This window comes from Crassostrea angulata, chromosome 6 (assembly GCF_025612915.1).
Source record: "Crassostrea angulata isolate pt1a10 chromosome 6, ASM2561291v2, whole genome shotgun sequence".
NCBI classification, from domain to species: domain Eukaryota; kingdom Metazoa; phylum Mollusca; class Bivalvia; order Ostreida; family Ostreidae; genus Magallana; species Magallana angulata.
This window is the reverse complement of record NC_069116.1, coordinates 30,230,813-30,302,901: the sequence shown is the minus strand read 5'-3', so window position 1 is coordinate 30,302,901 and position 72,089 is coordinate 30,230,813. Positions and strand designations below refer to the sequence as shown.

The 72,089-nt window shown below is 32.9% G+C and overlaps 5 protein-coding genes across 10 annotated transcripts in view; 3 read left to right on the top strand and 2 right to left on the bottom strand.

Annotated features, from left to right (window-relative positions):
- The window catches only part of LOC128189507 (opsin-5-like), a 14,470-nt gene extending 13,383 nt beyond the window's left edge, over positions 1-1,087 (top strand). Inside the window, exon 5 of the mRNA XM_052861143.1 lies at positions 1-1,087. This exon is cut by the window's left edge and continues 709 nt beyond it. The gene's annotated coding sequence lies outside the window, so the exon portion shown is untranslated.
- A 14,274-nt stretch (positions 1,088-15,361) lies between these two features.
- LOC128189819 (uncharacterized) lies at positions 15,362-24,413 on the bottom strand. The gene is made up of 3 exons (XM_052861586.1): positions 24,328-24,413; positions 19,326-19,404; positions 15,362-15,842 (listed from the first exon to the last, which is right to left on the bottom strand). Exons 1-3 carry the CDS (start codon positions 24,346-24,348, stop codon positions 15,463-15,465), a joined length of 480 nt encoding a protein of 159 aa, XP_052717546.1. The 5' UTR covers positions 24,349-24,413; the 3' UTR covers positions 15,362-15,462.
- A 2,014-nt stretch (positions 24,414-26,427) lies between these two features.
- Positions 26,428-59,219, top strand: LOC128188597 (protein MTO1 homolog, mitochondrial-like). Its single transcript, XM_052859744.1, has 16 exons — positions 26,428-26,875; positions 27,284-27,379; positions 28,616-28,671; positions 29,305-29,476; positions 29,861-30,037; positions 30,600-30,712; positions 32,726-32,838; positions 48,158-48,231; positions 48,782-48,898; positions 49,125-49,255; positions 49,963-50,167; positions 50,516-50,678; positions 53,493-53,611; positions 53,714-53,810; positions 55,421-55,478; positions 58,999-59,219. The coding sequence occupies exons 1-16, from the start codon at positions 26,641-26,643 to the stop codon at positions 59,119-59,121; spliced, it is 2,049 nt and encodes a 682-aa protein (XP_052715704.1). The 5' UTR covers positions 26,428-26,640; the 3' UTR covers positions 59,122-59,219.
- Positions 36,671-46,156, bottom strand: LOC128188598 (alpha-1A adrenergic receptor-like). Of its 3 annotated transcripts, none has more exons than XM_052859745.1 (2): positions 45,703-46,156; positions 36,671-38,160 (listed from the first exon to the last, which is right to left on the bottom strand). In XM_052859745.1, exon 2 carries the CDS (start codon positions 38,133-38,135, stop codon positions 36,780-36,782), a length of 1,356 nt encoding a protein of 451 aa, XP_052715705.1. In that variant the 5' UTR covers positions 38,136-38,160; positions 45,703-46,156; the 3' UTR covers positions 36,671-36,779. The 3 variants fall into 3 exon arrangements, with proteins under 3 accessions (XP_052715705.1, XP_052715706.1, XP_052715707.1); XM_052859746.1 differs by lacking the exon at positions 45,703-46,156 and adding an exon at positions 42,959-43,808; XM_052859747.1 differs by lacking the exon at positions 45,703-46,156 and adding an exon at positions 38,262-38,934.
- Positions 59,220-60,361: 1,142 nt separating the features above from the next.
- On the top strand, positions 60,362-69,343 carry LOC128188460 (uncharacterized). Of its 4 annotated transcripts, none has more exons than XM_052859524.1 (11): positions 60,362-60,457; positions 62,640-62,890; positions 63,226-63,378; positions 63,737-63,900; positions 64,196-64,742; positions 65,323-65,527; positions 65,967-66,032; positions 66,644-66,766; positions 67,305-67,380; positions 67,776-67,890; positions 68,218-69,343. In XM_052859524.1, exons 2-11 carry the CDS (start codon positions 62,696-62,698, stop codon positions 68,317-68,319), a joined length of 1,746 nt encoding a protein of 581 aa, XP_052715484.1. In that variant the 5' UTR covers positions 60,362-60,457; positions 62,640-62,695; the 3' UTR covers positions 68,320-69,343. The 4 variants fall into 4 exon arrangements, with proteins under 4 accessions (XP_052715484.1, XP_052715486.1, XP_052715483.1 ...); XM_052859523.1 differs by lacking the exon at positions 60,362-60,457 and adding an exon at positions 60,502-60,717; XM_052859525.1 differs by lacking the exon at positions 60,362-60,457 and adding an exon at positions 60,503-60,717 and having other exon boundaries at positions 64,196-64,685.
- The last annotated feature ends 2,746 nt before the right edge of the window (positions 69,344-72,089 follow it).

Below are 72,089 nucleotides of genomic sequence, written 5' to 3'. Positions count from 1 at the left end.
GAGTTATTTTTTCCTCGCTATTTCCGTATTTTTGTACTTGGTTATTGTTATACATTGTGATACATTGTTTTTATTGGCAGTGGATGCCTTACTCTATCGGTGTTCAATGGATCTTACTTTAAATAGTTAAAACAATGATATTCAGGCATTGGTCAAAGATTTCTTCATTGAGTCGCATGGTCATGATTTTGTTCATTTTATTTTTATTTTCATTGTTTACAATGCTTTAGTAATCCATTTCTATGTTCAAGCAGAATTTGAGTGGCAGTCGTAGAGTTATAAGCAAGACGCAGCGCTCAAAGTTCTTTGTTATGTAAACAAGGCTCGTGCCATGTTTTTGCTTACATTGGTTCAATGTAACTGTTATCAGCATGAATATTCATTCTAGGATAAACCTGGAATTTTCTTTTCAACATTCAAAATGTAATCTAAAACATGACCTAAACTGTTTTTTTACATAACAAATAGTGTAAGCTTATAACTCGACAACCATAACACTCAAATTTTGGTTGGCTACGAAAACTGTCTTGCTGAAGAATTGTAAACAATAAAAACGAGGAGACTTGTAACCGAAAATTCTTACAAATTCGATTTATATTTGAAACTTTTTTTTAAATATAACCTAAGAATTAACATGCCCTTTACAACGCAAAGTCTTACATGACTTTAGTCATACAGAGAAAATTTTTCACAAAATAAAATATTCGATATTTGTCCATTTATAATGTTCCAAACAGCTCCTTGCATGTACCATTAGTGATAGAACCCTTTTAACATTACCTTGGACTTTCAGTAGGGCGTTGCTATCTATTCCTTGCGTCAAAACAAAATAAAAATGACGCGGTTTCAAGCGAAATATGCATCGATTGCGTAGTCTTAGCTCAAAATCCAGACAAATCTTGTTGATTTCAAAGAGCCATGGCTGAGTGGCTAGCAATGAAATAGACAGGTCTACGTCACATTGCTGTTTGACACAACTACCCAAAGTCCAAGCTCTTGTTAAATTGGTTCTAGGTATGTAAGATGTTTTAATTAAGAAAGTCGCCAAAAAACGGGGTTCATTATGACAGTGTGTAAATTTTTTTTTTTTAAATAAAAAAGCCGTTACAAGTATTAACTGTATTCGCTCATGATGGGAAGGTGCCGATATTCATTCATACTTTTGTATTATACATCTGCATGTTTATAACATACTGAACAACGAAAAAATCATCTTTTAATTTTTCGAGAATTTCTTTTTTTTGATTAAATCAAATGTTGTTTGTTGCCATATGTATTGAATTGTATTGTCAGATATTCATATAATATATGAATGATCAATCTTTTATTATTGTTATGCGCATCTAAATAAAGTTTTGTATTGATTCTAATTACAAGTGCAATCAAATTGTCAATATGTATGGAAATGTATAAGGCGAAAAAAAACATGAAAATACGTATACCATCCTAGTATACTTATTCCACGAAACACAAATAAACCACACATTTTCAGCTAACGAAGCTGTATATTATTTAACAAATAAAATAGCCACTCAGAGAGCTTGTAGAATAAATAGACTTCCGGGTTAATTAACCAATAATTAACATCCAGTAGATGGAATTGCATTTTGTATGTTTGTGCCTTAAATTCCTTGTTGCCTTCAATAGCATTTTATTTATCGTCTTCGTTATGTCTCTGGGATTTTTTTAACAACAACGAAAAGAGGATGCAAACCTTTTAACTCCATACACATACGTCTAGATCCATTGTGCAACCAAGTATACATTTGTATGTTTTATGGTACATCGATGTTAAAAGCAGAATTGGCATACTTTAAGTGTTAAACTGGGTCAATCCAAAATCAAATACACAAAGAACAATTTAGTTCTATTATACTGTGGTCTCATTAATATTCAAGGGTATCAATTTTCGTGGATAGAGGGAGAATCAAGGATGCGTAAATTCGTTGCAAATGACCATACAATACAAAAAGTGAATAGAAATTGCACCTCAGTTAACATTCAATTTTGTGGATCAACTTAACAACGAAATCCACGAAAACTGGTGTTCAACGAATATTGATGAAACCACAGACAGTAAGATCACAACTGATTCTGATAAATATATTGACAAATAATATCAATAAAATAAAATATTTCAAAATGCCATGTGCAAAGGAACTAGATAACATGACCTGATTGTTTTGAATAACGTGTTAACCTGTGAAATGACTCATTAAAAAAACTGTAATGGTATAATTGAGTAGATACAGATCGATTCACATGAGAGGACATGAATGACAAATTTGCGAATGAGCGAGATACGTGATAGGGTGCCAAATACAAAGTTGCGAATGGACGAGTCACGTGATATGACAGAAAAAAGAGAAAATAACGAATAGACGCGTCACGTGATAGTTTGTCTAATACAAATTGAAGAATACCAGAGTCACGTGATCAGGCATCATAAAGAAATTTGCGAATGGGCAAATACCTCATTTTGTATATATTTGTTGACATTCTGAAAATTTTGAAGTAATAATTTTTTACTATAAACATTTCAAGTGATAGAAAAATAAGTATAAACGTCTTATTGTGTGTTGATTTAATTTAAATCCATAGCTTTAAGTATCGGAACGACAGATGTAGATATCATTATTCATCATCAATGCCGGTAATCAATATTTCCATTTTTCCCCCCAAAAAAGTAATACCTTCATCGTTTTCAATTTCAAATCATAATGTAGATATGAAATCAAACACAGATAAATTACCGTAATTTGTTTTTTTTCCCGATTTTGTGCATTTTTTGTGTAGATATATTATCTACACAAAAATGATATGACAGAAAAAAGAGAAAATAACGAATAGACGCGTCAAATTTCTTTATGATGCCTGATCACGTGACTCTGGTATTCTTCAATTTTTCTGTCATATTTTGTGTAGATATGATATAAATATAGGATCTCTCATGATTTGCAATGGTATATGATTTTTATCCAACGAGTTGTGTGTTTTCTATCCCCGAGCCTTGGCGAGGGGATAGAAAACACACAACGAGTTGGATAAAAATCATATACCATCGCAAATCATGAGAGATTCTTTTTATCACATGTTTTACCAAGTATTTTGTTAATCCCAACTTTTTCTGTAAATATTGTGATTGTGAGCGGCACAACACATTATTTACAACACGTCAACAACGTTACGCATGGAAAAAAAGTTCCTTGAAGTTTATCAGACATTCATTTTCGAACATTTTTTATGAATTCATGACAAATAACTGAAACAACATTAAATGTTTCAAATTTATATCTCAACACCCCTCAACTGAATTAATTATTTACTTTTTTATTCTACGTCAATCAACCGTCTAAACCTACGTAATGATTAACTATGACGTCACGTGGCGTAAGAACACACAGTGGAATATCAAAAATTTATCCCATGAGTCATATCCACCGTATATTGGGATAAACATGTGATAAATTACTTTTGTGAAACGAGCCCTAAGACCTAAGGATCTATCTCAAGACCAAATTTTGCATAAGATCTCATCATAGCCGTTTCACAAAACTGTCATATCTTATGATTATCTTAAGATCTGTCATAATCTTAAGACAACCAATTATATGTATGTGTCTCTAGTCCAACTTTATCATCATATGGCGAGAACCTATATAGTAAATGTATATTTTGGTCCACGACCGAAGGCCGAGTATATATATATATATATATATATATATATATATATATATATATTGAAACACAATAAAATCCACAGTGGTCGGCGAGTTATAGAAAACACGAAAAACGTTCAATATAGCTTAAGGTAGCTCGCGGGTTTACCTGCTTGTGAGAAAACCTACCTTGAAAATTTGTCCACGTGATCCATAGGTTTCATAGTTTTATTTCTGAAATTTATTTAAGATTCGTCTGCGCGGTAATATTGTTATCGTGTTTCAAATACATTGTCATTAATAAAATCAAGCAACGCTATTTCAATGAAATATATAGTAAAATGCACATTTTAACCGTGAAACGCATTACAAAACTATGCTCCAAACTTTTAAACGATTCAGACGAAATTAATCATACTCAACACAAAAACAGAGGAGATAATTATGAATCAATTCATAAAAAAATATCAGTATGTGTTCTCGGCCAATTTTTGGCAAAAAAACTTTAAAGATTTAAAAGATTTCTCAAAACCCTATATTTTCATTACGACGTTAGCCTGGCGTCATCATTTCCTTACTTCTTAGAACACCAAAATTGAAATGCATTTATTGACAAGACTAGCTGTTTAACACATTTTAGAACATGTTAATGCTTATTAGGCATAATTGTGAATGTTATTTAAAAATGCAATCAATGTAAGGCTGTAAAGATACAGAAAATTGCTATTTTTGTTTTTATGAAACTCTGAGTCAATCAATGCAAAAATAAAATGCGAGGCAACTACTGACATTATAAGTAAGTAATCGAATAAAACAGGTATCTCAAGCCAAAAGAAATTTAAGAATTTAATCGGTAGTACAGATTACGGAAGTTATAATTGTAAAAAAAAAGCGAAGTTAATGCATACATTCTATTTTAAAACATGACTTTAAATGGAAGAGTTCTAACGCACACTCATTCTTTATCTTTATAGAACAAAATGTGATAATGTATGTGACATCTTTAAATTTTCAGCACTTGATATTATAAATCTTTGTATAAACAGTCATAAACCGCATATAAGCTTTTTAAAATATTTTCTTTTATACTTCTAAATATCTCATTTGTCATTTTAAAATGAAATTATGAGTTTACTATGACGGTCAACTCTTTACGTCGATTCCTATTGTGACGTCAGCAAACCCGCGAGCTACGTTAATCTTCAGAAGCTATATAATGGTAACATAGTAGCGTGACGTCAAAAAACTTGAACGTTGAACGGCAATGTCTATTATGACGTCATAGCTAGATTTAGCGGAAAAAATATAATTTGCAACATAGTAGATAACATTATTATTACAAACAGTTCAATTTGGGTTTAAAAATACGTATGAAATGTTTTTCTTTTTCTCTTCTATGCACATTACTGTCACTCAACAGTTTGTAAAATGGAAATATTTTAAACTGTTTATTGCCGCAAGTGTCCAAATGCTCACTTAACGGTATCTGTCGATATACCGGGTGTTTATGTGTTGTTAATGCACACTCACACGGGCCCGAAGTGGATTGCTTGTTTCCCCAATATAGTACTCGTTGCAGCCTGGACATGTTATAACATATAATACATTCTTAGTGTCACATGACATATCCGTCTTTACGATGAATTTTTTTCCGCTGAAGTCGTACTTAGATCCCTCTGTAATATGGTCACAGGTCCCGCATCGTGGGTTTCTACACTTAGTAACTGTGTGTTTAGTATCAAAATGGGAAGTGCACAATGGGAGGGATCTAGGAAAAACTCTGCTAATCTTAATCTTCTACAAAATGCTTCAATGTCGTTTGTCATTTCCTCTGTATTATTTCTACGTGGGGTCGGGGTAAATTTAAGCCCCTTTTCAAGAACTTTAATTTGTTTTTCTGTAAGTGTTTTATCAGACAAATTTATAACTTTAACGTCTCCTTGATTAGCAGTAGTTGAACTTTTTTTCGCTACGTAATTTGGTGTTGCCTTGGGTCGAACTCTAAAAAAGAACTCTTAGCAATAGGAAATTTGCTTTGATGACTTACATACCGATGAGGCCTTTCATGAAATGGAATTCTTGGTCTTCTGCTGTAGGAATTACCAAATCCTTTGAATGTGTTGATTGTAGGTCTGTTTTGATCTTTTGAATTGCGATTTTGACCGTCATTAAAGTTGATTCTATTAGGGTAATTTTCAGAGCTGTTTCTCGAAGACGTGGTTGCTCTTTGATCGTTCCAGTGTTTTTTTTTTTTGGAAAAGCTATATCAAAACCTGGAGGACCAATTTAGTGTTGAATTTAAAACTTTCATACAACAATCATGGTAAAGATTTTTGGACGACTGTTTTATAATTTGGACTAAAACCAAGGATGAATTAAATAAGTTTTACAATATTTTAAACAATTTAAACAACCATTTGAAATTTACAATGGACTGTAGCGAACAAAAACTCCCATTTCTTGATGTTATGATCATAAAAAGAGAGGACATAATTATTACTGATATATATTATAAACCTACGGACACCAAACAATACCTTGTTTATGATTCGTGCCATCCAAAACACATTAAGAACAACATACCTTATAATTTAACCAGGCGCCTTTGTTCTATAATATCGGACAAAAATCTTCTAAATTCCAGGCTAAGTGAACTACGCTACCTGCTACAACAAAGGAACTACCCCAAATCACTAGTTGAACATGGAATCAAAAAAGCCACATGCCATGATAGAAATGAGCTACTACAGATAAAAGATAAATCAGAAAAATGTGTTATTCCATACGTCTCAACACACAACCCGAAAAATCAAGAGTTTTACCAAATTTTAAAAAGCAACCTTCAACTTTTAGAACGTGATAAAAAATGAATGAAGTCTTAAACAAATTTCAGATCATTAAAAGTGAACGACAAAGTCCGTCTCTGAAAAAGATTTTAACCCGTGCCAAATTTGAAAATATCGAACAAACACCAGATGTCCGTAAATGTCAGAAGCCAAGATGTGCAACCTGCCCTTACCTACAAGAAGGCCACCAATTCAAGTTCAAAAACGGCAGAAATGTTAATATACATTCCTCTATTACATGTGAAAGTTCCAATCTAATCTACGTTATAACAGGTGCAGGATGTGGAGAAAACTATATTGGTCAAACCGGGGATACCCTCAGACATCGAATGACCGTCCATCGACAACAAATTCGTGAAACAAAATACCAGTGCACGGCTGTTAGCGGACATCTCAGAAACTGTGCCAAGAACATTTTTCCGAACTTTACAGTGTGTCCTATCTATAAATTTTATAAAACAACAACCGAAAAAGAGCGTGAAACAAAAGAAAAACCTTTCATTTCATTATATAAGCCAAAACTGAATGCATTATAATTATGAATGTTTGAATATATTTTATGTTTTTCTTGTACAATTATAGAATATTTGAATATATTATATGTTTTTCCCGTACTACTACAAAACGCTTATACTATGACGTCATAATGAACTCTGAAAAGCGCAACATATACTTGATGTTATACGACGTCACAATGATCATTTGAAATGTATGTACTTATTTATCTATGGTGATTGTTCAAAACTCCTGAAGATTATAATGAAATCGGTAGAGTTTTGAATCGGCTTTCTGTTATTTTTTTTATTATTTATTACTTGTGTGGATTAACTTTACTCATTTTGGATTTTATATATATATATATATATATATATATATATATATATATATATATATATATATATATATATATATATATATTCAATAAATAAATAAAAATTAAGTTGTTTGAGCATTGGACTTATTTGTGTATATATATATATATATATATATATATATATATATATATATATATATATATATATATATATATATATATATATATATATATATATATACTTTGCGCAAACTTTTATTTTCAAGCTGCCGTTGGTGCACAGTTAATAAATTCTTTAGTATTGTGTTTTTAATCAAAATAAACATCATTCGTAACTTCCATGCATTAATTTTCTTTAATTTTTAAGACGTAAATCGAGTGAATTACTCTAAAATGTCTCTTGTAAAGGCAGCATCGTTCTTTGGTATTGTACACTACATGCAAGTAACCGAGGAAGTAAGACAAGCTTGGATATTGAAGATGACCGTTTACTTTTTACTCAGAAGTTATATATTGACAAGGCATCAAAAGAAGCATGCACTTTATATAGTTTTTGGGAGTTGATTTTAATCAACTCTCCTATGCACTTACTCGGGCAAAGCGAAAGTGAAACATTGTTTGGACCTAAGCACAAATCAATAACGCTGACAACGCTTACAAATGTAGTTCTTGAAAATAATCGATAAATTCGATGCTATGTATTCTGAAGCATTGTTTTTCAAGAAAACTTATCTATTAATACCATGAAAATAATAAGATTTTCAATTGTACAAACAGTTTAGAAATTTTTTAAAGTCGTATGTATTCCTACGCTAGAGTTCAATGTAGTCTCGTTCAACCAGACGCTTGGCTGTCTCCGTTAATATCCGACAAAACAGTCTCTCTTGCTTGTCGGAGATAAACGGAGACAGCCGAGCGTTTGGTTGAACAAGACAAGAGTTCAATCTTGTCTGGATCCATAAAATTTCTCAGAAATATTTCGATTACTGATACTACTTGCCATGCAAATTCATATATCGTTGATTTTGAATAAATGATGATCGATAAAATCAACTCCAGTCAGTACTTCAGTACTTTGATTTTATCTAGAGTTAATTCAATTAATGAACGCAAATATATACAGCAATGTGACAAATTAAGAGGGATGAGCAACCGAATAAATTACTTTGATATAATCCCAGAACAAAATTTTACCCAAATAATCAACATTTTGAAAGAAAAAAAATCCATTTGTTGACTTTTTACATGCGTTCTCATGCATGTGAAAGAACAAATGGAACTCTTGGACAAAAATACAAAATCCTGTTCGAGTTAAAGAGTTGAACATGCCTGCTGTCCCCTACTTCAGAGTATTTTCAACAGAGAATTTCTGCATTCAAACTAAATTTCAACCACGCCAGTAAAATTGGATACCCCTCGTATACATTATCACATGGATTTACTGACCAAATGGACTTTCAGGTCCTTGTCCATTTTATGGTCACAAATGAAGGCATTAAAAGAAAATATGTTGTTTGTACAGGCGCAAATACAGCGGTAAACGAAAATTAGGTTTCTAAGAATGCAATATTGTTTTTAAAAATACCTTTTATTCAGTTAGTGCAAGTTCCAGAGCATTAAACTCATTAAAATTAGTAAGATGTAAGTTACTAGTATTTACAAGGTAAGATATAAACAAAAGGAACACAGTTATCCTCCGCGCAAGTACAGAAAAACAATCTATGCATATAAATTGATAAAAACTAAGAAAATCAGTATATTAAAGAATGAAAAGTGTCTTAAGAATTGTTTTAAAATTTCACTTAAGATGTTTTTGTGAGACAGAACTGATATATCTTATGATTGTCAGATCTTATAACAATCTTAACTTACGTCTTATGATAAACCTTATAACAGTTGCGAAATCCAGCTCAAGGATATGTTTCATAAAACTATCATAAGATCTGACATATGACAACCATAAGATATATCAGTTCCGTTTCACAAAACCATCTTGTAAGAAATCTTAAGACAATTACTAAGACATACTTCATTCTTAAATATACTAACTTTTTTTATCTACATGTATTTACATGCATTCATTTGTCTAGAAATTGTTCGATACTTCCACGGAGGCTAGTTTTTTTTTTATTTTGCTTAAATTTCACCTCTTAGATACTATACGTTTAAGTTACTAATTTTAATGCGTTTTGTGCTTTGAAACTTGTGTAAAAAGAATATCTTTTACGGGGAGGGGATATTTTGAGCTAAATTGAGCTGTGTAAAATACCATCTTGATAAAAATGTGGTGATTGAAACATTAAAATAAATAGCATTCATTAATAAAATTATACATACAACTCAGGGAATAAAAGGTATTTCTATAAAGTATATTGCACTCCTAGTAATCTTCACTTCACTTACCGCTGTATTTCCGCCTGTAAAAACAATAGATGTTGTTTGAATGCCTTCAGTTGTGACCATAAAACGGATAGGGACCTGAAAGTTCGTGCGATTGGAAACATCTATGTGAAAATGCCTACGATGTGCCGTGTCCAATTTAACAGACGCGACCACCTTAAGTTTCAGTGCAGAATGTCTCTATTGGAAATGTTCTGAAAAAGGAGATAGAAGACAGGAAAAAGGATGCATCGGGGGTGGGTGGGTTGCACTGAAGTCTTTAACTCGAACACGGTGGAGGAAGTATAAGCCTTTACTCCAAATAAATTATTAGATTTTGTATTTCTGTCCAAAGACTCTAACTGTTCTTTCAAATGCATGAAAACTACTTGAAAAGGTCACCATAAGGAAATTTTCAAAAAATGTTGATCATTTGGCTAAAATTTTGTTCTGGGATTATATCAAAGTAATTTTTCAGTGTTTCATTCCTCTAAATTTGTCATATCGCGGTATTTATTGGCGTTAATAAATCAATCATGGATGAAAAAAAAAACTATATAAAGAGCATGCTTCTTTTGATGCCATATTAAAATATAAATTCTAAGTAAAAAATACAAGGTCGCCTACAATTTGCAAGCTAGTCATACTTCTTCGGTTTCTTGCACGGTACATGTAAACAATACCAGTATTTGGTTGACATAAGATTATGACAGATCTTAAGATGATCATAAGATAAGACAGTATTGTGAAACTGCTATGATGAGATCTTATGACAAATCTTATGACAAATTTTGATCTTAAAATAGATCTAAGTCATAAGACGGTTTTGTGAAACGGGTCCCAGATTCAAAACAATAATCATAATCGTGTATATGTTCCCCTGTTTTTCAATTTCAAACCTCATAGCTAGGTCGCCCAAAAATATAACAACAACAACAACAACAACCCAAAAAACAAACAAAAAACCACCACCCCACCCACCCCGGTTTAATGTACTAACAATTCAGGGACTTTTATGCAGAATGGAGTGAAAATATGTTTCTGGTGCACGTGCCAGTTTTTGAAGAGCTGTAAGTTGTAACATTTATCCTAAGTATTTTTATTTTTAACTCGATTTGTCGAAAGTACTGTAATATTAAACTTTCGCAGATTCTGTTATCTGGATAAAAATCTTACGAAACCCATACAGGTATTACCTATTAGACAATACATTGCGTTAGTTAAAATAGCATTTCAGCTTTTATATTAAGATAGACATATTTCACACCTGTTTGAAGTTCCCAATATTAATAAAATACAGATTTAGAGTAATAGATATCTTTTTGAATTTTATAAGAATAGACGTCATATTTTGAAACAACATAAGAATGGTCGTAATATTCAGTTGAACGGAAATTACTTGTGGTTTAGCTACCAAGTTACAAAAGAACAAAGGACATATAATTATGATTCGCGTTTACGTATGACATAATATAGAATTTCTTTATTCCAGGTATTCATCCATACAATGTATGACCTTGAATGCAAGAATCAGCTATCAAATTCTATGTATCTTCCGAGCTTTATACTATAGAAAACTGTTCAACGATTGTGTCAATAGCATTTGCCATATATTAATGTATTGTCTACAAAGATTTAAAAAGATTCAGACTTGTGAACATTTTTTTGCGCGTTACAGCTCCGAAAAATGGCAAGAAACTCCAAACAATCGGCTTCATACGTAAAAGAATTCTTCGAAGGGAAAAAACTTTCCCCCAAAGACGCCAGCTTTATTAAACATACTGTAAAATTGACTTTTCTTCCCATTATGAATTAATATGTTTTATCCGTAAGATGCACAATTAGCAATTTTCTATGTTTCTGTTAGTTTAACTGTCAATTCGCTGGTCTTTGCATTTGTATCTTCGTGCTCTGAAATGGCCTATCTGACAAAAATTAATGTTAAATAAACTCGTTTTTCTTTTAACTTTTGATATGACCTTATACTAGAAATCCAGCTTCAGGAAAAACTATACTTTAACCCTCGGAGTGTTAAAGACAGAATGGTATGTTTTACCGTAAAACCATTCCTTGGGAGGGGGGGGGGGGGTGTAGAGGCTAAGAAACAGAGATATTTTTATACATTTATACATACATTTGACAAAAGCTCTCCCTCTCGTTCGAGAAAATAAAAATAAAATCGATGCGCGTTATGTTTTGACGTGTGAATAAATAAAACTGTCATAACAAAAATTTTGGTTTTAATATCAATAAAAAATCATAAATTTGAGTGTGACCTCGTAAATCATTTAAAAACTTGATCAAATGTTTCATTGTTCTTGGCGCGAGCTCGGATACATTATCTGATTAATTTGCTTTAAGAGCGAACCTTAACTTTATTTCTATCAAAACCTCAATACGTGGTGTCAACTTAAAACGAAGTGTCTTCACTATGGATTTCTTTTGGGAATTTAAAAAAAAAAGATTAAATCTGCAAAATGTATCCCTGTTGTCATCCATCTCATTTGCGACGCCTCGGTGATAGGTTGTTCAATTACAACAGTAAACATCCACACTCAGATTGGGGGGTTGGGGGGGGGTTACAGAGCACGATTCGAACACTCTCTTCTGTCATGGGCATGCAGAACAAGACTCGAATACTCTCCTGCTTTGATTGATGTGCTATTATCTTTATCTGTATATCCGTCAAAATGAGTGTTATAATCTTATCTTTAATTTGCTTGTAACGATTCAATCTGATATACATGTATTTACGTCCACCAAATACATGATTCCTCCTATTATTATTTTACGGCATTTGATTGTAATTCACAGAAACTGACAGGTCTGAAATCTATACGATCCAGTTCTAACCAGTTTATCGATCGATTGAAACTTTAAAAAATCCAAGAAAAATCATGGACTGCGCGAAATAATCATGATAATGTCAAACTCACATACAACTTGGCAATTTTTTTTTCTATCTAATGTACTGATGTACATTAACAATATTTTAGTTTTAATTTTTACGATCAATTCACTATTTGTTAAAATAAAGATGTAAATATAAACAATGAAATGCTTTCTTTGATGATTCATGCGGGATATGAAAAAAAAAAAAACGATCATTGCAGAAATAAATTTATTTAACGCGCTAGCAACGCGTGCCATGTATTTTTTCTGCATTGTTGTCACCTTCATATCCCACATGAATCATTGAAGAAAGCATTTTATTGTTCAAATAACTCTCTATCGGTTTTCTTTAGAAGTCGAGGAGAAAATACTTGGAAAATATAGATATAATATTATAAATTTAAACTGTAATTTTCAATCACCGACTGTTCAAGGTCAGCAGAAGTTTAATTAAGTTTATTGAACACGTAATCCTATTATATTTCGTTGATGATTTTTTTAATGTTAATATCTGTTGACAGCATATTCATTAATGTTGGCGTATATAGTATTACAATTAACGTTAGACTCAATATCACGTGCCAACAAAAGGATGCATCATGTACCTATCTTGAATTCAGAGAATTTGTTTCTAACTTCAATTTTATTATACCTTAAAATAAAATGTATTTATTTTCAAAATAAATTTAGAAGAATTTGGTAATCTAGACATGATCTTTATTAATAGTTCAAATAATTTTCCATCATTACGAGGGTCTTAAGTGATTTTTTTGTTTTATGTTGTTGATGTTTTATTGTTCTTCTTCTTCCTATTCTTCTTCTTCTTCTGTCGATCAAAAATAATGGTCATCAACCAGCCCCCTCTATAGTGGCCATTTCACAGTATCTCGTGTCGCTCAGATTACTTTACCAAAATGAATGTGTCCAAACACATGTACCGGTATATATACCAGTAACAGACACAAAACATTAAATATGTATTTTGCTGCGCTAAGTTCCATTGGATATTTTATGGCGCAAACTGATACCTTCCAATTTCTTTTGTCAAAAGTGAGGCATAATGTCATTGAAAACGCCCTGGAGTTTGCAACGAGCCTGCTGAGAAGTGGCCCCGAGGCTGGGGATACTGAGGAGCGCACCATTCAATAATACATATACGTACCTATTAAAAAATCCGTAGAAACGTTTAGCACGTTGACTTACCTTTACCAGCACGTGATAAAAAATATGTTTATATTAATTTCGTGACTGTCAAAATTAATTAGGGAGGCTTAGAACACGTCCAAGTCCTGACGTATCTTTTTTCTAAACATAGAAAAACAATATTTGGTTTGGGGTTTTTTGTCAATTTTTTGTTTACTAATCAATCTTATGCATTTACCTATCACGATTTTTTTTTCAGATATCTAATGTAGAATCTCAAAAGGTTTTCAAAACATCAGCAACTTATATGCGAGTCATGAGTAAGAAAACCTCCTTGGTTTTTATTTTTAAGGAAATTTTAATATGCGTTAATGATAAAATTGTTGACATTAAAAATATTGATACGGTAGTCACATTTTGAATATAATGCACTTTCAATCGTATTTAAAGAAATGGTATACATAATAAGGTGGTCCATACCGCCTAAAGTACAGGTGGTTGATGAAAGGACGCCCCCAAACCCCCCACCCCTCGATTTAGACTCCCAGGGTAAATGACGCTTTTTTGATAGAAATCCCTTTAAATTCATGTACACGGCATATTCCATATCAAATATCTGAAAATTGGTTGAAAATGAATAATTTATTTAACAACAACCCCGATTTACATATAAAAAGAGGACATTAATCCCCCCCCACCTCGATTTAGACCCCGGGGCGGGGTAGTTGCGGCTAAACCTGGAAGTTTAAATCGGGGTGGAGTGGGGGAGGGGACTGGGTACTGTTCTACAGTCCTCAAGCACCTGTGCACCTCAAGGTCATACATCAATTGAAGGGTGTGTGATCTGTTGATTGAATCTGCGTTATGCATGATAATAAATGATATTGAAAAATGATACCCAACATAGGTAATTAAAGAGTGTTAGTTTATATGCATTCTCAATCTAGATTTAACTCTGATATTAAAGATGCAAAACAAAGTCGTAATAAAAGTATGTACATGTATAATACGATAATCAGTTTTATTAATTCACCCCTGCGCCTATGAGTGTATCTGTAATGCATATATATATATATTAAAAACCTACCGTTCGCTCATCGTATCTAGAGGAAAATACGTGGAAAATACACGATTTAATGCAAAAGTAAACGAAAATGCATGTTGGTCTTTTGTCCGTGCGCCGTGACCTCATTTTTGCAGGATTAAATTCTGAATAGTTCCAAGAAATAAAGGAATATCTGAACTTTCTTTTTATTTCAAATTTTTCGAAACTTTTACTCAATTAAGTCTCTAAGATTTAGTAATGATATGACGTTAAGAAAAATAGCAATGGCAAAAGACTTCGTATTTTTTTTCTATTGACCCTCGGTCATTTACCGAGTATTCATAAAGACGTAAACGTTGTGTGGATTTATACATGTAAACCCTTGTCATGAAAGACAAGGCGGTTGATCTGACGTATGCTTTTCAGTGAGGCATCAGAAATTCTTTTAATCTCCTTAAAAAAATGTAAAAATCTGTAATATCAGAACATAGTTTGATGATTTGACCAATGAAAAACAAACTTATTTCTAATCTTCATATCAAATTGTTGAGAGAAAAAAAAAGATTTATAGAAAACGAGAAGCATCAGCCGTTTAAGTTTTATTCATATTATTGTAACACTAACAATTTATAAACAAAATCATCAGGTACTAGTTTCACCGAGTCAGCGTCAGAACCTGCTGGTCTACTGACACCAGTCTGGACACTGGGTGTGGTTACATAAAACCTCCGAGATCCTGTTGGCAAAATCATGACAATTGTTCGTCAGAAGATGATAAGCGCCGTATCTACCTTTGTAGGAGCGTGCGCATTTCTCTATACACGCCCTGTCCAGCTGACTGTATCCCGCTGGCTGACTCTCGCGCACGGTTTTGCAGTGGTCAGCGTCCGTTAGGGTGGGGCCGTAGTGGTAAGAGTCGCCGCTGACCCCCCATTCGAAGTACTCTCCGTCAAAGAGGATCCAGCCGTGACTGAGTCCGAGGGAAAAACGACTGGGAGCACGGACCGATCTACGACCGAGTTTACAGAGGAGATCGGTCGTACCGAAGTAATAAGGCTTTCCTCCTTCAATGAAATAGAAAAGAGTACAATAAATCTTTAACCACATGTGTTATAAGTTTTTATATTTTTTCTCCTTCAGATTATTGATGCATTTATTTTAAAAGAAAGTGTCCAATTGTGCGAAAGTATCATTCGACAAGTGATTGATTTATCATAATGCATCAAACTTGACATGTATACATTGCATATAAATTGCCGATTCTCCTTAAACATATTTGTAAAGTGTGGGTATGAAAGTGCATCGAGGGTAAATAAAGGTATATCAATCTCACAATTTTTTGGTGTAATTTTTCTATTTTTCGGAAATTGAATTTTGTAATCATTGCCAGTGATTGAAGGACTCTCTCGTCAGACGTCTGTTGTAGTTCTTATCTTACCGTACAATTTACTTTAATGTGGGTGGGTATCTTATGTGTAAAACAATGCAAATGATTCATTCCAATATCAATAATCTTAACTATACAAAAAATTTTACTTCAGAGAGAGAGAGAGAGAGAGAGAGAGAGTACAAAGTCCAAATGCAGAAACGGTGTATTTCAATGTGCAATAAGTATACAACAACGTCCGCACAATGAAAACGTTATTATAAGCAACCAATTAACAAATCTGGATTTTTTTTAAAAACTACCTGTATTTCGTGTGCGAACCCCTCTTATTTTAGTTCATTATTTGTTTGTTTTAATCACAAAATAATTCATGTATTTCGGTATCGGTTTATTTAGCTGCAGTTCGGTAACTACCGGTCTGAAAAAAGTTTTCAGAGCGGGAGCTACAAGCCTGCAGCTACACATTATGATACTTTTACTTTACTTTGATATGACTTACATGTAAAGTGGAGATTTTGTGTGCTTTAAATAGCTTCTATATATCCTATATTTACTTTTCTAATGTTGTATGAAATAATTCCACATGACCATGGTGTTTTTTCTAAGTAAAAATGTTGTCACATCATATGAATATTTTAACCTGTGTTTCCATATCATTTCTATGGTTGAGCAATCTAAATATAAACAACCTTTTGCATGCTTTTTCATAGATACCACTATTATGATTGGACCAACCACCATTAGACTTTAGATGTAAGCCCAAGTGAATATGACTTTTTTTATTGTTTAGATCATTTCAACCGGATTGCAGGAAAGTTGACATTTTTCTAGTAAAGTCAACACTAACAGTTTAATTTGCAATAAAATCTAAAACCCATGTGTTTGACCAATTGTTATTGTGTTAAGAAGGCTATTAGTAATTGATAAAGTTTGTTGTATGACAACATCGTCAATAATAGCAAATAGAGAAGTATCATCTACAAATAATTTAATATTGTTTGAATTACCATCAGCAATGTCATTAATATATATGATCATATAGAACAGGAATAGGAAAGGACCAAGAACTGAACCCTGGGGAACCCCAGCATCTAACATCTTAAATGTAGATGTAAATTCGTCTAATGCTACTCTCTGTTGCCTATGAGTCAAATAATCTCTGGTCCAGCCTAAAATATTTCCCCCAAAACCTAGCCCCTCAACTTTTTGAATTAGACATCGATGCCAAATTCTATCGAATGCTTTAGACATGTCACAAAAAAATAAAGCTAATATCTTTTCCTCTATTTAAACTTGATGTAATTTTATCATAAATTTCTACTAGTTGGTTAATAGTTAAATCTCTTAGCTGAAACTTTGACTGAAATTTTTATAGAATCTCATTGTCTTTAATGTAATTAAACATAAATTTGAACAATGCTTTTTCCCATAATCTTACACAATGAGCCAGTTCAGAAAATGGTTCTATAATTAGTAAGATTATCAACACTCCCTGTTCTTAAATAGAGGTGTAACATTAGCTTGTTTCCAGATATAAGGTAGACATTTTTTACCAAAAGAGAGAGATTGAATAGTTAAGTGAGAGTTTTATATATTTTTGGAAGAAGTAGCTTTCAGAATTGGGGCAATACCATTGGGGTTCTTGAGGTTTGGTTACATTTAGTATTTGTAATTGGTCAATAACATAGTAACATCTTGATCAGATATTATAATGTCAGTATGTTCAAAATTAAAGGGTCCGTGCCCATGTTCACGTAGCTTTGGGTTATCACTAAGAGTTGATATGCCTGAGAAAAAAAGAGTAAAATTCATTGACCTTGTCCAAGAATGGGATGAACAAGTATTCTACCATATTGACACACTATTGAAGGAGAAGATGGATTTTGTTTCATCAGTCGAATCACAGATTTAGCAATGCGCCATCATTTACCATGTGGAATAGATTTTGTAAACAAGTTGGTTAGAAAGTTTAATTTTGTAATCCCTTTGGGCATTGCGAGGAAGGCTCATTATTTTATTACGGATAGATCTAAACTGCTGCCAGTGTTGTGGGTTATAAGTGCGCAGAACTTTTTTGTGTACTGGTATTCTTTGTCTTTGTCGCACTGGTATGGAGCTAGAATTAGTTACACATGTAAGGCTTATCAGAAGGTCGGATAGTAACAGTTTTTGTTTTGACATCAGTTTTGAGCATTTTTAAGTAAAGTTATTGTATATATCATTAATGTTTTCTGAATTGAATACATCTTTATCCCAATTGACAATTATCAAATCAGCATTTAAGCCCTGGTAGTTAGCAAGGTTATAATTTTTTTTATCACGTTTGGGTCTTAAATGATAAATGAATAGTAACAGGGGAAGGTGACCTACATGTGAATTTATCTACAATATCATTTTCAATACAACCCACATCATTAGTAAGAGCAAGACAATTTACATCCCCAATTGTATGAACAAATCTCAAGATAATCCCATTATAAATCTATGCACCTAAGAAATCTATTCTCGTATTTGCTCTTGTCAATTTCTCAAGATTACAAAAAATCGAATATTTTTTTTTACATTATCAATTTCAAGACCAAAGTGTACTTAATTTTGAATTAAAATATTGAGGTGTACCAAACCATACACAAAGCAGAATACCTACATATTTATTAAAAAAACTATTCTTATCATAAATCTTGTTTCCTGAGATTCATACCAAAGTCATCACTATATAGTTGTTTGGATTTCAGCATGCATTCTTGGCCAAATCTTTACAAACAAATAATAGTAGATTTTTTTTCCTGGTAAGAGTGATATGGATTGAGCAACAGGCAAAAATAGCCTATATTAATTTTCTTCATTAGAGATCAGGGTATAAATAATTATAATACTGATAGTGTATACTTTTCAAAGTTTTACATGGACATTTTATTAACTAATAGAGAATATAGAAATAGAGGATTTCGTTAAGTAACAAGATAATGATAAAAAGAAAAAAAACAGCAAGAAAAAAAATTCATAAATATATAATAGTTATATTATAATAGGCCCAATAATTAATACATGTAAAGTACATGTAACACAGTGTAAAGTAACTTTGTGTAAAGTAACTTTGAATCTAGGTAAATAGGTTCAGACATGACTTCTTTCTAGGTATTATACAAGATTTTCTTACCATGGCACTGACTGTGTGAGTTTTCAAATAGCCATGCACTTGCCTGTCCAGACAGCAGGACCACTGCACAGCCAATGGTCTGAAAAGACATAAATCCGATTTTAAGGTATAAAGCCACACCTTTATATGTTCATTAGATTGTCAAAATGTCTCTTTTGAAAAAGAACTTCATTGAAAGACGGAAATAGGGGTTATTTTGGGGTAATAATCATTTAAAGGGACTTGAACACAGTTTGAGCTCAAATTAACAATTTTATTTCTCCAATTTTGATGTTTATAATCGTTAATATGGGTACTTCTAATGCTTTATCAAAATTTGAAAGTCAGATTTTGAGTTATAAGCAAGATACAGCTAGAGTTTGAAAATCATTGTTTTGTAAACAAAGCTCGAGCTCTGTTATGGTTTACATATGTATTTTATCGATATAAGTCTCTATCAAATGTTGCTTTTTTCTGTTTATCATATTATCTATGAACACTTTGAATCAGTTTACCTGGTTTGCCACCAGTCATTTGATCAAGAAATGGTAATTCCATACTTTACGTTATTTGTAAACAAATATAAAACTCGAGCTTTGTTTACATAACAATGACTTTTTACCTCTGTATCTCTCTCAAGACTTGACTTCTAACATTCAAATTTTGGTCAGTCATTCAAAATGAGCAAGTAAACCATTTTATACATAAAATAAGAAAAAGAAAACTTTGATCTAAAGTCGTGTCCAAGTCCCTTTAAATGGGATTTTTTTTTTTGGTTATTTTTATTTTTAAAGAGAAAGTGAAAACTTGTTTGAACGCAAATAATCATTTTAGTTAAAGAGTATGTTGTTGATAAATGCATGATTAAACATTTTATGATAAGATATGTCAAAATGATGAATTTATATTTTTATTGCTCTATATTTTAAAGGGACTTGGACACGATTTGAGATCAAAAATTTATTTTTATTTTTGTATAGAATGGTTTACTGGTGCATTTTAAATGATTGACCAAAATATTCAATGTTAAAATCAAGTAACAAGCGAGATATAGAGGTAAGAATTGATTGTTATGTAAACAAAGCTCGAGTCTGATAGTTGTTTACAAAAAATGTAATGTAGAGAATTACCTTTTTTAAACAAAATGACATGTAAAAAACAATTTAAACTAATTCAATATCTTCATAAATACTATTATCAACAAAAGAAGGAGGTGTATATATCAGGTATACATAAAGAAAGTTACATTTGATTGAAACTTACACCAAAACAACACATATGTAAAAAATGACAATATTCGAGCTTTGTTTACAAAACAAAGAATTATGAACCCTGTATCTTGCTTAGATCTTGATATTTGACTTCCAAATTTTGACTTGGCATTATAAACTTCTATATTTATCGTTATAAACATTGAGAATGGAAAAATAAAATTTGAAAATTTTAAGTTAAATCGTGTAAAAGTCCCTTTGATAAAAAATCCTTTAAAGTAGTCCGAGTATCGCACTACGTCATGATACGGATTTTACAATATTGGTTTGACTTTTACAAAGCGTTTTTTGACACCCGGTATTGATTTTGCTCTACATCGCTGTTGTAAACAATGGCAATAATAAGCAATTAGAACGGTAATATATATATTCTATGAGAGATAGAAATGATTAATGTTGAGAAACTCGATTCTGTTAATGTAAAATGAAAAACGAAGTTTCTGATTAACCAGGATCTCAGGTATGCTTATATCTTCTTTGTTTTGACCCCCCCCCCCCCGAATTTTTCTTTTTCTTTTACTAAAACCGGTTTAAATTTAGAGACAGAAGCTATTTCGAGTTTAATCAATCGTCAATTAATTGATGTTTAAATGATATCTAACATTGTTGACAGATCTAGGCAGAAAACAGTAGCAAAATGCGATTTTTACGGATTTTTTCGTCAGGGTCTTCTTGGTTAAAAGCTTATAGCGTGAAAAGAAATCCGTCAACATATGATTTATTTTACCAAATCTTTTTTCTAAGATATCAATCTATAGAATAAACACCATGAATTTAAGTTTGAGTCCATAAAATAGTTAAAAAATTACAAAACGCGATACTAGCATTGCATTTTTTGTATTCCATTTTGATACATCAGGTCTATAAAGCGTACTCACTTACAAAAATTTGCGCAAAATTATTGATGAGATATGGCTTAAATAAATATTTATACTCTATTTTGTATGTTCAGTTCTAATTTTCCCAAAATTGGTTATTATTTTTAGGAAAAACGGACGTCTGGCAAATTTCATAATTGTCAATAATTTTCGCAAGGGGTTACACCCGTCTGAGAGGTGATAACAAACAAACTAGCATGTAAACATACATATTTTCTTTTGTATATGTATTGCTAGAATGTATATTTATCATTTAAAGCTAAGCTTTTAATGATTGTGCCCATTTAGTGCCGAGTATAGGACTACCTTAAATCTTTTAAAAATGGAAAAAATGCATTGTTTATTTGATAACTTCATGATTTTTTTTTTAATTCTATTTTTTATAACAAAAAAAGACATGAGAAATTGAAATGAAATGGCAAAATATGACATGCATTTCCTGCGATAATATAATTTTATCCGTTTGATCGGTTTAATAAGTTTATCATATATAACAACGCATTTCCTGTTGCGTAGTCGGAAACATACGACCAGGTTTGCAGTCATTTTCTTACTGGGATATTTATTCTTTATTCATTATTAAGAAAGTGGGTACTGAATAAAAATCATTTAATGAGAACATGCAGTTGTATAAAGATGCATGCGCCACACAGCAATTACACAATCGGTGAAATTTCCTTCGCGAAAATATGAAGTAGCAAATCGGAATAGAGCCTGAAATATTAATGAAAACGAGAAAAAATCAGCGATTTGGCTTATGCTTCTACATGTACATGTATTTAATTTGGCTTAGTGCTATTATTTTATTTATTTAAAAAATCGTGATATGCCCGATTTTCACAAAAAGTAGTCCCATCCAGCCTTTCTCTAAACGTCGTAACTTACATAGACAAGTATGTAGTTTCAGAATCGACCACTTTCTAATTGCAAAAAAAATATAAAAAAAAAATCGATCGCAATTTATTATTTCGTAATCATTAATCTAAGTATTGCATTCATTCTAGTCTTTCTCAAAATGTGTTTAACTGTAATCTTTTATTGTGTTTAAAAAAATCTTTGGGGCGTCGACGACCCTATATAACTAAAAAATAATAAAATGAAGATATCGATAAAATTAAATGCCATGTTTCTTTTTTTCATCGCATCTCACTTAAAAGAAATTATAAATACACTGAAAACATGTCCACAATTCCGTGTTTCTGTCCAAAAATGGCACAACATGATACATATAGCATATTGTCAAAGTCATCTGCAGAAATTGGTGCCTCCTTCCTCTGGGCAAAGATTAGTTTTGACTGACTTTACATGTACTAATTTATTTAAAGTCAATAAAAATAAAGTGATTTGATTGCCCACTTAATGAATTGAATATGCATCATTATATTAATATATGAAACGGTCGCTTTAATATTTAACATTTTACAAAATAACTTACGACAAAGTTGTAAATATTTTCAGTTTCATGGAAAAATATTTTAATGAACCAATTTTATATAAAATCATTTATTTAAAACTATCTAGATTTCCATAATTATAGCAATTGGTATAAACATTGATTGGTTTGCGATTGCATGTATTTAGCTAGCATTCGTTGATTTGGTCGTAAGTCATAAATTCTTTTGTAAAACGCAGCGTGAGGAATTTTAAAATTATTAAAGATTGCGTGACGCAGTTTATGATAAACGACTTAAAACCATCCAATAACAAATAAATAAGTGACCCATTTTGTTGTGTCTGTACTCTGGTCCATTATGCTTAAAATGGTTTTGAGCGAATGAAATAAATTGAACTAAATAAATTGCTTTGTTAATTTTGTTGTTGTTCGCGATCATGGTTACGTACTAAATCATAGGAATAATTACTTGCGTTATATTATCTTCTTTATGCACGTATGATATTTAAGATGAATATCATTTTATCCTGAAAATTTTCCGCGTATCCAATAAGCCAAGAAGTTCGTTGATTGGATTTGCGTAATATTAACACTTCAAGACCAATTCAATTTGTCTAGTACATAAAAGGCAGATTTATTGTACGAGTAAACAAACTCCGAATAATTTTAGAGTCCTCAAACATTGCTGAGGATCGGAGATCGTTAAGAGAAGAATTCCTTAAGAATAGTAACTTTACAAAACCCTCTGTATATTAATTAATAAATGAGAAATGTTTCAAAGAAAGCTTGTGTCATCAGAAAATTTCACTCGTATTCTTGCTGCTTTTTTCTTCAGCTGACCGGTTTATACTCGTATACTGTTATGTATATCTCAATTGTTTTGTACATGAGCTTTAAAACTGTTGACTTATTAACCATACAATGCATCTCAAAAATATTATTTCATCCTTTATATTACGATTGAAGCGATCTTTGTATATGCATAGTCTGTGAATAAAAAAAAAATACAATAGTATACGTTATCAGTATCGTATCAGTTGTACACTACCTAATCTATAAGTTTGTCCAAGAAATGGGCATTAAGAAAGCTCGAAGGTCAACAAATTAATCACCAGATTCACCTCATATTTTTTAAAAATCTACCGATCTGCAGGTCCCGAGTTCGAATACCGCAAAACTTAAATTTTCATGAAAAGAAGTACAATTTTAAAAAAATTACCCCCCCCCCTAAAAAAAAAAACATTGATTTTGTTGTATGCTGAACTTTTCCCAGGTGTGTGGAGGACCCTTAAGCTATAAACTATCATTTAGTGAGGAAAATTTCATTATTTAAACTTCAAAATGTTTTCCTTTCTCTTTTCATAGAGCTCTTCTTTTTAAGGAGATTTATATAGCCAAAAAAAATGGCCACGACTATCCAGTCCTCTTAAATTACATGTACAAGGAACATAACCGTTAAACGCATTTTAAGTTTTGCTTACCAATAAAAATGTGTTGATCATTTTACACTCGAACTCCAAAACGTTGTGTTACAATACTAAAAATAATAATTGAATCTTCCATTTTTATACCTGTATGTCCATTTAAATAGTGCATGGTATTATGATTACGTTAATAAGCGAGGACTCTTAACTGCATCTGGGACCCAATTTACAATACTTGTAGCTTGATAAATTTGGGTATAATTGTTAAATACTAGCGTTTCCTCTTCCCTAAATTCTTTTTAAACCCAGAAAGGCCAAAATGTGACCAATGCGCAATGATAATTCGTGACAATTTAAAAAAAAAAAATGGTTTATTTTATTTTCTTACATCATTCAAAAAGGCTGGATGGTGTTGGCCATTTTTAGATCATATTATTCTCTCTCAGAGAGAGAGAGAGAGAGAGAGAGAGAGAGAGAGAGAGAGAGAGAGAGAGAGAGAGAGAGAGAGAGAGAGAGAGAGAGAGAGAGAGAGAGAGAGAGAGAGAGAGCTCTTTGTATAAGGATATACAGGAAAAAGAACACAGGCACCAGACGTCATCTGTTTTTCATAATAAAAATAAATACCTTTTCCCTAATTAAAGTATTTATTTTTATTATGAGAAAAAATTATAACGACAGGTGCCTGTGAAAAACATTCAAAGAAAGTTAAAATATTAAGATTTATTTTCACTTAATGATTTGTGGCGAAAAAACTAAAATGTCTTTGTATATTATATCAGAAAAATATTTTGTTGCCAATCCAGCCAATTCACAAAAATTTGGTCACAAAAAAAACATTGTGTCAAAAGTATTCTGGACTGTAGCAAAAGGTGGGACATTTTTGTTATCATGTATAATTTATGAAACTCCCTATATAAAATTTGTCAAATTCGTACGTAATATGCCCTCAGAAGTAATTATTATTTACTCCAAGGCATCATTGTGGCGTCCGTCTACTGGATCAGTCGATCTTAATAGCTGAAATTTCGTACCGTCAGCGTGCAAATTACCATCATATCGCCAAATCAAATATCATATCAATATCCATCTTCTCAGCAAGCCATATAGAGTTCCATCCGGGTAATTAATTGATTGTGTCCGCACTAATTCCAAGTCAACGCATGTTATACTGCAAGAGGCCAACCACCGTTGTTTCCATTGCTCCTTGTTGCTAGATAAAGTCACATAGATCAGCTGAATTTGCTATAATATGAAAGTTATTATATTTCAAAATCATATTAATATTTAATGTGGAATCACCCAACTGTACAGCAATATATTAATATTTGATTAACCTCATAAATTAAACTTGTATGAAGCAAAGAGTATGACAAATGAGTATGACAGATGTAAAAGAAAAACTTAAAAATAAACTACATCTATGTTTATAGATATGTCTGTAGCAAGTTTTACCGAAAAAATCCTATACATGTATATGAAAGATTTTGAAAGAAGGTGTAAATTTTAGATATTATTTTTAATAATAGTTGTTGTTATTTTTTCTGACTGTTTATCAAAATATCATGGGATATTTTGTAATGGATATAGCGTAAGTTGCCGTTTACAAAACAAAACGAACAAACTATATATAGTCTGTCCCGAGATATTTTTGCTGCACATTTGGACGATTTTGATAAAAAAAAAAAAAAAAAAGCAAAACAAAAACAAAACATATACCTGTGAAAGAAATGCAATGAAAATCGATGAAAGGGAAAGTTTCCAAGATAACTTCATTCACACATTATTACTTTTCCCTTGTAACATTTCACAGGAACGAAAACAGATTTCCTACGGAGATTTACAATGGGCAATGTTGACATCTCTTCTCCATTCGGAAGTCACTCGGAATACCTCGCAAAATATTTCAACGTTATCATCCGGGCATCATATATGGCTGATGCAATGCAAAATCCCCGTAGACTTTCTATTTTTAGCCGTGTATTGAAACCTGACAAGCTAGAGGGGCGTTTCAAAAGGGAATTCTTGGGATTTTTTCACACTATTGAATGAACATCGTCTGAATCAAGAGGTATTTATAAATATCGAATAATTTAAGAGAATATGCGGCAAAAATTGGGACAGGCAACACGTTTGTAAAAAGACGTTCGGGCTCGGTATTCCAAATATGTTGGTCAAGTGATTCGAATTTTCTCAGATATATTTTGCAGCATGGGGCCAAATGTGAAAACACGATAATGACGAGTTTAACGTGTGCATGCTAAAAATGTGTTTAGAAACATGTTTAACCATTCACGATAACATCATATTTTACAATCATTGCCTTACGCTCGTATAATTACATTACCTGCGATAAGGAAACTCTTGGGGAAAATGATTAGAGTTTTAAAAACTGTTTTGACGTTTCCGCGTCACAACTGCGGTATACCTGGCTGCAGCCCTTCTAAAAGTGTCAGAAAGGTACTTTGCAGAAATGTTAACAGTTGTACAGAGCAGAAGTTTGACGTTATCGTGGTTGGAGGGGGACATGCTGGTACAGAGGCTGCGTGCGCCTCGGCCAGGATGGGGGCGAGAACCTTACTACTCACCCACAAAATCAGCACTATAGGTGATTTTAACTTGTCTTATTGAATATCATTTAATATGAGTGTGTATTTGTCCAGAAATGACAAATAGTCTATAGCCAGCAACCTAGCTGTTTATTGTTATAAATATCAGACATTATATATCTGTAATACAACTGTGTTATAGTTGTTATAGAGCAAGTTTTATGTGTCTTTGCTATAATGTGAAAGCTTTTTGTACAATAGCACAATCCTGACTGCACAATTACCGGTAGTTTGATCAGTTGATTCTGTCTCAAAATTATAGCATTGCATGACAATGAACATGCTGAAGTTAGGAGTGAATCCTTTTGAATGTCTGAATGCATGATGAATGAGACATAGTTTATTAAGTTTTGATAATACTAGATGAATTCACCAGCTGCTTAAAAATGTGTTGATTTTTTTTCTAGGTGAGATGTCCTGTAACCCATCATTTGGGGGGATAGGTAAAGGACACTTGATGATGGAGGTGGATGCTTTAGATGGGGTCTGTGGAAGAATATGTGGTAAGTTTCATTGTTCATGTAATCATTGTATTAGTAATTCATCATACATACATTTATATATATCCTGTATATACCATACTTAAGCTCACTTAGGCTCACAGCCAGTCTTGCATAGGCTATCTGACTCGGGACGTATACACTAACAGGATAGACAACTTCTACATTTGCCATGATTATTCTCCAAAATATCACATGATCCTTAAGTTGACCATTAAGTTTTTAGAACTCCTTTTTTATTTGGATATTGAATAGTTAACTGATTTTATTTGCTTTTGATGACAATTTTTAATCCATGTTTGAAATATTTTTATAGAGAAAGAAAACAAACATCGGTTTTTATGATTTACAACTTTTTGCATACCTTCATGCATGGTTCAAAAGTGGGTCTGTTTGCTATAGAAACTCTGTTGTAATTATGTTCAGATCAGAGATATAAAGTGCAATTAATTATGAAAAAGCAATTCTAAAATAATTTTAAGATGGTTTTTTAAAGGTTTTGTATCATTATATCAGATGACAGGATAGATATAGGAAGTTAAACTGACATATGAAATCACATACTGCCAGAACTTAGCTAGACTTGCATGTGTCTTAATTTTTTTTGGGGGGGGGGGGGGGGGGAGAGAGAGAGAGAGAGAGAGTAACAAATGATAAAAATCGGAGAGGGATACGCTATTGCAACTAAGTGATGGCCAACTTATTAATCAGTTCTCATTTTCATGATTGTTTACAATATTATCAAGCAGTGAGAAAGTGAATCTCTTTGGTTTTTGAAGGTGTGAAAACAACATTATCTATTTTTTTGAGAATCTTGTTTGAATTTAGTATTAAAGTACTTTAATACATTTATTACATTGTATGTAAGGATCATTTGAAAATCTGTACTTTCAAATAGGTATATAAAAAGAAGAACTCAGGCTGAAGTTAAAACAAGATGATTCCATATGTTTTTGTATATCTTCAAATATTTTTCATTCCCTGTACTGTACTTAAAATTGAATAACTGTAAAAAATAATAATTTTTTAAACAAAAATGCCAATAAACTAGCATGTATGCTTCCAAGGCACTTGATTGAAAGATTTGTATTTTGATTGATCATATGTATCTTCACTAAAACACATTTGAAACAGTTGCATGGTTATAATTATCAAGTACCGGTAACTGATTCAACCTCTGGATAATGTATTTGGAGTTATCTTTCTTCGAAAACTTAATATTTCGTTTTACAATTTTAGATAAAACTGGAATCCACTACAGAATGCTAAATCGCCCAAAAGGACCAGCAGTTTGGGTAAGTTGAAAAACATTACATTTGAAATTATTCTCCATATTAAAGCCATATACGCTGTCATTTATTTGAATTTTTTAGAATTACTGAATTAGGGCTAGAATGGTTTAATTCCACAAAATATACCATATAAAAATTGTCAGTAACTTGTTATACTGTTTTAAAAGTTTTTTAAGGCCCGTGTACATCAGTTAAGAATTTTTGTCTTGCAAGACAAAATTTTGTAATGAGCGTGGCGATATGCAAGTGACCTGGGGTCAACAAATCAAAGATTGAATTGTGCATCCTCAGTGGAGACAAATATGTCGGAAAAGCGAGGCAGAAAGTCGGATAAGTTAATGGACTCTGCACGAAAGTGGCACAAAAAAGAGGCGAATGCTAAATAAATAGAAAATCTACATTGGTGACCAATTTAAATTCCCCCTTTAATTTTTTCTGTCTAATCCATCGAAACCTACCGCTAAATAAATGTCACCCTATATTAAGTTTATATATAAATATATATAAAACATATTATTTTGAAATAATAGAGTACTTTACTTATCAAATGATTTTGATGAGAGCCTATTTATTTTGATAAAATGTAACTATGTAACTGTTTAACATTGGATGCTTATAGCAAAATGGTTTTTCAAGGGTCCTAGAGCTCAGATAGATCGGACATTGTATAAAACGGAGATTCAGAGAGAGGTTCAGAATTCTCCAAACCTGACTGTGATGGCAGGGGCAGTAGAGGATTTTATCCTAGGACAGTGTCACAATCCAGACCTTGATACAATGAAACAGAGATGTTCTGGTGTAATTTTAGGTAATACATGTACTGTGGAATCATCAAAATTTGTTGGGGCCAATTTTTGTGGATTGCTTAAATTTTACAGGTTTGTGTGGATGTTATGTTATGTTTAACTTATATCTAAATGGAAGTATGATTTCATAGCCCTAATTTATTAATTCATGGAGGATGTTAATTTATCGATGGGAGGTTCCCACGATTTCCACGAAAATTGAGCCACCACGAAATCTAATGATTCCACAGTGTAACAGTGCAATACAGTATATTATTAATAATGACAGGAAAAGCCATAGTATTTTCATGTAACCTTTCAAAATGTGGTAAAAAAGGATGAATTTAGATTACAACTTTAATCATGTGCATGAGAGCTATATTATATCTATGTTATTCTCATTTCAGAATCTGGAGAGAAAGTTTATGGAGAATCAGTGGTTTTAACTACTGGGACATTTCTTAGGGGGATGATTCAAATAGGCTTGGAGGAGTTTCCTGCTGGACGGATGGGGGACCAACCAGCTATAGGTTTGGCCAAAAGTTTGGAAGATGCTGGCTTTACTATTGCTAGACTTAAGACAGGTAAAGTTAATTCTTGTGTGGGATTTACTATTTTCTTGTTTTTTAATAGCTTTCTGAATGTTCAAAACTGTTTTGCTGTGAAGTATGTATGAAGTATGAAATGGATTTATTAGATTGCATTTGCTTCCTATGCATAGCTTTATAACTTCAAAAGAAATGTTAATTTTTTTTTTTGAAAATGAAAGCTTTTTAGAGAGTATTTGTTTTAATGTTTGATATGTTTAGGAAAAAATTGATGAACGAGTTATCTGTAGATTTTTGCCACATGTCTTCTAAAGTCGACTTTTTTCCAAACATAGTGTAATACATGTGTTACCCTTCATTTGAAATTTTGGCATTGTTTCACCTAGTCTGGGTATCTCACCAATTAATTTGAAGCCTAATCAAATTTGTAGCACTCACCCTCTTGGCTAAAATATTCTAGGTAGTAACACATAAAATGTATCAAAATGTGATGCGTTAAAATATACAGATCTTCACTTTAAGTGTCTATCCGTTTATTTTTGCTGATTTTTGCTTGTTAATTAATCATTGTGATTGTTGTTTATTGTTGTTTATACAGGCACTCCTCCTCGTTTAGATAAGAGATCGATTGATTTCAGTAAGACCGTGGAGCATGCACCGGATGACCCGCCCCTACCGTTCAGCTACCTCAACACAGAAGTCTGGATCAAGGTAAAATACCAAGTCTCAAGTCTGAGACTTAATTACGTTAGATTTAGATGGTATGAAATAATTTAGAAAAGAATTCATTATTAAGTTTTTCACACTTATGAGATTACCAATCCATCTAATATATAGATGTATTTTACCTTAGAAGGGTTTTAAATTGTCTCTTTATATATTCAACAATAACATCTATCATAAAAATATCATCAGTCATATTGATTGAAGTTGAAGGACAATGAAATGATTAGAAATAAATTGAAAATACATTTGAATTTCAATATCTTGAACACAGATATCTTGAATACAATGGATATGTCAAAAATTTGAAAGTCCCAATAACTTATTTTTTTTGTAGTTTATCCTCGATGTCTCGAATACTCAAGATATCTCGAGGTTTTTAAACAGTCCCATCTAGTTTGAGATAACAAAGTTTGACTGTAATTCCTTGTAATCTTTTTGTTGATCATTTTCCCAAAGGGTACATGGAATTAGTGGAAGTTTTTGTGGGGGTGATCTTTTGTTCATTTGTGATCTACATTGTATATTGGTACAGTGGAGATTTAATTTGGATGTGAGATTTGATTGTGACATACCGGTACTTGCCACATATGTAACCCTGCATTTACAGTAGAGTTTAAAAATAAAAAAGGAAATGGATGACTCAAGATAATTAGAAGTAAGGAGAATTATCAGAACTAGAGGGTCACTTTGAGAGACTAACTTCAAGAGATCAAAGTGTGAGACATTGAGGTAGAGTCATATGAACTCACTTATATGCCATTTCCATGGATGATGCATAGGCATTTAGAGTTACTTTGTTCTATTAATTAGGTTTCAGATGCTGCATTTTCAGTCAATATTTTTGAAGATGTAAGACTTGATCAATTTTATGAGCAATTGCAATTAAAAGCTTTTGGAGCAGGTCTTATGGTACAAGGTAAAAAAAAAAAATTAAAAGTCCGAGAGGGATTGGAACTCATTAATGCAGATTATTAGTGATCGACATATCAGTATATCATTATTTCTTTGTTGTTTATTTCCAAAGAAAATATATCACAATATCAAGGTGTCCAATCCATCTTTACAGCCGGTCCAGTCCATAGTAACTAAATAGGAGCCCAATTAAACCCACAAATACCAGCCATGCTTCAGATGATTCTGTTTAAAATGCCCCATGTTTTCAGTAGAATTATCATATTAGAGTTTTGGGAACAGATCCACAACTAAGTTACTGAATGTGCAGCTTTGTCCATGCAGACTTGAAAGGTCGATGCATCTGGGGATGCATTATACAAGTCACACCTCCGACATTGTTTGTTACACGTAAATTCTGTTTATGAAGAGTGAATGGAGCAGGTCTATCACTATAATTAAGCAGCAATGACTTTGTGCCCTTCCCTTACCATACCCATGAGGTTGATTCATCTAGAAATGCAAAATACCAATCATGTTTTCATTGTTGAATTGACATTACATTTTTAGGTTGTTTATATCAGATTTCTGAGCATATTGAAGTTGTAGTTTAATAATGAAAATATATGTTAGAGAGAGAGAGAGAGAGAGAGAGAGAGAGAGGCACTTCAGAGGTGACATTTCTAGCATTTATAAGGCTTTTTGATATGGTCTCATAGAATGTCATATCAGATTAGTTCCACTTTCATCATACATGTTTTAAGAAGGCTGCATGGTCAAGTATTTATCCATCAGTTCTACCTTAAAAAAATTATATATATGATACTTTTAGCCATAAATTGTTGTTGATTTTACATGAAGTAAAATTTTTTTTCCAATTTATTAGCTTTAAAATTTGAATGTTTTCTTAAACATGTATATTCCTATTGATCTTTTCTTTACAAGGAGATTTATATAGTCTAAAAATGGCCACGTCCATTGACCCCTCTTAACATGAAATGCTTTTATAGGCTAAATGTCATTAATATTATCTATAAATACTCAAATTCAAACAGAGGTATCTTGCAAATCTCCAATTGTTGTCAATACCTCGATATTTTGTTAAAGCCAGAAGACCAGTTACCATGTCATATGACACACACAAATGAGGAGGTAGAAAAAATCGTCATGGAAACCATTCATCTGAACAGACACGTGCAACAGGAAGTCAAAGGGCCAAGGTAGGTAACTGTTGCAAGCCCGATTGCCCCAGACAGTCATACATGTCATCCATCTCTGTAGCAGCCAACAAAAACCATGATGACAAGCTGCTACCACCAGCTCTGTCTGTTTTTTATTTCTTTGCTTGTTGGTGTACACGGCTATACTGTTAGAATAACCATTAAAGACAGGGGCAGAATCCCTGTGCGTGCATGAGGATCTAGTCAGGAGTTTCCAACCACAACAGAGAGGAGTGGATGGGTGTACTAGAGAGCTTGACAGTTATTAGTCAGTAGTTCTACATGTAGTGGGAGGCTGGTAATTAGATGAAAGGGGGGCTATTGGTTTACATAGGTAAATACCTCTAGAGGCAAATCTGATTTCTGAGTACTTCTAGAAAGCCGGTGTTCCTATTATCTAATTGCCTTGCTTTGATCAGATTAGTACAGTAAGGTTACTATGTTATAAGGCTATTGTTTGGAGAGAAATCAAACACTGCTTGCAGTGATGTTATGTCTCTGTTCTTTTCGTTTAAATATTAACTTCAAAGCTTGCATGCTGCTGTTTGTAAATATTGCTAATAGTCCGCTGTTTAAATAGTATTGACAGTTGTGATTTCAAATCTTTGATAACTCTCATACTTTGATTTTTCATAGTAAAGGGTATTTAAAGGTAATATTGATAGCATCAATACAATACCAGGTACAGTTAAACTTATTCAGTATGAACACGATCGGATATAGCGAAATCTCGGTTCACAATCTATTGTGAACTCTTTTGAGTCCTTGGTAAAATTAATGTTCAAATCTTTGCAAAATTTTACGGTTATAATGAATTCAGATATAATGAATTTAAGGATACAGCAAGCTGATTTTGAGTCCCATAGAGGTGAATGATAGTGAAATTTGAATTTTTATAACAAATTTATTTATTTAACAGTTTAAAAAGTTTGCACTATCACTTAACATAATAGTTTGAATGAATATATTTTCACATAGATTCTTCAACTCACAATCCGAAAATTAAAGGTATCAAAAGACAATATTTTTAATACAAGCCTTTAAGTATAAAAAATTATAATCTGGTGAAAGAAAACATGTATACAATGAATTCACTATAGTTATTATAACAAATTCATTAAACAGAAATAACAAATTATGGATATAACAAAGTACATCCATTAGTCCATAGGGCTTTGCTCTAACCGAGTTTCACTGTATTCTTTAATATGGCAACAAGAGAAAATATTTGATGACTTACAGACCAACCAATCCTTCCCAGTGTTATAGCATGTTAGACAAGAATTTCATATTAATCCCTGATTTTTAGGTGATTCATTTAACTGTTGAAAAGAGACATATCTCTTTTCAGACTTAGGACATTTGTTAGTGGAATTTTTGTCAGTTCAAAGTATAGAATACATATTTAACAGGATCTTTGATCAGTATTTGAACCTAGCCTAGCTGTGTCCCAGAGAGCTTATATACCCACTGAGCCATCTGGCAGTGGAGACCGATTCCTGTCTCATCTGATGCCCACACATTATAAAATGCCACACACAGTTTGCTTTATTAAAAACATTGTCAGACTGATGTAAACAAACAAAATCAGACAGAATTAGTCTAGTGAGGTGCACCAGTTTACAGATGCAGTGTTAACTTTTTCGGAAAACAAATGTAAAGATAAATTCTGCGATAAACTTAATGAATTTATTATCTTCCCGTTATCCTGGTATCAGATTTTTGGGGGGCAATTTTTGAAATTGGTGTACTCTGACATGCACAAGACAATGCTTATTTACGACCCAGTTTGACTGTAAGTAAACACTTGACCCTGAAGGATTTAGGATAACAAAGTTAAAAATGTACGAATTGTTTGAAATCTTGATAAATGGACAGCATCTCATGTGGGGCTTTAGATGGCTAACAAGTGATAGTGTGCCAGTGTGTATCATGTACTTGATACCATTTCTGTGGCTACAGACTGATAGTTTCTTTCAAACTCAGATCTAGATTGTTTTGATATATATGTAAAGGGGATTTTGTAAATCATTTGTTAGTTGATTAGTTTCCAAAATTCTTTGAATAGAAGCTCTCCGGGGGTTAGTCACAATGAAAAAAGATTGGACCGAAAATATTGGAGTCTGCAAAAAGGGAAAAAAAATATATTGCATGGCATGTGATTTTTCTTTTCCCCCCAGAAACTTGTATCATTTATCCATCACATGAAAAGGCTTTGTGGAGATGTATTCCTCTTCTAATACATGTCTGAGAATGAATGTCTGCTGCACAAATAAAACAAGGATGAAAAAAACCTGATCAGGGAGCATTATAAATCACATTGTATTGCATCATTGTGTATTCTGAATCTATGCATGCATAGTTATTAAGTAGAAGAGGGAAAAAGAGAGGAATTATTCAGAATTGTGGAAAATGTCTTATGAAGTGTTGTGTTGACACTTGATTCAAAGAAATTTGCTTAAGGCGATCTTTCCTTTAAGTTTAGGGGCAACCAATTGAAATTTCTCTTTTGAACAAGAATCGTCCATATGAAATAAATTTATTTCGATGAGATGGGAGGGCAGTTATACTTGGTAAACCTCAGAAATTCTAAGGCTTTTGTTGTCTCACACACAGAGTGTGGCATCAGAAGAGTGAATTAAATGACAAGATGTAATTTTGTATTGAATTTTATGCTTTAATTGATAATACTTTTGAGAAGGTTTGCTTTTAAAAGATGAACTGGGAGGGGAAACAAGTTTAAAATGAATAAATTCAGTACAATGTGGCGTGGGATTCACTTCATTAATTGTTGGAAATGAAAATATTGATAGTCCCAAAAGATGCGCTTAGAATTGGGGAGATATGTCTGTTCATGTTTTTATTTGGATGGGTAGAGGGTAATAACAAAATATTTGGTATACTTTGTTCTTGTATGTGTAGACACAATTAAAACTTAGAAACAATTTTGAAATGCACAGTAAATTTTCATCAATTATTTCTTCTATAAAAGAATGTTTGACTTTCTTGACTACACAATAGCTTAATATATTGATCAGAATGCATTGGAAATTTTGCAACTCAAAATTTGGTGGTGTTGGGGGGGGGGGGGGGGGTATACAATTCAATTAGTTGTTTACAATATTTAAATCATTTGTCTTAAGAACACAAATGGTGTTGTGTTCTCTAAAAAGATAAAAGCAAAAATTGTTGTTTTTGTCATGTCTGAATAGAATAAATCATTTGAATGGGGGGATTTTATGCTTTTCTAGGGGGCATTACTCAAAATATATGTAAATAATATCAGTACATTAACAGGAAACCCCAAGCCTCACGCCACTATCTGACAACTCTGCAGTTCAATTTACTTAAAAGCTAGGTTATGTAAGAAGACAGTAAACGAACATTTATAGCCAAAATAAGACATGTGCCTGTCCGATCAATACAGCAAAGAAACCTACAGCAGCCATTAATTTTGCTGATCAAGGGGACGTAGGATTTTTAATTTCCATGTGATGATTTGGCTTTTATTTTTACTTTTTTTGCTGAGTATGGTTGAATAGAGGTCACTTCAAGGTCAGATAGGAAACATGTGGTCCAATAGACTGGTCTCTCTCGTCCCAGACAGTTTGATGATGTTTAGATAATAAAGATGTGAATTCTCTATAGCTGCAGGTTTTTTGGTGAGTTCGATCATTTTTATGCCTCCCCTAGTCACAATAATTTTTATGTGAGGAGAAGATGGTATTGCAGACATTTTTTTATTTTAAATAAAGAAAGAGTTTGAAGATATTGCCTTCATTTGCACATATTCATGGTAGAACAAGTGGGTGTTTATACAAAGAAGGACAGATTTTAGAAGATTCAACCAGTGAATAGATTTATTATCTAAATAAATATACATGTCATAGAATGTGAATAGAACAACAGACCAACAGTGATCATGCCATGAATAATCAAGGTCAACATGATATACGAAAGTCACCGCGGATGTGAGGGTTGCTGGAAGTGTGAGTCTCAGCTCGACTCATGAGCAAGCTCGAGGTGTTATCCGAGTTTGACTCGGGGGTAGCCTCATGGCTAGGGCGAGATCTGTAGGTACTGCGAGAGCTTAAAGCACTTATACAGTCATCCATGTTAATACTGTTGGTGTCCTCAATCCCTGATTGTCCTTGACCCTCTGCGAAATCCATTTGACCTTGATCTTCGTCTTCCTCGTGGTGCTCCTCCTGGTTGATGGCGGCTTGCGTGGTCATCCAGTCGGCTAAGGCAGCAAGATTTTCCTGTCGGTAGCGATCACAGTAGATGTACTTGGCCAGGATGTCAATGTGTCTGTCGAAGCAGATGTAGAGAATGGGCTGGATTGTGCCCTGAGTCCAAGCAATGAAACTGAAGGCCTGGTACATCTTTGGTCGTTGTTTGAATTCCGAGTCAACAAGAATGAGCAAAAACAAAGGGTACCAGCACAGAACAAATGCGATCGTGCTGAGCACAAACATTTTAGCACGCTGACTGGAGTCTTTGATCATGTGACGGATGTTGCATGTGGAATTGAGTGGATTGTCCGTGATCGTGATGGATGATCGGACCAACATGGAAACACGATTTGGATGGTTCATCTGAATTTCTTTATAGAGTTTACAGATAAAGTGGATTACAAACAATACAGCCAGCGTAATGATTATAATCCACATTACATGAGCCACGTAACCTGTCTGCTTCCCTAACACAAAAGAACAGCTCCCAATTTGGGGATGAAAATCAAAATATCCTCCTATTAGTGTAGGCCCGAGATGTAAAATAGTACTGGCTATATACACAAGAATGATGCCAAAAATAACGCAGCACAAAGAACCATGAGAATTCCCACCAATGTTCACCTCTCCGAAGGTGTAGGCCTCTGTGCACACCATAGCAACCATATTGAATATGGAGGCCGTGATAATGAGCACATATGTAGCCCCGAAGAAATCACAGTCCGACGGTTTGATTTGTGTAATCAAGTTGTTGGCTATTGGAATGCAGTAAGCAGCCTTTAGACTGTCCAGAAAGCAGGCATGAACGAGGAAAGCACTGGTCAGTTTCCTCATTGTCCGCCTGATGAAAATAAAGATGGCCACGAGAATGTTGAGAAGAAGTCCGAGGACGGCCACAAAGTAAAGATAGTAGGCCTCCTGGTGGTACGTCTGCTGTGTGGGGGCATGCTGGTGCTCCGCCTTTAGGAGGGCTGGTTCCTGGGGCCCCAGGTTGCTGAGAGAGTTGCCAGCCACACGGTCTTGATAGCTGTGATTGTAAACCGATCTCTCCATGCCGTTCATTCATAACGAGCAAAAAATCCACAACCTGTTAATAAAAAAAACAAGGAGACAAATAAATAACAAAATATTTGCAGTACTGGAAAGAAAATATTCTTTGGAGCCCAAACAAATCAAAACATTACTGACATTTTTGAATAACAGACATATTTTCCTCTGCTGTGAATTTTTTCCTTCAAAATTGTTGTTTCTAATGAAGATTCCAAACGTTAGTATGCAGTAATTAGATTCTATCATACCCATGGGAAAGGCGTAGTTTTTGTAAACTTTAACAAGAAGTGGGCTTTGACAAAAAATGTTTACTTTTTGTGTAATATTTCACAATAATGGTTTAAATTCTCAAGCTATATACCTGATATAACAGTTAATTTATTCTAAATATTGATTTTGGGTTTGAATTTTTATCAATGCTCAGGCAGAAATGTTTATAATGGAGTCCAGTCCAGACCACACTGACGAAACCAAAACATGGTGTATTTATTTGCACTAATCCTGAATGCAAATATTGGAAGATGAGGCATTGTGTCTTCTGGATAGAATATTTATACTTAATTCTTGTTCAATGAATATTCTTTATACACTTGTCAAGTACAATTGCCCGGAAATCTGACAAGCTCTGTTGGTAATCAGAACTATTTTTTGTTGAGAGCAACACAATTGATCAGATATTCTTTCTTTCCCCGTTCTGAGCTGCTAGCCGTTTTAGCTGTCACAAATTTTCTGTCTACAATTAGAGATCAACTCCGCCTTTGGTATTAAATACACTGTACTGGAAGCTAACAGTGATCAGAATTTTAATTATACTAGGTTTGTTCTGCCACACTAAAAAAATATACATTAAAAATTGATGCTGTATAATCATTCCTGTTACCGGTACCTAAATATCAGCAAGATGTTTGCACTTTTTTAAAGATTAGCAAATAAGCATCGAAAAGGGTACTGGTATTCCAATTGCTCTATATTCATGGATAATAGGTTTCATATTACCGGTATACCGGAATCTCTAACTTTAATTTATCTATGATTTATATTAGGTTTTTTTGTCAAACGTAGCGCACAATCAATGACTGTTGATCAAGCTTTCAGTATTCGAGATGCAAAATTTTGAGCAAACTAGCTAACTTTCAAATGTGTCAGTTTAATGTCAGTAGATACTTCAAAATTAAGAGAAAAATAACACAATGTTATTACGTACTTAAGTTTCTTATGAACCCCAAAAAACAAAGCTTTAAGTAATTGGGGCTTTTGATAGATAAGAGGCTATTTTCATAAATTATTGGATATGAATATAGAAATAAAAGATCAATTTTATGTTTTATTCATAGAGTCTAGTATTCCTATTTCATATAGAACATGAATAATTATAAGCAATCAGGGCCTAAATAATGCTGGGGTTCTAATATTGTGAATTTCTATATAAAATATGTATATATAGTTAATAATTGATGATAATTCTTTAAAGCAATGTATAATAACAGTTATATTCAGCACAACTGATTGCTTTCTGATTGAATGAACCAGTTTGCTGTGTATAAATGTTTATCTCAACTTAATAATATTTAGTCATATCTTTGAGATAGAATATTGCGTTAGTGCTATGAAGATAAAATTTGAAATGGAAAATAGACTTTTATTCGTCTTCATTAATTAACTTTAGCATCTTAATTTAACTATTGAAGAATTGATTAAGCATGGTAGCTTATTCATTTGATTGAGCATGTTACTGATCTATGATAGAGAAAAATATAGATATCGGCATTTATTTCTTGCCTGGAATTTGGGTGCAGTGGTTGTTCAGTTCAATTTTTTGATTTTTAAATTGGCTAAATTTTTCCCGATAATGATGTTTATTTTTCACAGTAACAATGCGCAGAAAAGGACTTCAAAAAGATATGACTTCGTTTGATGTCAGGTGTCTAATTCCGAGCATAATTTTGATCATAACCTTGAGAGTGAAAGATGAAAAACAAAGAAAGAAGATATTGTGTAAAAATGAACTTCCATGAATCTGTTTTGATCAGGCTGGGGTTACCTTTGTTTAAGGGCAAAAGTCAACATAGCTGGGGATTGGCAGTCACGGAAGATGGAGACCATCAAAGCTGTTGCATGCCCATTCAGAAGGGACTCTCTTTTGTGGTTTTAATTGATTGTAGTTTGTGGAGGACTTTGAAAAAAATCAGATGTTAGGGAGGAGATGCAACAGGAAGACATCATCCGTGACAGCTATTGTACACTGGTAACTTCAAACCATCTTTGATATGGTCATGTGATGTTGCAGAAGACAGTATGATCTTTCTTTATGACAATAAAGCAAGTTTAGTGTTTATGTCCAGAATGTGGATTAAACGTAATCTGTCTTATAGTGTGCCACTTTGGATGACCTTTGGGTCTTAAATATGTCTTAAAAATGCCTCTATTCTTATAATTTGTAGGAACAACTGAGTTTGTTGAAACTCCAAACAACCATTTATTTACACAAATTAATTTCCAACAAGTTTCTCAAGCAAACTTCACGCAGCTTTTTTAGAAATGGAATAAAAGAACTGCTAGATCATGGAATTTAGATATTTAGATTTGTTTTACTCTACAATGGTACATTTTTAAGGTATGTATTGATTGGCATGTACATATTGTGTTGACCTTAAAACCTTGCAGGCAACTTGCCTCTGTCAGACAAAAGGACAATAAGTAAATGCATAGTCTTTTAGTATTGACTTTTGGAATTTGTCCCACTGTGATGTTTGTCTCCCGTAACTTTGCAAGCTGTGTATTAATTTTCTTCATTACGGTACATTCTTACACATTGCATGCCTATTAATCGAGTCTTACATATAGGATTGTTAATTGCAGTACAGTAATATGTTATCACTTTTCCTAATATCTGTTGTTTATTTTTGATTATCATGTTTTGCAAACCATATCGCATCTTGTTTACGGTACATGTAGTGTTGTAGAAGTAGGATTGTTGGGCATTTGGTGTCGGAAAAAATGCCAGAATTTCGTAATTGTTAGCAGAGATATTGGACACGAAATGATAAACACGGCCACATACTGATGACCAGGAGCCATTTAGCCTCATCAACTGATCAGAGACACAGAAGAAATGGCAAAGTACCACTGACAGAACAAATGTAACAATCAAATAACCAGAGTGCAAATGTGCTCGCTGAAAGTATCAGAATGGAAATGTACCCACTGATTTCACAGAGTGCAAAATTCATGTACTCACTAAAAGTATCAAAGTACCAAGGTAACCACCAAATTATCACGGTGATAAAATACCAAAATACTACATAAAAATGCAACTACAAAAGTATCACAATACTAATGTTAACTCAACAAATGTCTTAAGTCGAGTATCACAGTAAAAATGAATATATTAATGTACCACAGTACAAATGTTCTTAAAAAAGTGTACCACAGTACAAATGTTCTTAAAAAAGTGTACCACAGTACAAATGTTCTTAAAAAAGTGTACCACACTGCAAATGTTCTTAAAAAAGTGTACCACAGTACAAATGTTCTTAAAAAAGTGTACTAAGAAAAGTACTATAGTACAAATGTTCTCAACAAAGTGTACTGTACATAACACATCTATGTAAGTACCATAATTCACTTGCACTTAGTATAGTTTACTGAGCAAGCATAGCAAAGTACCACAGTAAAAATGAATCTAATGAAGTACCACAGTACATATGTACTCAGCAAAGTAGTTCATTACCATAACTCCCACGAAAGTATCACAGTACTAACTAATACAAATGGGTCAACGAAAGCTCCAGTTATAAGCTGACTTTTAGTATGAACTTCATCCCCCTCCCTTCCTTGACAATTTATTTTCATCTACTTTGAATAAAGTGTCATTTAATTTCCTTGAAAATTGATTTCAAAAACAGGGCTGCATTTTACAAAAGAACATTACATGTGAAAAAGTTGTAAATATTTCTACCTCATGGAACTATCTTTAATGAATAAAATTTAATATACAAAACCAGAAATTTACAGCTATTTTGAATTTTACAATTATATTTAAAAACCATAAAATTGAAACATTGATTAATATGTGATTTATAAGTATGGTATTCATTAATTTGGTCATAATTCTAAGTTCCTTTGTAAAATGCAGCCCAGCTAGATTTCAATCTTATTGTCATGACTTGTAGAAATTCCATAGAAATTTTGGTTACAGTAGCCATTTTTTATACAGTGTGTCAATTTTCAAATGATTTTTACCAAACACTGTAAAATTAAGTGTTTCTTTTAAAGGTATGAAACACGATGGCACAATGTCTGTTCAATGAAAACAGGTTTTGCATTTCCTACAACTTGCTGTATACTCTAGCTGATATACAGAGAAACATTGTTGGCATGCTAATATGTGCTAAATGACAGACAAACAGCTCAGACCCATCTCTGCAACACTCGCAGGAATTTCAAAATGTCTAATGCAATGCCTCTCTGCTTTCAAAGTGTCATAATGAAACTCCCCAACTCAGAATAATTTACAGCTCCTAAAAACTTGTAGTTTATGTTGTTGGCTGATTTTGAAGAAAAAAAAGCAATTAAAAGTTTTTTTTAAAGAAAAATCTGAAGTAAATACCTACCTTAAATGATGCACTTTGTAATTACACTATTCAATCTGGAAGAATCTTGGATTTTTTCAAAGACATCTTATTAGCCCAACTTAATTATTATTCATATTTGCTTTGGAATAGAGCTAATATTTGCAGAGTGACATGATGTTATTATCAGTGTCAAATTTAAAGGGAAGTTTTCTTCTGTTAGTATTTATTATAAAAAAAAAAAAGATTGTGAAGATTACTTACAGTAAAAGGTATTAGAAATCAGGTGCTGATTTCCAAATCATAGTGATCCCTCCATATAGCAGAACATAGTGTTCATAATGTTTTCCACATCAACATGAAAACTTTCTAATCTTCACAGCATAAGTAAATATTTCCTCAGCTTGTGAGAAACACCAGATGTGCAAATCAGATGATAAATTTTCGGATAGAATCAGAAGGCAAAAACTGATCGAGAGAGCATTGATACCTTGCCCCCTTCTCCCCGCTTCTTCTTCGTACAGTCGTCCATTAATTAACCCTCTTTGAGAATTTGGTTACAAACATATACTTTACAGTCATAGGGTCGAAGAAAAAAAAAGTGGAGAGCGAAAAAAAAAATCAATAACGTAGAAGCTGAACTCTTTTGTGCAAGACCCAGCTTAGTGGGTTTCCTGCATTTATTTGTACAGCCACAGGATATATTCGCTAGCAAAGTCTCCCTAGAAGCTATTTCTTTAGATTCGCAAGCATGGGCGAGAAAAAAACAGATAATTGGCAGTTTTTGTTTGTGAAACTGGTAATTAGGACTTGGTAGGGAAAATTTTTGAAGAAATATTTAAATATTGTTAAAAGGGTAATACACCCCTGCACAAATAAACCCTAATGAGACTTGTATTTACTTTTTTTTTCCCCATCCCTGATGATACCATTGATTTCTGAAGGATGGCTTGGATGTATAATCTGTTGTATCAAATATTGAGATTCATCCAGCTATTTAGCCAATAAAACCAATTACAGCAGTCAACTCCTTTGACCTCAAGTCTCCAAAAACTAGACTGCTCACCAACTTATTTAAAAAGTGTTTTTAGACTATACAAGTTTTTAACTTAATTACTTTTTTCTGCAGTTATTAATTTCTTACATTCAATTAATTAAAGATGTTACAAGGGTATTGTTTTAATTATTTCTTACAATTTGCAGATTGCTGATAAAAAGTGATTTGTAAATTTAGGAAGTCATATGATCTCATCGCAGTCATTTTGACTGTGAAAGGAAAATGTTTGGTATCATATTGTGTTGTGTCTAAAAGAAAGGATTGACTGGAAAACCAAGAATTATTTGTTTGATTTGTTCCGGGATCCTTCAGACAGCATGTGTGTGTTAACCCTCACAATCAATATCATAAGAACTAGAGATGGCATCTCTCCGATTGTTACAATAGATCCTCTTTGTGGCAGAGGGAACATCGGTACTCAATGGAGCATTGATTTTTGACAGCAAGAGTAGCCCTGTCCATGGTGACAAAGGGGGCCTGAATCTACCTGATGCTTGCTCCAATATGTGTACCGGTCACAGCTTGAGATGATAATCTTGTCCAGAGTCATTGAAAGCCATCAGAAAATCTAACTAAAAGTATGCTTCACTTATAAAGATTTGTACTTTATGAAGCACTTAACTTGCTCTTCTTTTAAAGTTTGTTTGCAGTGATAAATCTCCAGTACGTCATATTGCTAGCATGATAATGATATTTATTGGATTTAGTATTGGGTAACTAAACTGACGACTTCTAACTGGATGAGAGAAACTTTGAATTAACTGCTACCCAGCCTTTTAAACTTCTCGTTTCTTCACAGAAATTCAGTTTTATTAACAATCTCTGTAAAATGTAAACAGTAATTAACCAACTTTTTTTTCTGGCTTAGAAGTCCTAGATTGATTTTGCAGCAAACTTTGTTTTGAGATTATCTTAAAAGTGAGGTTTCAGGTCACATGGTCAATCAGAATAACTAGGCTTGAGAAACAAACCCATTTGTGCCAGCCGAAGAGTTGTTAGGTAAATAGACATAGCTGTGCCATTCTGAACCATTCAATTATCTTGTGCAAAAACAGAAGAACAAAAAAATACCCCCAAACTGAAACCATTGCTCTAGGTATTAAGTATTTTTACAAATTGCAGAAAGGCTAGAATTGTCTATTTTGACTATACGAGTAATTAAAATCACTTCTAGTGTCCTTTTGTTTAGGCAAGTTCAAATTTCATATGAGCTTGCATGGTATATCATGTTATTCTATTTCAGTAATTCATAAAATTGAGGCTGTCTCCTAGATAACTTTGCCTGAGAAAACAATGTGGGCTGAAGTAGAATAAAATTGTTTTTGTCTAAGCGCAAACACTAGTCGATTGAACCTTGCAGAAAACAGGGCTATAGAGTCACAGAGTCAATGAAGCTACAGAAAACCCCCGATCATTGAATCTTCCGTCGGAGCCTGGAAAATTACAAATTTTAGCCAGGAATGTCACCACACATGGAATATTCCCAGGATTCCAAGGATAAATGACATCTAGTCCGCAATGACAGTCAATTATTACATCAAGACGAGCAGTCGTGCAAATATGCATTAACTTATAGAAAGTCAAGGGCATCATCATTTTGATATAAAAAGAGATATATTGTACGTGTATAAATTTAAGTAATTTTCATTTGCTTAGATTTTTTATGTTAAAAAATCATAATGGCTTTTTTTAATATTCAGTCATAAAATTTTTAGCTATTAACGGTATAACTTAAAATGCTACATGTGTTTTAGTTGGAATATGTTCAAGTGGTTGCATATTGATTTGGTAGACACTTCAAATTGTTTATAAAAAAGTTTAAAAATCAAACAACAATTTCTTTTTACAATGTTCAAATGCACTATTGGATATTATTTAACATTGATTTATAATCTTAAAGAAGATGATAATTTTAAATTTTACAATCATTGGCGAGAGGAAAAAAACTCACCTGACTGATTTAAAATCCCTATTTCACTGGCCGTCAACTATCACACTTCCCTTCATAATTCTGGTACCATAGAACTCTTAAGAAGCAAATTGCTGAGGCTCAGATGGGAGGAATTATCAGCATGTAGGTAATATCACCGGAAAACTTAATGGACTGGTAACATTGAAAGATACATTGCAGGAAAAGTTTTATCAAATTTTAATTGCCCATTTAAAATTTTATCTGGAATTTTATTTTTCTTTAGATTAGCATGAGTAACCTTTAAGTAGCCCCACCAGAAAATATGCTTATCATTGTACAATGCATATATTCATCACATGCAGAAGTTACCAGCTGCTGAAATGGGGCCCTCACACAGGGGGAAGATATATAAGACATGCTGCGAGCACAAACAATATGTAGAATATCAAGAGGAATGGATTGCAGCAAATAAACACTATGTTGATCGCTTTTCACAGGAAAAAGAGAAACATGGCTTCTCGCAGGCCTGACGGTTTTGTTTATTTATTCCAGTTTATTTTGACTGGAACATGAAAGAAATGTCTCTGCAGTCTGATTTTCTGTATGTAGCCTTGATAAATGATACAAATTTTCCTCACAATGTAAGCAAGATTTGGCACCTATGGAAACATCATTCATACAACTGTTAAATGCATGGAATTTATGGTATTGTCCGTGATCATAGAATGTTTCTGGGGTTGGTTTTTTTTTCATAATTAATTTGTAGTTGAAAATGTTGAATAAAAATACAGTGAAAGTTAATTATGATATTTATATACCATAGCATGTTTGCTGATATTTTTTTCATTTTAAAAAAAATTTCATAATTTGTTAAATATAGTAATTAATGATTTGCATTAATTGTGCAAAATAATCAATAAAACAATAAGAAGAAAAAGCGATGAAAAATAACAATAAATCAATTAAATACCTTCTGTTATTAAAAATGATTTAGTGTAATAAAAAAAATTAAGGAGAAAAACGAAATAAATAAAATGCACTCCTTCATTCATTGATGAAATATCTTGTATTAATCATATTATTATTATAACCATTAGCTTATGTGTATTCAAAAACATTAGAAAAAGATAATGTTCTCATTCACTCATGGTTCCATGCGGGCACCAGAAGGAGTGCATTCATTCAATGTGATTACTTCAACATTGCAACTTCAGAGGAATGGCTGATCTTAGTCAAAATTTGTATTCATTTGCATCAAACGCAACAAAACATTTAAAGGGTGTATCTTATCATGCCTTAATTCATCTTAATAAAAATGCTGCTTCAAAACAGATGATGCTTCTTTCTCTCTTTCTTTTTCTCTCATATTCAAATATTGTTCAGTTGCTGGTGTGTTTTGCCAATTTGCGATTTTCATTTGATATCAGCCAAAAGTCCCATGTGAAAGTGTTCAGGCCTCACCTGAACCACATTTTGTTAGGAGGTGGGCCTTTTTGATTCAGAACTATATGTGTTTGTGTGTGTTGTTTAATGTCCCATCAAGATTGAATAAATTGCTAATGGAAGGTAATTATTCATTCTAATTGATGGCTATTACTTTTACAGAGGAGAATTTTAATCTTTTGCCATTCCTGCTCATGCTAGTAAGACCTCTATTTTTTTTCTTATTTTTAGTCACTTGGGGTTTTTTCCCTTGTGATGTCTCATATTTGTCCTAGAAAAATGTATTTACTGGTACATGTATCAATGTTTTAGCTATGCATGATGTCCAATGACAATTTAGAGCTTTAATTGATTGGTTCAAACAACTTTCGATCAGTGGGTGACATCTTGGCATTGCTATCACCTTTTTGACTCCCAGTTGGATCAAATCCTATAAAAACTGCAAGGTTCATGTCCCCTTCCCCAATGAAACTCCCACATACTTATGTACTAGAGCTCTTCTACTGAATCAATTTGATTGATTCAGTATTATGTATATGTAATGATTGTCAACAGTATATTATAACTGGGTGCCATTGGCTGCATAACAATAGCAAATGTTTTTTCTATCACCATCAGTGAACCTTTAAGGTTAATAAAGAGGATACATGTAGTAGTACTTTTTTGCAAAAAAGTTCTCATTAGACACCGTGCAAATTTTGGAATTCAGCCATTATAAGTATATGAAACTCATTATTTAGTACATTGTATATGATATTGCAGAATAATTGAGCTTATTACATTCCCTTGTTCATGGCATATAGGAGATAGCTCTCTTGTGATGGATTCCCAATTTTATGAGATACTAATTGCAATTAGTGTCAGAGTCTGCCTCCCACCTCCATCTCAATCACTGGGAATGCAGAAGAGATTGTTTCTAAACAATGACAAGTGCTTCTTTTTATGCTTTAGAGTTTATAGGGTTATATCTGCACAAAGCAGGTCTAATCAGTTGAAGAAAATTACATGATAGTCTTTCGCATTAAATAGAAGTTAAACTAATCTATTCCAGATACTGTCCCTCTATTGAATCCAAAGTTTTAATGTTCAAAGGCAGAAGACATCAAATATGGCTGGAACCAGAGGGTAATTTTTTTAATGGAAAAGTTTGTCTGCATTGTGTACAGTGAGGCCTCAGTTATCCAGACACCAATTATCCAGATGCTCCAAATTTCCTGAACAATTTTAAATGGGTTTTGATCTAATCTTGACCCCAGACACCTCTTGAATATTCTTATAGCAATTTTTTTTTAAAAGGTTTGATGTAGTATGTTTCAAAAAAGGTTTGAAAGTAAGATGTAATGTGGCTGCTGACAAAAGTGTCTGGATAAACAAGAATCCACTATATACAAGTTCAATCCATGTGCAGAGATATACCAGTTTGTAGTTTTGATATGGAATTTTTAAAAAAAAAATTGTTTATTGTGTAAATTAAGTATTAGGACAAAATTCACAATGATTAAAATTTGATCATTTTTATTCCTAAAAAGATGAATAAAATGCAAACACCTTATCTATTAATTTTGTGAATGTTCATCAACTTGTGATGCTGTGTATCTAGACGATGAGCTCTATCCTTGCCCCATTATCAGGGCACTGAGTTAACCCTGTTTTCACCTTTTGATTTTTTGTGTAGGTCTGGATAGTGAGGTCATCTATCCTCAAGGTATATCCTGTACTATGCCTGAGGAACATCAGCTGAGGCTTATGCGAGCTATCCCAGGTCTAGAGAAGGCTGCCATTGTCAAACCAGGTAATTACACCATCAAAAATTTGACTGTAAGTGCCGTATCTATAAAACCCCAGCCACTAATCTTAGACCAATAAGTTGAAGTCTCGAAACAAAAAATTAGGAATTAATTAGGTAAAGGCAACAGTATATATTTTCCTAACTTTCAACTCATGTGGCTTAATAGCTCAATTTGAAAGATATATTTTATCTTGCACAGTTCTATAACCTTTTATCTGGTATTTTAAAGGTTATGGTGTAGAATATGACTTTATGGATCCCAGACAGCTCAAACCCACATTGGAAACTATCAAGATACAGAATCTCTTTTTCGCTGGTCAGATAAATGGCACGACAGGATACGAGGAGGCTGCCGCTCAGGTGTGTGCAGACACAGGGGTGGATCCAAATTTTTCCAAACAGGGTGGGGTGGGTGATCAGTGGAAGGATATTTTTTGCCAGAGGGCTCCAAGACCTTGTTTCAATAGTTTAAATACCAGTACATGTGAATTTAATAAGTCCTAATTTTCCAAGGGAGAAGGGGGCATGTAAAAGTAAAATATCATACACTAACATTGATATTGAATAATAAGCTTGATAAGAACTATTACTAGACTCAGTATATACATAGGAAACAATATGAATGCAAGTATTTTTAGTATAATAGCAGTCTATATTAATTTAATTATTTTGAATAAAACAACATCTGCAAATTCTGATCGAATATTTTGTAAATAAATGGTGCCGTTTGGATCCATGCTATTGTTCCTTAGATCATATATGCTTTGGATACAACTCTTTAGAAAATGGACAGATGCAGACAGATATATGAGTATTTATCATTAAGATCCCAGACCCCAGTTATATAACAAGGACAATACGATAAACCTCCACAAGCCAACCATCAAACGCATTGAATCAGATAGAAAATAAAATGAGAAATCTTTAGAGCCCTGGAGATTTTCATGGAGCGACTCCAAAAGTCCAATAATAACTGCATCATGCAGCCATGTATTACATACTGGACGAAATTGAGTAGGTTGTATCGGTCGAATAATTAAATTGACCCACTTTCCGTTGATATATAGGGCATTATTGCTGGAATCAATGCTGCAGCCAAAGTACAGGGCAAGCCTCCCTTCATAGTCGACCGAACAGAGGGTTATATCGGGGTTCTCATAGATGACCTCATCACCCAGGGAACCAATGAACCGTATCGTATGTTCACCAGTCGATCAGAGTTTAGGTTGTACTTACGACCAGACAATGCAGACAAAAGACTTACCGCAAAAGGTTTGTTCAATAAGATTAAGTTTTAAAAGAAAATGGTTTCAAAACATTCCCCAGCAAAATTCTAGACAAATCCGTGTGAAATTCTATGTTAATCATTACAGTGAATTCAATAAGCGCAACAGTTGCCATGTGGAAGAAAACATGTTTATAGCAAATTTGCTACACTTAATATTACGAATGGGCTATTCAGATATAACAAATTACAGATATAGCAAAGTAAATCCACTGGTCCCTTTAACTGAGTATTCAAAGGGGCATTTGTAAAAAAAAAAAATTGTATGTATTCTGAGTTTTGGGTGATCATGTACATGTTTTGACTGAAATATCCTCATTATCTGTTATTTGTAGGTTATGATATTGGATGTGTCAGTCCAACTCGATACAACCACACATTACAACAGTACAAGGAGGTGGAGGAGGCCATTGATAAACTCAAGTCTACAGTCAAGTACATGCAGCAATGGAACAAACTTCTACAACTACCAATGAGCTCTAATCCCAAACCATACAGGTAGGTCTTATACAAGTCATCCTTTTTAGGTCACCTGAGTCACTCAGGTGACCTATTGCGATTGGTCTTCGTCCGTCGTCGTGCGTAATGCCTCTGTGCGTCGTGCGTTAACAATTTTACATTTTTAACTTCTTCTTGAAAACTACCAGGCCAATCGTTACCATTTTTGGTGTGAAGCATCTCTATGGTAAGAAGAATCTAAATTGTGAAATTCATGGCTCTACCACCCTTGGGGTGCCACGGGCGGGGCCAAATATGCAAAAAAAGCCAAATTTTCAAAAATCTTCTTTTCTACTCCCACGCATGTGAGGAAAAAAGGGTTTGCATGGTTATGATGTCCATTAAGTCCTCTACCAAAATTGTGAAATATATGGCCCCAGGATCAGGGGTTCTGGCTCTAGGGTGGGGCCAATATGGCCAAATAGTAAAAATGTATTAAATCTTAGAAAATCTTCTTCTTTACTACCACATATATTTTTAAAAAACTAAATGCATGATTATGATGTCCATGAAGCCCTCTACCTTAATTGTGAAATTCATGACCCCTGGGTCAGGGGTTCAGGATCTAGGGTGGGGCCAATATTGCCAAATAGTAAAAATGTATTAAATCTTAGAAAATCTTCTTCTCTACTCCCATATATATTTGTTAAAAACTAAATGCATGATTATGATGTCCATAAGGCCCTCTATCAAAATTGTGAAATTCATGACCCCTGGGTCAGGGGTTCAGACTCTAGGGTGGGGCCAATGTGGCCAAATAGTAAAAATGTATTAAATCTTAGAAAATCTTCTTCTCTACTCCCATATATATTTGTTAAAAACTAAATGCATGATTATGATGTCCATGAGGCCCTCTATCAAAATTTTGAAATTCATGACCCCTTGGTCAGGGGTTCAGACTCTAGGGTGGGGCCAATGTGGCCAAATAGTAAAAATTTATTAAATCTTAGAAAATCTTCTTCTCTACTCCCATATATATTTGTTTAAAAACTAAATGCATGGTTATGATGTCTATGAGGCCCTCTACCAAAATTGTAAAATTCATGATCCCTTTGTTAGGTGTTCAGGCTCTAGGGTGGGGCCAGTATGGCCATATAGTAAAACTGTTTTAAATCTTAAAAATCTTCTTCTCTACTCCCACACATGTGAGCAAAAAACTGAAAACATGGTTATGATGTCCATGAGGGCCTCTACTAAAATTGTGAAATTCATGACCCCTTTGTTAGGTGTTCAGGCTCTAGGGTGGGGCCAATATGGCCATATAGTAAAACTGTTTTAAATCTTAAAAAATCTTCTCTACTGCCACACATGTGGGCAAAAAACTGAATACATGGTTATGATATCCACAATCTCCTTTACCTAATTTGTGAAATTCGTGGCCCCTTGGTCAGGGGTTCAGGACATGAAGGGGGGAAGGGGGGGGGCGCAATATGGCAATATAGTGTTAATGCATTATATATATGTTTAAAAATTTTCTTCTCTATTCTCACACATCTGTATTAAAAAAACTGACTAATAATTATGTTTACCAGGAAGTTCTCTACTGAAATTTTAGTTTTCATGTCCCCTCAAGGATGGGTTTTGACTCTAGGGCAGGGCCAAAATGGATGTATAGGTGGTAATGCATATAATGTTTAAAAATTATCTTCTTTACTCCCACACACCTGAAAGGAAAACTGAATTCATGATTTTGTAGACCAGATCTTAGTTTTTCACCAAAATTATAGGTTTCACAGTTCTTTTTGAAATTTGGTCGTCATTACAAATTTATAATTTTTCTACTCCAGTATGAAACCTAATTAATTAGATGCATATATGAAGCTCCGTGACAAGTTTGTGTATGGGATGTATGCTACTCAGGTGACCGTTAAGGCCAATTGGCCTCTTGTTTCTATCAATATGCCACTGGGTGAATCTGGGCTGCCTTCAAGATCATAGCTGCTAGCCTGCTATGTACGGTTAGTGGTCCGTTCGACAGACCTAGATATCTACGACCTAGCAGCTAGAGTGGCTGCTACAATCCTGAATGCAGCCCTGGTAACTAGCTTTAGCAAGCTTACATTTGATTTTAGTGTTAATTATAGACATTTTTCTTATGCATAATTCTGATTTATTTATTTATTTGCATTTCTGTAAACCAGCTTTTATTCGTTACAACTTTATTTTGTGACTTACTTGAGGAAAACTGATTTGCGGCAACTAATTTTCACGATTAAGATATAGATTATCCGGAAATAAATACCTGAGACATTTGAAGACTGCATGGTTCATGGCGAGAACTTTTCCATGGTGACAAGGCTCTAGTGAACCTCACAAAAAATTTTCAATCATGAAGAAAAGTTGGTCATGGCCATTTTTAGACTGTATTGATCTCTTTTAAAAGGAGAGCTCTATATAAGACTATAGGAAAAAGCCCAAATTTAAAAGGAAAAATATATGGACATTTTCTTTACTTAATACCATAATAGTTTAAAGCTGAAAACATCATATCTAAAAATTGAAGGAAGATCTGAGGCTAATTTTTTGACCACCCAGCCTCCATAACAACTCATCGGTTTCAATGAAAGGCTATTTAAATGATATATATAAAGATCATGACCAAAAACAAAGAACTCTGAGAACTATTTGCCTCAATGAAGACCTTCAGTTGCAGTTTATGGGAAATGTTAGCATACTTTACTGTTGACTTTCTTTGGTTATTAAATGTTTGATAGTTGTCAAAATAATGATTTTCCTTGTACATGCATTCTGTGCATTTATTACCTTCAAAATTTGTATCAGATAACTGACTTATATAAGTTGGATATTTTTCAGTGCTTTTCAGTTGCTTGCTGTACCTGGCAACACGGTAGAGAAAATAGCAATGGCAATGCCTGAGATATTCAAGGACCTTCATCTGAACAGGCAGCTGTGTCATAAAGTCTTTGCAGAAGGTTTGACATTCAAAAATAATTCAGTATGAATTACGAGAGAGATAAATATTTGCCTTTTATTGTGCACTTGAAATATGTCTGACCTTGTCAAGCTTTATACAGGTCTGTACGCCCAGGAGCTAGAAGAGCAGATGAGCCAGATAGAAGAGCTTCAGAAAGAGGAACAACTCCTGCTGCCAGAGAACATTGACTACCTCAGGTGCTTGTTCATATCCTAAACTAAATTCATTCTGATACTTTACATGCATGATCATTTTCCTTATGCCCTAAAAGTAGACATCGACATTGACCATGTATCAGTATATTGACTTACTAATTTGTTGTGTTTCATACAGTTCAACTGGTTGCTTTACATTTGTTGTAATGGATAGAATCACATTCATGTACATGAATTTCAAGCACCCATTTAACAATTTTACTGGCAGAGCAATCCAGTGCAAGCTAGTGAAGATTCTTAATTAAAAATTGAATTTGACACAAAGTTGATTGACTTTGTCCTCAATTGACTTTGAACACATCAATATTTATATCAGCCCCCTGTTTCATTACCACAAAAAGGTAGACCTAGCTGGCAGGAACTTGATTGAATTAAATTATTAGTTTTGATCTTTGGTAACTAGGACCATGTTAAATCTAATATTTTTCTTCATTGATTTAAGATATGTTAGTAAAGAAGGCATATACTCTGGTTACCGGTATATGCATCATTAGAGCCTGGCAACATATTTACATTAGAAATATGGACTAGACAATAATAATATTAATGGTAGCATGCGGGTCCACTGCTTGTGAGAAAACCTACACTAAAACTTTGTCAGCTAGATCAATTGGTTTCAGAGGTTTATAATAAACCTTTTGAAAATTTAATTAAAAATGAACTTTATATTTTTTTTTAATAGTCAGTTTGGTTATATGATAAAATATTTGTGCATGTATAAACTGCATTCGAGCATTTATGAATCTATTTTATGTTGCTAAATATGATTTATATTTTTTTTAATTGTATGATTTGCTAACATGATCAAATTTTTACAAGAAATCCTATTGATGTTGATCAGCAAACCTGCGAGTGTCCAAAACAACTAGGCCTATGTAGTCAGTGAAAGTAACACTAGAAAAGAAGATTTCCAAATTTTAAGGAAAATAACTCACATTATTGAAATGGGGAATAGCCTTAAAATAGTGTTTAGTTTCTGTAGCCCAAAATTGATATATGATGCAACAAGTAGATATTTATTTTTTTATAGCTGGATTTTAAAAGAAGAATAACTTAGTTTAAATTTTCAAAAACTGAGTTGTTTCCCTTTTGTCAAATAAAATTGAATCAGTGTGACTGACAGCAGTGCCCAAGAAACTGACATTCTTTTTAGGCTTGATGACTTTGCCTTTATCAGTAAACTTTGAATCCAGAGATAAATTCTGGTTATGAGTATATAAATTCCAAAAATGCCTTGTCTTTGCATATAATACTTCCCATGATCTTATTATTAATATAAGGAGCAATTCTGCATGTGCATTCCCTATAAAATGCAAGGAATTAAAATCCATGTTAAAGTCATATTGTGAGAAGTAACTCTTGTGGATTTGAAATTTTCACTTTTATTTTTTATACAGTTTTGAACAAAAATGATTGTGCTTGCAATTTTATTTTCTCACGATTTTATAAATAACTTGATTCACAGAATTAAGTACTCATGGAATAAAAATGAATAAGGAATTTACAGTATTGATAAAAAAAAAAATAAGAATACTACTCGGAAGCATTTTGTTTGCGGTAACTCTAAAACCGTTGTATTTTTTCTATGGCAGATTAAATGAGATTTCCATGGAGATAAGAATAAAACTGGATGATGCCAGGCCAGCGTCTGTAAGTATATACAGTCACTTGTTTCCTCTGATATGCTGATAGATGTACTTGTTTTGTGTTAATCATTCTTAGATAATATAATGTTTGGTCTGTGTTTGTACCCCCTCCAACCACTGTCGTGTATCCGCGCCGGTAGTGACGTGTTTGGATAAAGTGAAAATGGCGGCACCGTTTGTTTCTTGATAATTTTTCTTGTTATTTAACGCTAACATTCTTTACTTTAACATTAAAGAGATCGTCATATTCATTTAAAAACATATAAGTCTTTAATTTTCTACGAAGTTTATGTGAAAATCATGTAAATAAGCAGTTTATGTCGATTAATTTTGAACAACGGAACAGGTTTGGATGACCTTGTTTTTCCAAATAGGATCGGTTTGGATACGCATCTGATACGGTTTGGATGTGGTTAGTATATAAGTTTAAACAGTTCTATTAATTATTCCCTCGTGAAGGGGATATAGCATCGCCACTGTGCGATATACATGCCCTCACTGCAAAGCATGCTTTCAATATTATGGAGATCGTCATGTGATAGACATTTGAAGTCACATTGTTTAAGAAATAAACATACACGTTGAAAGACTTTTCAATAAGTCAACAAAACTTTATATACCGTAATTTGAATTTCAATTTTAAAAAAGCTCCAAATAAATTGGCTTAATTATAAAAAATTGCATGCAGAATTTTTTTTTATAGATATGTTTAGTCTGTTGTATAATCAATCAATCGATATTAATTTAGAAAGGTTCAGCCTTACCAAAATCTTTACGACACAAATATGAACATGTGTTTACGACAGTTTTGATCAAGTTATGAGTCTAATATTTTCGGCTTTAAACGATGTCGGGAAAAAATCAAGAGATCAGTCAAAAGACAGAATTATACCAACTCCAATATCAGCCCGAGGGCCGTAGGCCCGAGGGATGATATTGGTCAAGGGCTGATACGGGCTGTGATATGGAAAAAGGGTATCTATTATTACATTTATTACATACTAAGTAATAATTCTATTTTAAAAATGAACTTGAACAAATTGATTTCAAATATCATGTGATAGTAGTATGTACATACAGCTGTATGTTATATAAAAATATGTGATCTAATTGTTTTAACAAACATAGAAATACAGAAGTGGAATTTCCTCAGGCTTTAAAAGTGAACTGCTCCAAAACATTTGCAACCATTTGAAGTTTTCAATTGAACTTAAAAATGTCGACTGTGACAATTGTTTGTTTTTAGTCTGTAAAAATGCACAAATGCCAGCACGAAAAAGGCAGACGAGTTCTTCATGGGGTGTGATACGGATCCGTATCAGCCCTAGGGCTGATAACTTGTATCAGCCGCGGAGGCCGATACGAGTTGTGTGATGTCATCTTTATCGCATATGCCAAAAACATGTATTTATTACTATGTATGTAATAAAGAGTATCTAATTTACAAAACATCATATACACTTGTCTAATTGTTTAAATTAATAATTGAAACGTTTCCAAACAACTTTTTAGATTTGCAACAGCCATAAAACTGCGCTTTGGCAAATTTTTAAATATGAAATTTTTATTATTATACTTTCATGTTTAATCCTAACGCGGGTTTTGTATTTTTCTGCAGTATCGCCACCTTTATTTCCCGCATGGGTCACCAAAGAAAGCATTTTACTTTTCAATGAACTCAATTATGATGTTGTAAATTATATTATAAGTTCACTTTCTGCGCATGCACTGTACTTAGGTGCATATGTCCTTTTCGTAAGCATTAACTTCCATAATTTTGTCATTGCAGTACAAAAGAACTAAATATTGGTTATGGATTTTAACTTACATGTTCATTGTTTTATTTTATATGTACCAAATTATGAACAGAATTGCAATATTCATTGGATGAAACCAGAGCAATGTGAAATACCGGTATATTGTGTAATCAATTTTATTATTTTAGTTTATTAATTGAAAAAATCAACAAAACCTCTTGATCAGTAATATACAAAGATACATATTTATCGTTTTGGTTTTCTGGTGAGAATTATGATTAACATATAAATGTACATGTAAAATGGCGACGTTTACTCAGGTCTTGTCATCACTTTTTGACCAACTATTTTTAACAACAGAGTAAATATGACTTATATTTATAGCAGACACACAGTTGCACACCGATAAAAGGCAAACTGTTCCATTTTTGTCTAAAATATCAAAAATGCTTTATCTTAAAATTGTTCAAACCGTACCATTTGCACAATTTATATTTCAGCATCCAAACCGGAATAATTCGTTAATCCAAACCGTACTTTTTATTTAGCAGGTGCATAAAGTTACTGCTATTTTTATACATATTAGTGTATTAAAAATATATTGAAATGATTTCATTTGGTTAGAGTAATCTTTCAATTAATTTTGGCTGCTTCAGATTTCTGGTATGTGTTATATTATCTATGTTATCTCGAAATAGATCTTGGTTTTAGCATTAAAATGACACGTTAACGATTGCTATACCTACAAATAAGTCGTTTTTATTTACGATGAACAAAAAAACACTCACTTTTTTAAACTGCAAAACCGTAAGAAAAATATGAACGACTATTACGATGTTTTAATTAATATTTACCTCATTGTCGATTGAAAAAAGAACACAACACTCATTGTTTTTGCAATGGATACGCCATTTTCACGTTATCCAAACATGTCACTACCGGCGCGGATACACGACAGTGCCAACAGCAAGAGTACATTGAGCAATAAAGGTTTTGTACTTCAATTTCTCCTATTATATCAACTCTGTCTATCCCGTGCAGTTTTAAAGGGGGTGAAAATTTTGAGCTATTGAAAATTTGTGGGTATTTTTCAAAAATCTTCTCTAAAACTATATATATCTAATAGTGTATTGAGCGTGTATAACTGCTTTGTTATTACTCAGAATTACCGTTTGGTTGGTTTTTTGGATGCGTATTATACATCCGAACGAGTTTTTTTTCACAACTTTCAGAACCAAATAAAATAAAATTTCTATATATATTCCTATATAAGTTATATAGGAATATATATAGAAATTTTATTTTAAATCTTATTCTCAAAAACTGAAACAACAACAGAAGCTTAATGTTTAACTTACATGTATGAATATGTAGAAGAAATTTTTGAAAATATTTGAAAATCAAAATATACTCTACTTAGTTTTCTAGATAATTTGTATTTGATACTCTAAAGGCTGTCTGAAACTTGTGTTGGCTTTTGTTGCTAAGGTGAACGATGTGGCCCCAGGGCCTCTTGGGGTTTTTTTTGGGGGGGGGGGGGGGGTGTGTTTCCAACATGTCATGTTTATTTTCACATTGAAATTAAGTACTTGTATAGTAAGGTTTAGACAGCTAGCATATTATGCAATTCCATCATGACAACTGCAGCTGGAAATATTCACAAGACAAATACATGTAAAGTTGCCTTCTTGATGCACAATTTAATGTTTATTTTAAAAGGCTATTTTGAAATTTAATTAAGAGATTTTTTTCTTTTTCTTCATTTAGATTGCTGCAGCCAGTAGAATTCCTGGAGTTACCCCCTTGGCTCTATTAAAGCTGTTACAGTTTGTGAAAAGAGCTTTGAATAAACCTCAAAGTGCTGGCACTTTGCCTTTAGAATCTATTTGAGAATTACATTAGTTTTTAATTGTTTGGCTTAATTTACTCAAAGTTTTTAATAGTTTGTCTTAATTTACTCAAAGTTGTTAATAAAATGATTTCTGATACAGTTTTGTTTTATTCTTTAAAAGCATACAATTGTACAGTGTGATACCTGTGAGCATATCTAGAAATTACAGGACAAGGTTGTGTGTAGCAGTCAAGAGAAATATTGTACAAGACTGGTGTCAAAGGACCAAATAATTAAAATCCTGCCTTAGGCATCTTCGCTAGCCAAGGGTTTACGGTCCACTTCGTTTCCCATATGGGGAGCAAAGTGGACCACAAACCCTTGCTTAGTGAAGATTTCCTAAGGAGGAGAAAGATCAAATAAATATATTTTAGGCATATCTTTTTAAGAGTAAATGAATGAATTTAAAAAAATAATATTTATAAACAATAAAATGTTAATGGTATATGCATTTTTAGTGATTGTTCATATGCCCAATACCATCAACATTAGTTGATTCCAGGACAAATTTGCAAGCTCCAGTTGTAATAAAAGCGCTTAAAGGTCAAGAGAATTACTTTCATTTCTCACCATGATAACTCTTTATCTGATTTTTTACAACTTTCAAAAATCCTAATGACATTAAACATTTGTTGAATACATCCCAGTAAAGATTTTTTTAGAAATTCATCTCTGAAATCACAAGGCTTTTGTAATTTTCCATATCATAATCAGATGGTACATGTAAAGAAAAAAACTCTTTTTAATGTGGTGTTCAGACCTTTCCGTATACTGGCGCCAGATAGTTCAGTTGGTAGAGCACCTGGCAAGAGATTCAGGGGCATGGGTTCGAGTCACGTCTGGTCTGTCTTTATTACTCCCATTCCGTTACATTTGGTGCCGTGCCATTTTAACCCCTGCCAGGGGAAGAGCCTAGGGTGATCTTCAAGGGCGAACTGGATGAATGTGGCAGTCAGGCCGGTTCAAATACCACTAGGTAGCTCAGTTGGCAGAGCACCAGCCTAGAGATTGAGGGGTTCTAATCCTAGTCAGGCCCGTCATTAGACCTCATCCGGTTATGTATTGGTTCAGGTGAGCTAAAAATTAAGGATTCCTGTGATATCTTTAATTTGTGGATCATTTTCATATTTTGTGTATGTTGCCTATTATTATGGCATTTATTGTTTTGTTTTTTATCTTTTCAAAAAATTTTATGTAGGTCCTAATTTCTTTTTAGCGACATTTTTTCAATTTTGTCCGGAAGTATGTATTTCATTCAATCCGAACATAATGAAGTGGATTCATTTCTACAACATCCGGTCGATCCCTTGAGGATGGAATTTCGTTAAATTTTTGGTAAATACTACAATGATTACTCATTTGTTTAACCCATTCATTCATAAATAATTTCACAATGCAAAAATTGTCAGAATTAGAATGCTCATGTTTTATAAACGTTAAGGATTTTCGTGTTATGTTGTGAGTATCTTGAAGGTCTCTTGAGATTCATAGATGAGTTAATGGAGGGAAATGAATAGGCCTGGTCGTATTAATATCGATAAAAAATTTTAGTTGGCCATTGTTTTTAGTTTTTGTTTACTTCCTTTGATTGTCGTGTGAGTATGTGTACACATTTGTTTTTAATTTAATAATCATTGAAAGGAAATGTAAGTGACTGATCCTCAAGCTAAGTCTGCCTCATAAGTTGTATCATATATAACATTTATCGTTAGTTTCCTTTTATTTCCAATTTTATTTTAGTATATGCGTTTTTTGAAACTCAGATTATATAGTGATTTTGCTTGATTATAAACAAAATAGTTCTTATACATTTGATATGCATGAAATGCTCACAATATTAACTTGATAATTGGCTTTCCGGTACTTATGATGAGCATTTCCATGATTACTCTTATTACTTGGGCATTTCCGTATTCTATTTTGTTTACTGTAACTTCTGTTATATCACCATATGAGTCATGTTAAATTCATCACAGTGTCTTCAAGTAGTATGATTTTTAAGTAACATCTAATCCTACAGTATGACATTGTAGCACTAATGCACTATGCTAGGTTTTTTCATACTTATGTAGATTCTTTAATAATACTTAAGTAGTATTATGAAACCTTATTGATTATGTTATTTGTATACTTTAAAGCAATAAGAGGCCCATTTTAAAAAGAATTAAAGGTTATCATCTTTTGCCTATTACAGCAAAATTCAAATAGATTAATGAACATGGATATAGCAATGTGTACAACAAATTCTTAGTTATATCCCAGCAAAGATCTTATATGAACCTAAAGAAAATTGCTATTCATAACAAATACAGCTCTGAGAAATTAACAGCTATAATGAAGTAATTTTAGGGCCCCCATTGGCAAAATTTTAAAGTACATGCATTTTTAATCATTCCTATAACAAATATTATTCATATATCATTGACATATATTATTAGTAGTAGTACATAGTACTCAAACTCTAATATTATAGATTAGAGTACTGAAACTTCTAAAATTTTGAAGTGAGAAGGTTGTTAATTGACATTTTATGTAAATGGTGGTATATTGATTATATAGTGTACTACAGAAATACTGATTTCTGACTGTTCTATAACAATTTATGGTTTTAGCAAAGTTCCTTCTTTTGTTCCTTGAAATTTGCTACAAGCCAGTTTTGTGTTACATGATTTAATTGATTTATGGGAAGTCTGATTTTTTGGAGCTGAAAAAAAATGTGCCTATATATATTTAAAAGAAAAAAATTATAGGAGGTACACATGGCTTCAATTGATATTGTCATTATATTATCTAAAATATTGTTAATGTCATTGATTCACTTTTGAGGAATGTTGTTTATGTTACATCTTGGCATCTAACATGAGTCAAACATTCCAAGCTAAGTTGTTTCAGCTCAATTGGAATCTATAATAATGTATTTTAATTATCAGACTGGACCTTGTTGTACTGGTAATCAATTTCTGCCGGACCAAAACATTTTCATGCATAATTTCACATATTTCAATAGATTATAGAGTCTGTATATTATCGATAATTGACATGTTGAGTGGATGAATTCACAGGTTCCCTTGTTACGTAGTCATAGTTAAAGGTTAAAGAATGATAATACATACAAGTCAGACTAGAACATTTGCTCTCCCCTTTCAGGTCCTATGTATTAAATCCTGCCTTTGAAAATATTTTTGTCCTCTACAGACCTATGAAAATTAACTGAGACTCACCAACAAAATATGCATATTGTTATGTTTGTAGATTTATTTTTCCTTTTAATATTTTGCGCATATTTTCCTGCCTACCAGCACAGCAAATTTAGAAAAACAGATTTAGTTAAAAAAGGGAAAAACACAAATTTCTCATAAAGCTAGCCTAAAGAAAAGCCAGTCCTTCCTTATTTACTGCATTGTACAACATTCTGCGACAAAGTGAATAAGTAAGGGCTGGCTTAAAGGAGATTGAAAGAAGTGTACCTTAATATTATTGAGATATATCCCTTAACGATAATCAATTTATATTGCAGGTGAATTCAAATATAGGTTATATATATAAGATGGTGTAGCTGACAGAAGACAGGAAATGGCAACAGCTGATACTCAATCGGCAAAGCCTCGAAGCAGTCGCCGGAGACTTCACAACCCGCAGGTGGAAAATGACTTTGCCCCAGGAGATGGGGAACCCCCAGCGAGACCCCCTCCCCTGCAGAGATCTCGCTCTCTCAAAGAGAGACCAACGAAGCAGTTGGACTTTTATCAAGCCATGTCAGACTTTAAAGTAAGTGGATACCAAACATGTTGGAATTTTTTGTTGTTGATTTATTAATATACTCTCTGTGAAGGGTATCTTCTAAGTTTTTCTCTGTAAAATTATTCCCTTGAAAAGTGTCTGTTAAGAGTGGATATTCCAGAAATTTTTAAAAATATATGTAAGGAGAGCAAAGATTGGAAGATTCTTTCTCCTCCTTGTCTCTACTATTTATGTTGTATTTTTCTTAAGATTAAATTATTAGAAATACTGAAATATATATTACCACCTGAAAGAATATTTTAAAGTCACTAGATTTTTAATCCTGATTCAGAAGTTAAACAACAGCTTTCTTCTGATTTTAGTTGATGTTTCCAACAATGGATACTGATGTTATTGAGGCCGTATTGAGATCCAACGATGGTGCTGTAGATGACACTATAGATCAGTTGCTGACTATGAGTATTGACTCCGATGATAGAGATTTTGTCGATATACCTCCAGAGCTTATTTCTCCTGTATGTTTGTTAGCTATAATATGTTACAAAAAATGTAATTGTTTATTCATCACATATACATGTTAATATTATATCTGGGTTTTTTTGTGAATATTCAACAGTAGAAAAGTATTAAAAGTTACTTTGGATATACATGTAGAATAATTGTCAAATAAATAAATTTTTCTGTTTCAAGTAAAATTTATTATCAGTTTGGTGCCAGTAATGTACAACTGTCTTTTTAAAAGTTGAAGATTCAATTATTCTTTACTTAACATGTATTTGCAAATTACAGATAAAGAGTCAAGTTAAATATGCAAGTTAATTATGCAAAGTTTTTATCATATGTACACGATTTGATTATGTGATATTTCTTCAGGTGGATGCGGGTTGCCCGACATACCATGAGAAACGAACGGAAGATTCTCCACCCTCATACACTGAAGCTGTCCAATCAAATAACTCCAGCAGTATATGGACCACCCCCATCACACAAGCAACGAGTAAATCCTCTCCCACCCTACCAAAGAGGAGCCCTATAAGGTCAGTAGTGGTAGCAAGTCTAAATCAAAGCATCATTTTTGTCACAGAATGAGCAAATTCTGTCCTTATTTTGATGATGTGAGCAAAATGCTTAATTTTTAAACCACATCTCTCTGTTGGGGCAAAACCTCAGTAAAACAATGAAAGTGATGCTCAGTGAATATTGGTGATTGACCAATTCATATTTCATGGAGACTTTCTCTAACAGAAGATGTACCGATACATATTTTGGACTGTTTTGAAATTTTATAGTTTGCCTAGTTGATATCTGAAACAACTGTTGATTTATTTACAGATCAAATTCAACCTCAACCCCAAAGACTCACAGTCATAGCAGATCATCTTCCCATCATCACAGTAGGTCATCTCACCATCATCACCATCGAAGAAGCCACCGAAGTCGCCACAGCGAAGACATGGTGGATTCTCTAGCTCTGTCGAATACGGAACCAAAGCGTCCCATCCCCAGCTCCCCAATCAGTCGCAGAGCTTCAGGAAAGAGTGGCGGCTTCCGTAACTGGAATCCCCCCATGCTCGGAACACTTCCAGACGACTTTCTAAGATTAACTGTGCCAAAGTCTCCGGACCCACTGTCATTGGACGGATTTCTACCGCTACAGAACAGCTCGGAACGAACGCACCACAACATTAGTAGTAGAAAAAACAGGCACACTGAGAGACTGTCAAACAGTAGCAGTGAGCACAAGAAGAAGATCTCGCGGAGTCGCAGTGAGCGAGCTCCGGAGAGACCCAAGTGGTCCCATGGAGGAGACCACTTTCCAATGGTGCGTGCTCCTCATGGACAAGTTCAGAATATATCCCCAGGGATGTCCAAGTCACTGGTCAGCAAAATTGATTTTAATATGCATGACCAGTTCACTGCATGTACAAATAATGCATCCCTTTATTTAAAAAAAATTGGCATGAAAGATTATTATTATTATTATGAATACCATTTGATTCTGCTAAAATTTTCTTTCTTTCTTTGCATGACCAGGTGGCTATAAATTGCACATCCTTTTGTAAAAGAAAATTTAGACCTAGAAGCATATACTTTTGTTACAAATTATAGATAGTATACTTCCATGTATGTAGCAGACATACATAAATTCTATTTTTTGCCATATTTTGTGTTTGCAAATGAATGTTATACATTGTTGATGCAAAATTGTTAAAATCTAGGCCCAAAGTGATCATGAAGTAAAGAGGTATAGAATTATTTCTAAAGCAGTACATAGTAAATTTTGTACTTCACAAGTTATCCCTGTGGTCAATATGTGTCTTATCTCAAAATGAGGACATATGAATGTGAAAGTTGTTAGTGCATGGAGAATGTATTTTGTGAATGAATAGGATCCAGTAAAAATTTCCTCATTATTGTTGATTCATCATTGATTGATGTCTTTAACTTCCTTGCTTCAGATTATCTCTTCACATGAATTCAGTCAAGATATGCTGGATGAAAAGTTAAAAGAAAACGAGCGTCGAAGAAGAAAGGCAGTGAAAAATGTTGATCTTGAAATGTCCCAGTATTTGGAGGACGAAAGACTCGCAATAGCTTTACAGAACAGTGAATTTTTACAAGAACTCAGAGGAAATGAAGACTTTATGAAAACTTTGGAGAAGGGTATTTGGATACTTTTACTTTTTGATTTTAATAAGTTTTATTCTTATTTTTTTTACGAAAGAAGTTTGTGTATGTGTGTCTTATTATATATATTAAAAGAGGCAACCCAAAATAAGGTAGGCAAAATTACATCATGTATAGGTAGCGGACCACCAATTTTCTTTTATGATGTTTTTCTAGATGCATTGAATATATATGCGCAGTGTGTTACCCAATTAGATAATTTAACAGGCTGTGAAAAATGAGGCATATATTCCATCTCACCTGACTTTTTTTATTGAATTTAATGGTGCATGATTTCAGTTTTTAAAAGGTTGTTTGTCTTCTACTTAAACTTCTTCATGTACATGTACCAGGTTATACGTGTATACCTATTTTTAAATGCTTAAGGTGGAAAAATAAATAATAAAAGAAAAACAACATTCTCCTGTGATTTCAGATCGAAAGGATATGGCAACTTTTGAACCTACTGTACTTCCTGCAATGCAACCTACAGAAACAATAGGTATTCAAATTTGTTTTATTCTCTCATAAGTTTTTCTTTTGTGGTGTTTATAACAGTCAGATAGTATGTTTTGTAGATTATTTCGAGGTATATGGTTGCGGATGCAATACATGTACATGTACAATGAACATGTATTTTGACTATATATATTAAATTGGTCTGTGATATTGTGATCCATTCAACATATCATGTTAATACATGTATATAAATTCATTGAATGAAGATACTGATGCATATGCCTCTGTTCTTGGATTGCAAACACAGGCGATGCACTACATCATCAATTCCTGCCATAGACTCATGATTTATTTTGTTTACTTGTGAAGTTAAGGAATATTCATTGCCAGACTTTAAACAAGACATTATCTGTTGAAAGATATTAAGAAAATCACATAAAATCTAGTTTTGCCCTCTTTGTATCAATATGTATCATTGAGACATTCAGTGTTTTCAATTGCTCTCTTTGTTTCAGTATGTACTTTGTTTAAGCATCCAATGGTTATGGAGATGACAGTCTATATTGTTTTGCTCCCTTTTGTATCTGTATTTACATGCTGCTGAAGCATCAACATCCAATATTATGCTGACTTTGTATGTACTTTCTGTTTAAGCATCCAATGGTTATGGAGATGACCGTCAGTCCCACTTGGAGCCGTTTCCTTTCACCCCGCCCACCCCCAAACAAGGGGATGACGACGCAGAACTACGGAGACAGCTCAACCACATGGGAGGAGGTAACTCATCAATCACATAAAATTTATTTAAATATGTTAATTATTTTTTTTTAATTTGGTATATGATGACTTGACTTATACCTGTTCGCTCATTGGGGAGCATAGGGCTGCAGGTACATAATTAACATAAATCAATTGTTACACTCTATAAAAGCTTAAATTATTAAATTTTGTGGAGACTCTGTTTCCATACCTGGAGTAGGGTACCACTACCCCATAAATTTACTTCCTCAATGAATTATGGGACAATACAAATTTCTGCAAAAGCTGACATAAGATACAAATTGGTTCATGTAAATTCAAAGGGTTACACAGTATTATAAACAAGAACAGAAATCACAGGCTATGACGAACAAAGTTTAGTTGATGTTAAACAGAAAACAAGTTATAGAGTCTGTTGTGAACATTAATAAATAAGAGGATATTATTTAAGAACACGAAACATATTGTTGGATATGAGAATTCATGTACACTTTTATTGTTTATTAAGCAGTGAATTATGTACATTTATTTTGAAATCATTGTTTTTCTTATGCAGCATCAAAGAAACAGTTTATGGCTCTGGCAAAGAAGTTTTTCACCAGAAAAAAGAAGAAAATGACACTGAAACAAATGTATCCTCTTCTTGCATTGATTATGGTATCAGTAGATTGTCAGTTAACATAAAGATAATTAATTTCCTGTTTCTGGCTATTGGAAAATAGAAATAACATTAAACATAAACCATGTATTTATGATGTGTGATGATAATCCAATTTTCCCCAATATGTTGCTATTTTTCAAACTATAATCTCAAGGGCCCTGTCCTTAGTACCAAAAAGTTCTACGAAAGCTCTTGTCCAATATTCCCAAATATGTTGCTATTTTTCAAACTATAATCTTAAGGGCCCTGTCCTTAGTACCAAAAAGTGCTACGAAAGCTCTAGTACCTGTATTTCAAAACTACAGAGAAATATTTCTTTATTGTTGTGTGTGGACTATTGTTGTGTATTTCTTAACGAAGACACAGTCAGAAGGAGAAGCTGGCCCCCTCCATGATCAATCTACTGGACAGCGATGAAGAGGACTTTGTTCCCGATGAACCTGTAAATCCATATGACCAAAAGACGGAGATTGAACCTCTGGTAAGAACCCGGCCACTGGATAATTACAAGTGTAAATTACATCAGAAAAAAATGTATATACATTTAGCAGCACAACTTAAAAAAGAAAGAAAACTGACAATTTTCAGAAATAATAGCACAAATGTAAAAAAAAAAAAAAAATTGTTTATATCTTTAAATGGAAATGATCAATGATGTGAGTAATTTTCCAACAGATGATATTGATGTAGAGAAAATGAATAGTGAATAATTATTTTATTCATAAGAAATGCATTAAGTTGAAGTTGATGTATGATAATGAAATGCAAATTCAGATTACCGTAGTCAATGTCTTTTATTTTTCTTTAGCCTGATAGTTTGTTGAGGATACCCAATGAGCGGTCATCTGATCGACTAAAGACGGGTAACATGCCAATCTACCACGACAACAAAGCCACAGACTTTATATAATCCACCGCGATAAGAAAGCCACCGACTTCATATAATCCACCGCAATAACGAGGCCATAGACTATGATAATCACCGCACGACAACAAAGCCACAAACGTCATATAATCCCTGGCCCCTCATCAGATAGGATGGTCATTGTGTAAGTGTGGAGTGCCAGTATTAAGTGGTGATACATCAGGCCAGTCATCAATAGAGACTGTTTATATTCAGGGTATTTTGAATCCTCTCTCAGACTGATAAAAAGCAATTAATGCCAATATAAAACTGTGAACATTAATAATACAAAGCAATACAATTTTCTCCCTCACGAAACAAAGGGTTTCATTTTAGTCGAGAAGAACAGAATGATTTTTACTCCAAAGTGAACTTTAAATATGTGCAACTTTTTCAAAATTTTTTTTAGAAATTCATATGTTGATTATATAAAGCTACGGTATGTGAAAGATTTTGTTCTTTTTATCTTTTAATATGTCATTCATGTTTCTCCCCTCGTGTTTATTTCATGTTGAAAATCAAGCTAGATTAAGTGTCTCATGTTTTATACTCAGTGGTATCAATGATACATGTTTTTTAAGTCCATGTACAATGTATTTACAGATGTGAGTTCTTAATATATATATACATATATGACATACATGTATATTTTGTTGTGTGATAGATCCATGTATAAATATATAATTATATAACGTTTAGAAATTGTTAATTGGAGAGGAGAAATTCAGACAAGTAAAATACTTGTAAGAAGGAATCAGAATGTTTAAGGAAATGAAATATACACGCTTCACCTATTAATGCATGTATTATGTATATTTTGTGGATTTTTTACATGGAGAAGTACATTTAAGATACTGTCAAAGAGACCATTTAACTTCTCGCCGCATGTATTAAATCATTATATTTGGTACATGTATGTGAAAATATTTGTGGTTTTTATCAGCAGTGTTTTAGTGCCAGTGAAATTAAAGTCAGTATTACACATGTATCATCTATGTGCTTTAAGTTGAATCAATATTTTAAAGGCTTTATTTTAAGTTCATTTTAGCCACCACCCCCCCCCCCCCAAAAAATTCTTTTTCAACCCCCTCCCCCCCCCCCCCCCCCCCCCTCAAAACAAAATTTGAAACAAATTTGTATTAAATGTGTATGCCATTTATTATGCATGTTTTTAGTTAAAGTTAAGATTCAGGCAAGACAGAATCGGTGCCCCATAAGAAGAAACAAAGGGTATTGATGGTGAAGAAACTCCTATATTTTAATACCATTTTAATAGTTCAAGGTAATTGACTGTAAAGGTGCAGTTATACTTGTAAGACTTGATCTATAGTAATTTTATAAGAACTTTATTTGATGTAAACCACTGATCCTCATATTTTGTACCTTTTTTTTTTCTCTCACTAGAATTCTCTTTAAGGTGCTTCTATACAATCAAATAAGTTGTACATAGTTAGACTATTGTATTTATTATTATTATTTGTATCCATAGTACTATTTTTGTATCATTTCTATTTCGTAGTCATCAGAGTTCTGGACAATTCACTTTGGGGAACAAGTTTATGAATTCACACATTTTTTTTTTTAGACCCATTGTTTTATTGACCTTGCAGGTCGGCTAATTTCTGTTCAGCTTCTCTGTCCATCCATACTACCCATCAGCTCTGTGTTATTTGGCTCTCGAATGTTTTCAAATTTTCAGAAAATGTTTCAAGCAATTGGGATAGACATTGATGACAAATTCAGTGTAAATCTCTTGTGTGTGTTACAAAAATCACTGAAGATAGACTTGTGTATGCATGAGTTGATGCAAATATAGTGTTATGTTATGTACATTAGATGTTGATTTTATGAACACAAGATAGGGAGAGCTAATATCATAAGAAGTGGGTGTGTGTAGATTTTTTTGTTAAAAAAAGCATGTACTGGTAACTACAGTATAATCACTGGCTAGCATTGCTCAGTTTATCAAGACTCAATTCATATTGTACAACATGTGCTAAAGATTTCAAAGGAACTCTTTATATTACTTAATAAAGCAAACAGGGTAATGTGTAATGAATCAAAGATAAATTATTTGTCATTTCATCATGTCACCATTCACTGTACATTTCATCTTCATTTTAATAACTTGCACCTGTGTGATCTTAATATGCATGTTTATCAATTGGCTCACAGAGATAAATTGCTGTACATCAAGGTTCAAAACACTTTCATTTTGGCCAGTGATTCATTACTTAAACAATCTGAAGTTTCATCAGCTTAAATTGTAAATCCATCCCTAATTGCAATTAAAACATTTGTACTTGCTTAATAAGTATATTAATATATATAAAGCATTCAAAGATTTCCCATCAAGGTGGCCCAAAAATATTGGTGCTTTCTTTTCCTCTTTTTGTTTACAAAGAAATATCTGTTTATTCTTCAATTTGTTTTTTAATAAAAGTTACACTCTCTGGTTCTCCAGAAATACTCATGTACCACCATAGAAGCATGGTTAACTTTCGCAGTTTTTTCTATACACAATATTGAAGCTTATAGCATAGTTTTAGCTAATTTTGGTACTATTAGTAAACAGCTAGAAGCTCAAAGCTTTTTAAAATTTAAATTCCAAGTAATGGATTTAATGGATTTCAAAATGTCTACCAGTACATGTATTTGTTTTTGTTGGTATACAACTGTATAAATAAAAACGTAGTTTGATGGACATGTTTGGTACCAAAAAAATCAGACTTATCAATACTTTAAATAAACACCAAAATAAGTATTTTTACAGTGCTTAACTTGGTTAATCTGACATTCTAAATAAATTCTTGAGTTTGTCCTTTTGTTGAAATTCTTCCTCTCTTCTATACCCCTTTGACTTACATGTACCGGCACTTTTCTTTCATTTGAATGCATATACATATATATCTTGTGCAAATTAAGCCACACTTATAATCCGATAATGCTTTTGTTTTGGTCTTGTACAAATGTACATATAAGTGTAAAATTGTTTTATGTAAAATTTTGTGTATAGTAAATTGAATCAGTATGTACATGTTCATGTCTCTTCTGGGTAGTACATGTTTATTTTTTTTGCATGAAGTTTATGTATGTACAATGAATAGGGCTCTGTGTAAAGTTGTGTGTTAAACTCAAGGCCAAATCCTCTAGCATTATAAGCAAGCTTTTGTGATCTAATTTACGGATACAAATAACAGAGAAATCATTTACTTTTATTGAAATTAAGCTTCCTGCAAATGCAAGATTGTTTTTCTTTGTCAAAATACTCAATATCTGCCTTTTTATTACAACTGAATAGCTCATGAATGTAATTTCCTCTTTTTCTAATGGTTTGTTTCAAAATTGTGCCTTATTATATCTTGGGGTAATATATGATGGAATTGATTCATACCTATAATAATAAAATGCAATAGTTCAATAATATTACATATATTTGAAATCGAATTGAAATTCTCACTTCTCTTTACGTCTCAAAATGATAAGCATTCTGGTTGTTTTGATAACTCTAATACCTTTCAGTAGTATGATGTGTAATTATTCATGGTCTTTTTTGGCACGCATAGGCTATAAAATGTATCACATGAAAAAATATGCTGTTCTGAAATCAAGCTCTTTTTAAAAAACTCAATCTGAAAGTTTTCAAATGGGATGATTTGTCACAAAAAGTAACTTTTATTTTTTAAGAACAATATGTGAAAGAAAGTGATTACATATTCTTTGAGAGATTGGTTATAGCTTTGAATTTAAAAAAAAAATTGAGATTTAATAATGAA

Coding starts and splice junctions, on each gene's coding strand:
- LOC128188598 (XM_052859745.1), bottom strand. CDS start 38,135: ATGAACGGCATGGAGAGATCGGTTTACAATCACAGCTATCAAGACCGT.
- LOC128189819 (XM_052861586.1), bottom strand. CDS start 24,348: ATGATCAACACATTTTTATTG. Junction 19,405..24,327: donor TGATCAACACATTTTTATTG/GTAAGCAAAACT, acceptor ATGTCTTTTCAG/ACCATTGGCTGTGCAGTGGT. Junction 15,843..19,325: donor CTCACACAGTCAGTGCCATG/GTAAGAAAATCT, acceptor ATTTCATTGAAG/GAGGAAAGCCTTATTACTTC.
- LOC128188460 (XM_052859524.1), top strand. CDS start 62,696: ATGGCAACAGCTGATACTCAATCGGCAAAGCCTCGAAGCAGTCGCCGG. Junction 62,891..63,225: donor AAGCCATGTCAGACTTTAAA/GTAAGTGGATAC, acceptor TTCTGATTTTAG/TTGATGTTTCCAACAATGGA. Junction 64,743..65,322: donor CAGGGATGTCCAAGTCACTG/GTCAGCAAAATT, acceptor TCCTTGCTTCAG/ATTATCTCTTCACATGAATT.
- LOC128188597 (XM_052859744.1), top strand. CDS start 26,641: ATGATTAGAGTTTTAAAAACTGTTTTGACGTTTCCGCGTCACAACTGC. Junction 27,380..28,615: donor GGTCTGTGGAAGAATATGTG/GTAAGTTTCATT, acceptor TTACAATTTTAG/ATAAAACTGGAATCCACTAC. Junction 29,477..29,860: donor ATGTTCTGGTGTAATTTTAG/GTAATACATGTA, acceptor TTCTCATTTCAG/AATCTGGAGAGAAAGTTTAT.